This window comes from Apodemus sylvaticus, chromosome 1, assembly GCF_947179515.1.
Source record: "Apodemus sylvaticus chromosome 1, mApoSyl1.1, whole genome shotgun sequence".
Lineage (NCBI taxonomy): Eukaryota > Metazoa > Chordata > Mammalia > Rodentia > Muridae > Apodemus > Apodemus sylvaticus.
Genome location: NC_067472.1, coordinates 205258513 through 205330601, shown reverse-complemented (window position 1 = coordinate 205330601; position 72089 = coordinate 205258513). Strand labels below are relative to the sequence as shown.

General features: G+C 39.6%; 2 protein-coding genes across 2 annotated transcripts; one reads left to right on the top strand and one right to left on the bottom strand.

Moving 5' to 3' along the window:
* Positions 1-19492: 19492 nt before the first annotated feature.
* On the top strand, positions 19493-19801 carry LOC127672659 (60S ribosomal protein L36-like). The gene has a single exon (XM_052167990.1). It carries the CDS (start codon positions 19493-19495, stop codon positions 19799-19801), a length of 309 nt encoding a protein of 102 aa, XP_052023950.1.
* Positions 19802-36464: 16663 nt separating this feature from the next.
* LOC127672595 (STAM-binding protein-like) lies at positions 36465-61018 on the bottom strand. The gene is made up of 6 exons (XM_052167882.1): positions 61006-61018; positions 45109-45233; positions 44221-44358; positions 40008-40120; positions 38666-38759; positions 36465-36521 (listed from the first exon to the last, which is right to left on the bottom strand). The coding sequence occupies exons 1-6, from the start codon at positions 61016-61018 to the stop codon at positions 36465-36467; spliced, it is 540 nt and encodes a 179-aa protein (XP_052023842.1).
* Between the last annotated feature and the right edge of the window lie 11071 nt (positions 61019-72089).

The window sequence follows — 72089 nt, the reverse complement described above, 5'->3', positions numbered from 1 at the left end:
GAAAGTCTTCCTTTTCCTATATATTTTATATAAATGTAACAACTTCCACAGGGCTGTAGTAATCTCCTCTTGTCTTCCAGGGTTTGAGAGGTGGTCACTGTGTTACCAAAGTTCTTTTCACACCTATGATGAACTGCAAATTCAATATGCAGTGAAAATCAAAGTACAACTGTCACTACTTTAATGGTATAAGCCTCAATTGGCATCCACAAAAGTGCTTCTGGGAGCCTAGCAGAAACACTAGCATCTTTTCCTGGAAATACATCTTTTTCAGTTTCCCATGATGGGGTACCAGACTCTAATGAAGAGTGTCATGTGGAGAAACATCATATTATGCAGTTTGTATTAGAAACTGAATATTGGTGTAGACTCATCTCAGATGAAAGTCAACCCAAAAGAAAGTAAGTTTCTCTTGAGTCAGAAAATTCTCTTAATTATTCAAAAATCAATTTGTTATTCAGGGTAACATTTTGAGTAGTTGAAAAATATAGACCAATATCTGGGACCATTGAGATATGTCTCTTTGGCAGTAGGTTATTGTTGGAATTGCAATCTGTCCCATATTGACCCTGCATCAGGTAAGGCAGACTAGATTTGGGTGCACTGGAGCCTTACACGCATACTGGTGCATGGTCAAAAATTTTGTCTTAAGCTCTTAATAAATATGCTATATAAAATAATTAATTTCTAATTGCTATGAACTCGTCATATACTATTCTATCTTTAAATAAAACTTATATAGACTATATTTATATATAAAACTATATATATAAAACTATATATAACTATATATATAACTATATATATAACTGTATAATTATATAACTATATAACTATAACTATATTATATATACACACACACATACACACACACACACACACACACACACACACACACACACACACATATATATATATATATATATATATATATATATATATATATATATATATATATATATATATTTCCTTCTGGGCACTGTATATGATAATAGTATGCCTTCCATTCACACCAGTGCACATAATGACATAGATACAATATGCATGACATAGAAACAACATGCATAACACCCATTGAACAGATATTTACACTACACTACATACATATATATAATACATTCACATATATAAAACACACAGAGACATATATAGGTGCATGTGCAGACACACACAAACATACTTAAACTTTCACACACAACAGAAGGTAAGTGAGATTTGATACATCTCAAATATGTGACAGTTACCTTGATGTTCCAGATGGTGACATGACTGCAGTCCTGCAATTGGAGAAAAGGAAATGTTGATAAGTCATGAAATACTCCCATTTTGAAATAACTTATACATTTTATATTATACTAAAGGATAGTCTCATGTGATCTAGGCTACACCATATATCCTAGAGAGCACAGAAGGATCTTGGAATTATCCTCCTGACACCTGCTCTCCAGTGCTGTGTTAAAGGCAAGCAGCACCTTGGCAGATTCCAGAAGTGCTGGGAACTAGATCCAGGGCCTAAAGCTTGAAAAACAAGCACTCTCCCTACTGAGCCCTGTCCCCAACCTCTAATATAAAAAGCTCACTGTAGGGCAATAGTTCTCAGCCTAGAGAGTGTGATTGCAGTGTTGGTGGCAGCTATGGGAAAGGGTCTAGGGACCAGTCAGTACTCCTACATAGTTCTCAGAGTCAGTGTGTCACGACCACGTACCTTGGCACATTTTATCCAGAGTCACTTGCAAAATATTGCTTTATTACAAGGACCAGTAAGTGCAGTGTCATATTGGAGTCATGATATAAATCATGTAGTAAAAGTTACCTAATAATTTTTGAGGGATGCTCAAATATGGCATACAGAAACGCAAGGATTAATCAGTCTAACACAGTTTGTCTATGTAGGGTCAGATAGCTTCTTACTCATGATTCACCTGCTATAGCTGCCCTGCTGCTGGCATTACAGGTATGCTTTACATTGGCCAGAACTAGAAAGGGTCTTTACAACAGAGAACATTTGGATTGGAGTTCTAGGCATTTTTATAATCGTGCAATCTCTTTCAACATCCCAGTACCTAAACATTATTGTCTCCCAAGATAGGGCTATTTAGTTTAGATCAGACCTGCAAGAAAAGTCTTTCTCACATTCAACTGAAAATCATTCTCTGCTTTTGATCCATGAGAGTACACAAAGGGAATCTGGGGAAATCTTACAGTGTGTAACAGTATCCACTGATCGTGCAGGGAAGCAGGCACTTCACAATAACCTGACTCCAGATCTAGGGCATCTGCCAAACTCTTCTCACCACAACAGGTACTGAAACCACAGATAAAGGCATAAACTAAAAATAGTATCTGTTTTCACATGTCTACACAATGATGCTACAGAAGGAAGATAATATATGTGTCTTATAAAAGATCTTAAATTTTATTAGGTCTCAGTATTTTTGATAAGGAGCATAATGCAAAATGTATACACATATACATTCATATGTATATAGAAACACACATACACACACACACACACACACACACACACACAGAGAGAGAGAGAGAGAGAGAGAGAGAGAGAGAGAGAGAGAGAGAGAGAGAGAGAGACTGATATAGGATCTTAGATTACTTTGGATCTCTATGACTGAATTTCTGGTTCTTATCTATTTCATGGGACACATTTTGGTCCTTTCCCTATGTTGCTGCATCTCCTCTGAATCTATACTCAATGGAAGAGTCCTGGCTGATATGCAGTAAAGAGTTAAAATCTTACTATCTGGGTCTGATCTGACACGCAGAGATCTGATCATACTAAGTGTGAGATCACAGACCACAACATAGGAGAAGAAACCACCTCCCTAGATGGTGAGAACCATATACTTCTAGACAAAATTCCAGAACAAGATTTGCATAATTTACCTTTTGTGCAAGTTTGTCCTTTGCATACAGATCTCTGACTGAAAGTTTGTAACTGACATTGATAAAGAACAAAGTATCAGGGAATAAGCATTAAATAAGCTAATGAGTTTCATACATTTTTCTTTTCCTCATGTTACTGGGGATGGAATTCAGAGCCTCAAGCATACTGCTCTCACACTCTGACTCTGAGGTACACACACGTCCTCTTTCCTTAATCTTATCCTGAGAGTATTAGTATCTGCAGATATCAGGATTATGGGACAGAAAGGAATAGCATCTCAGAGACAGTGAATGATCAGATTTCAAACATGAGAAAACGTACATTCACTAATCCCAGAATCATAGATATTTGGTTACTATGGATTTCTAAGAAGGGGGTGATGAAGCTGAACTGCCAGGAGGGTAAGGAAAAAATGATAAAACCAATGAGCACTGTGTCCTGACTGAAAACACGGCCTTGATTACTTGTACAAAGATACATACACAGAAGAGAGCTGTGTCCTGTCTGTGGGCGTGGAACCCTCTCCGTAGATAATTTGATATTTATTTTCATCCAGTAGGTACCAGTGTGAAAATTCCAATTCTGAAATGAGAAAAGGCAGACTCACAGTTGCACACATTTGCCTCCAAGTCCAAGTTTCCTGTCTTTCATCTCCACCTTTCTCTCCACCTTCCTCCTTTCATTCAATTTTCCATTCCTCATTCCTCTTCTCTTCTTTCTCATATGTCTCTCCCTATCTCTCCCTTTTCTCTTTCCCTTCTTACCTCTCTCTCTTTTCCTCCCAACTCTCGTCTCATCTTCTCTGCAAAATGTTGCCATTCTCTTTTAGAAACTGCGAACTTATCTTCCTTTTGCAATTCATCATTGTCATCTTTGTCCTCATTCTAGACCTTGTCATCCCTGTCCAATCTTAATTGCCCTCTAGTTTCTTATTTTTGTCCTTTCTTTCCTTTGATTTCTTTCCCCTTCTCTTCCATCTACATTCTCTCTCTCTCTCTCTCTCTCTCTCTCTCTCTCTCTCTCTCTCTCTCTCTCTCTCTCTCTCTCTTCCTTCCTTGTTTTCTTTCTATCGATATTCATTTTCCTTCTATTTTTCATACTCCTCCTTCTCCTAATCTTCTCAATGTCCTCCACTCTGTCCTCAGTGTCCTCCTTCTCTTTCCCCTGTGTGTATATAAATTCTCTGTCTCACTGTCTCTGGATCCCTTTCTTGCACAATGAATTCTTGCCCATTGATTGTGAGGAACACGGGACAATAATATAAAACTGGGGTTAGCTTGTTTCTTTAGGACATCAAGTGACAAAACATATTATAAAAGAAATCATATTCATTGCTTACCCAACACTACCTTGCCTGAAGAATTCAGAAGAATACAGCGTTGGGAAGGAAGAGACATGGAACTCCCATATAGTGTTCCCTGTTGAATTTCTTCAATCTCTGCCTCTTAAAGTTACTTCTTTTTTTTTTTTTATATTACTATTTTAAGATTATAGCTGTAGCAATAAGAGAAGTGCGTGCATTGTTCTGTGGTCATATCTGCAATGGTTTGCATTCATTCTGATTCCAGCACATTACAATTTTTCATTATTCCTTTCTTTTTTTTTCTTTTTTTTTCTTTTTTTTTTCTTTTGAACTTTTTTTTATTTTTTTTTTTATTCGATATAATTTATTTACATTTCAAATGATTTCCCCTTTTCTAGCCCCCCCCACTCCCCGAAAGTCCCGTAAGCCCCCTTCTCTTCCCCTGTCCTCCCTCCCTTGGTGATCCCTTGGTGATCATTAGAATATGCACATAAAAGGAAGACTTTCATAGCAATCAGTCAAGACATTCTGTACAAAGACAGTTTTTAAATAGTTTTGAGACATTGGTGATTTTGTACTTGTAAATTCCAGACTTGAATCTCACATACTTACTGTTTATACTTGGGGGTACACACCACAGCAATGGATTCAGGGAGCACCATTTGATATCCAAAATGTGTGTGCAGTTCTGCACTTGACCAGAAGGCTCTCTGGGTTGGATTGGCATGAGAAGACAAAAGAAGCAAAGAATTCTAAGTTAGCCCAGCCAGCTATGCTTGATTCACCAAGGAAGGGAGGCACAAGGAGCATTAACAATCTGTTCTCTCCTGTGATTTCCAAAATCCTTTAATGTAGACTGCCATCTGTCATGTGCAGCAGTAATGTGGAACCATCTTCTTTGTCCTCCTAATTCATAATGTTCAAAATGTACTGCATTTTTCTCACTTAGTGCCTTAGTGTTTTCATTCTTGTGAATCAACATTATGGTCAATCCAACACTTATAAAGGACAACATTTAATTGGGGCTGGCTTACAGGTACTGAGGTTCAGTCTGTTATCGTCAAAGCAGAAAGTATGACTGCATTCAGGCAAACATGGTGCCTGGTGAGCATAGAGTTCTACATCTTGTTTGAAAGGCAAAAAGGAGAAAAATGACTCCTCCTCTCTCAAGGAGGACCTCAAAGTTCATGCGCAAAGAGACACTTCCTCCAACAATGCCAATGCTAATCCATCAAGGCCATACCCCACAATACCCTGCCTGGGACAGGAGTATTCCAACCACTACACTTACTTTTAGCTTATCCCTCAGTTAGGACAAGGCCCTTTTGGTTATCCATGCTTAGTTAAACCTGATGTCTAGACAGTAACTATTCCAAGTTTTGTCTTCACTTCTAACCCATCTCTGCTTCCTTCCTGACAACAGCAGACTGATTGCTTCATCGATATTTCTGATGACTTCTTCAACAATCTCTTTGAGAATGCAGCTGTTTTTATTGTATCCTGCCCCTGAGACCCATGGGATTTCTCCCTATGTGACAAGGAGCTACTTCTGTCCTTCTGATGTGGTATAGTATTACTGTCATATGATCATACTATGTCTTTTTCCATTACTTTTCTTCTTCCTTCACTGGGTCTCCATATGTAAAAACCCACCAAACAATTGCTTGCATGAATGGTGATAAATCTTGCAGATGTTAAGCCCTGCAAGCCAGTTGTAAAAGTTACATTTCTACCCATTGCAATTGAATCACTCTTAGAATGGAAGCGGTGCACATGTAAAATGGAGGAAGACATGGTGAGAGCAAGAGAGGTTTCATTCCTCGAGGGAGAGAGTGAGAAATTTCGAGCAGGCTTCTAGCAGATTCTCGTTTCTTTCTCTAAGTTGTGTATGAACACAGAGGCTTCCCACATGAGCCATTAAACAACTGTGTTTATGTATGTATACTCACACCTAAGCTATCATTTAAAACATCAAGCTTTTGGAAATCTAAAGTGAAATTAATGAAAAAGTAAAAAATTAAAAAAAAAAACAATAAACAAGAAGAAACCATGTCCAAACTATTTCACAGCTCCTACATGCCAGTAATCTGCTAACCCATTCCCAAAGAGCAGCCTCCTCTTCAAATTCCCCTAGATTCTAGGGCCTAGATGCCAGCTTCAGTATGACAGTTATAACAGAATCCACAATGGCCAATTTCTCATCAAGTGACTTTTGTTTTGAGGCACAATATTACTGTTCACTCAACGTGGCACCAAATTCACCAACTTGCACTCTATCCTCCTGAATGCTGGGGGGTCCAGGAGAGTGACAGTATAACCAGATTTTATGACATTACTGGACATTGCAGTATCTGCCTTCCATGGTTTAAAATACATTAAGTCAATATCCCCAGAACTCCAGCAGGGTCCATCCTGAATTCCTGCTTCCTGTGTCCCCATCCTATGGCTTCTGTGAACCTCATATCCAGTGCCCTTTCAGCCTTGTTGTTCCTTCATCCCCACTGTGGTCCCTGATTTCCTCATTAGACATTCACCTAAGCTGCTAGGAATTGTTTCTCTTGCAGCCAGTTCTCCATATTTACCGAGTTCATGAGCCGCCTGCATGTTTAAGTGCCTCAGGTCCCTCTCTAGCCTTCTCACTTCATTCTCCCAATGTTGATGTAGTTGTAATATCTCACATGTGCCTTCAATTACAAACTTTATAACTACATCTCACGTTCAAGTTCTGTCCTCTTATACAAATCCTACTCATGTTTATGAGATAAACACTGCCCTCACCATGATTCTAACTGGAATCCTGCCCTGTCTCAGACTCCTCAAACTTTATCCCTATTACCTGGATATCTGAATTCCCCTGATCACTCCTCCACACACACACAAGACTATCACCCCCTTATCATCATTCCATGGTATCAGCTCCCAAACCTCACCTGGCTTTCCCTAACCAAGCAGCTTTGCAGCTCCTTCATTTTAACTTCTAGAGTATGGCTTTGAGCACACCATAATTTTGCTCAGAATAGTCCACAATGTTTTCCCTCTACTCAAAATCACCACTACTTTTTCAGTCCATCCAAGACAATGGATGCCATGGTTCTGATGGCTGATATCAACACATATCAGGCATTCTTTTCCAATACAAACCATAAATGCCAGCCAACGGAAATGCTCACTGATACAGGAGGTCAGTGTATCAATCTCCAATACTATCCCCCTCCCCTATAAACTGTTTTGGACTCCTCTTCCTAAGTTATCATAAGTTGCCTTACGTGTGACAGTTCTTCCTCTGCAACCCACACTGGCCTATATTTTTCTCCGGCAGTATATTGTGCTTTTTGCCTCATGTGCCTTACTCATTTTCTCTGTAATCTCCCTTTTGAGTCCCAAGACACAAAAGGCCAAATTTCAATTGGACATATTATATTATTGAAGTAGGCAGAGCAGTAAGAATAGATGCAATTGGACTGAAGAACACGAAGTCACAGGAGACTGCCTCACACATCAGCACTTCCCAAGGTCTGACTCCAAGATCTTACAAAACCTAAGAGCAAACCACCTCGTTGTGGCTTATATTTAGCAAGTTACAAGAATTTCAATTGTTTTGTGAGCAGCAGTCTGAAAATGAGAGACTCATCCAAAGGACTCTCTAGGCAAATTAGTGTGTTCCCTTGAAAATCAAGAGATGTATGCTCTGCATGTGCAAATACTTCAAAACCTAGCTTGTAGGATGTCTTTGGTTGGGCACAAATGAAGTACTTCATAAATACAAAACATAATCATTAGAAAGGACACTCTTGGCATACTTAAGTTTCATTTTTACATCTTTTAGGTATGTTGTCTCTACAGACTGTTTTAATACATCCTGGCAAGCAACCGTTTTCCATGCAGATTCATATCAAGTTGGAACATTGAAGAATTACTCCAAGTAAGACATAAAATACAAGGAGCTGTAAAAGTACTAGGAAATGCTCCTTTAACTCGAACTGCTCACTATTGACTGTATATGGTCAGTGAAGAAGATCTGGAATGGATTGACTCTGTGCAGAGCACTATTTAGGCTGGCTGTTCCTAAGAGAGAGACAAGAGGTCCCCTCAGTTACCGAGTTCCATTTGCTTACATGAATCCAGCCTAATGTAAGAAGACCCAGTTCTTCTTATATGAGGATCTGATACTCCTCATTTTGTGCATAGCAAAAATCTTGGGCTCCTTTCTAGAGAGGAATGATAATGTAGGTATTACAACTCTTGGAGGACTCAGACCCATCTTCTCACACACACATGACCCAGACCACACCAGTGCATACATCTCATTGTTCCTACTCTCTTTGTTGTTTTGGGTGCTATTGTGCTTTGTTGAGATACAGTAAAAAGGAAAATATGTTGAGTGGAACTGGAGATATTCATCCTGACACCTCCTGGTCCTAGGCTCTTTCCTGTAGCAGTCAGCAGGTCTGCTCAGGCATCCTGAGGTGTCTTGATAATTTATACTCCAAAGCTTACCAGAATAGGTACGAAGTCAAGGACACAAAAGCAGTTTCCTTTTCTCTTTGCAACTAGGCACCATGTCTCTATTCCTGATTTATGCCTCCCTGGCTGCCTTATGCTTTCGGGCTGCCTTCTTTATCCTTTAGGTAATATGGCACTCAGACTGTGGAGCTGATTTGAGTTTGTAGGAAGCCTTCAGCCTCATTATGTGAGTGACTAGAATCACTGGCTCTAGCCTTCAACTACAATGAAAATTTCTAATTATAGTGTTCATTTCCATGGACTCTGAAAAGCAACCACATACAGTCATCAAATTCAAGATGGCCAGTCCTTGTCACACATAGTTCCCCCTGGAGGGTGATGTGTGTGGATATATACACTAGATATGTTCCCTGGCAGTTATGTAAAATCAAGGGGAAAGAAATGGCCCCAGATCAGGAGAAGTGTTCATATCTTTTCCAAGGCTCCACATAATACCCCACATTTCCCGATTCTTTTCTTAGTGTTCTGCCTTCCTGAGGGGAGGAATTTCTCACATAAATCCTGAGGGAGGACCAGCAGGTTGAGGTCTCTTCTGAACTATAATGAAAAATTTAGAAAAGTCTGAGGTGACAGGGCCTGGTATCTCTGAGCAGTACTCAGTCTGGCAGCCTGGGAGAGAAATTCAAAGTCATTGGGATTCTTTCCTTCATTCTGCTCCTCATCATGGGCAGGAAATATTACTCTGAGTTCTGGTGTCTGGGAGATGGGGCCTTGGACTTTACTGTCAGCTTAAGCGGATAGAGCAATATATTTGGTTGTGAATCTGGGCTGACTATAAAATATCTATGTGTGTGGAGGGATTCATTGGACAAAGTCTTCTAACTGAGGTATGGACCATATATCTCCAGGGATCTAAACTGTAAGAGAATAGGAAACTTCTGCTGTGTTTCCCCAGGCAGAGATATGTCTTCTCTATTCTTAGTTCATATCTCCAGATATTTTGGCCTCTGGATTCTAAGATCTGGACATGTATTTTCCTGTGTCCTGCTGGGATTTTCCTTAGGCACAGTCTCACACAAGTGACTTACAAGTCTGTGACTTCCAGACATAGAGTCAAACTGCAAGTATTTCATAGAGTCCTCCTTTAAGAAGCCAGCTGTGGGCATGCTCAATCATATGGAGCATTTACACTAGAGCTGTGAGCCTATGAGAAACCCCATCAGGTATTAAGAGGCTGCACACAGCAGAAAGCCAGTCTATTCTCAAGATCAGACCATCAGGGTATATCCACAATAGTACAGTATTGTAGGGAAACAGAGACCCTTGTGGCCTCAGAACTGCAAGGCAAGCTCAGAATTTTTCTTTCTTACCATCAGCTCACAGACACATCCAGAAGTATTGCTATGTCTGCACAAGCTGACAAGACAGATTGTCAGGACTGAAAAAGGCAACACTCATCACAGGAGGTTCTGTTACCAGAGGATACTAAGTTGATCCCTGATAGCAAAATATTGAACACATGGCTGGAGATTGAGTATTCTCTGTGGGGTCCAGTGCTCCAGACTTGAGACACCTGTCCAGCATCTCTGCCTTACCTTACTTATGAGCTTCAGTTGAACTCCTGTGTGACTGATCCAGAAGAAATTGGAACCACTTCTACACAAGGCTTGTCCAAGTCAGAAACCTGTGGTAACTCACCTGGCCTTTCCAAGGTGCGTGTTTCTGCAGCCTCTTTGGAAGCTGGTGATGTGGCTGGGGCTGCTTCTTCACAGGATTCCTTTCCTGAAGACACCACTGGTGGGCTGAGGGTCCTTGTTGTTACTAAAGAAGGCTGAACTTTCTTTGATGCTAATGCTGCTTCAGAGCCCACCTCCCCAAAGTTGTTTCCTTCAGAACAATACATTTTTCCAAATGGCTAGGAAGCCCATTTGAAAAATCCTGATGTTACTAGAATGTTTCTTATCTCCTCCCAGACGATGCTTTTTGGGCAAGTTCCTCTTTATTCTTCTTCTGTAGGAAGGGAAAATCATTTAGGCCGCTGCTTCAAACCTTGGAAGCAAATTCTTGTCAGCCAAGATATTAACCAAATGTAGTTCTGTTAAAGTCTGACATCACAGTGTAGGGCCTGTATCCCTGGTGTGTTGAAAATCCATTCTTCTACTTTACTCATTTCCTGTTTTCAGTAAGCTAGGTCTAAGTCTTCTCAGTATGCCACTCCATTGTGTGTGTGTGTGTGTGTGTGTGTGTATTTGTGTGGTTGCTTCATATGCACATTGCATGTGGAGCACTTTTATTAAATAACACACTCCACTGAGACAGCACAAGAGAGTCCTGGAAACAGACTGAGTAGGTGACAGAGAGTTCTCCTGTCTCCATGCTTCTCATACTGACTTTCTTTGCCAAGTAGCTTAGATGTTCTTCCAAGTATTCCTTTAGTAATTCCTTTTTCAGCTCCTCATCTCTCCTAAAAACTTGTTTTGTCCTCTGCAATACCAAACCAAAATGGATAATTAAAACAGTTCTGATGTCAGCAAAAAGACAAAGGAAATAAGTTGGCAGGGGCAGCAGTATCTCAGGCATGACTTGAACCCCATTCCCTCCCACCCCGTCCTCTGTACTGAAATCCTGAAGGAATATTTCCTTCATTCAATCTAGTGTCTTCATCTGTGGCTTTTCTGTGAGTAGCCTTGTACTACTCTGTAGATTTTTGGTCCCCCACATTGAGAATGAAAATGTACCTTGAAGATATTTGATCTTCTAAAATTCTCTAAAATCTCTTGGTACTTTATTTCTGTGGGGATTTTTTCCACATCGAGTCTTAACAGAATAGTGCAGAGAGAAAGCTGTGCAGAGAAAATTAAAATTATATGTCTAAATGAGGACCTAAGGAAATCTGGCCTCTGTATACTTGGTTTCACATGTTTCTCATATTTAAAAAGGCACACGCTGACATCCCACATCCATTTCCATACCTTGGCCTGGAAAGAGAATATCCACAGTCTTCCATTAAAATGGCACATTCAGCAAACATTCAACTGTCAATGGGCATTGCTAAAGTGGCCTAGTGCCACTCTCACCTCAGCACTCAAGAGGAACCAGATGGACCCACAGAAATTTGAGGAAACTGGTTGTCCTCATAAATTTGAAACTAGAAAATAAAGACAGTGTTCACAGTCTTCCATTCCCAATCACAATATGAATCTTTGTCCACATAGAAGTTTTGTATATTGCTTACCAGGAGTGCACAACCTCATCAGATGTCATTAGGTAATGACACTAGATACCGAGGGTGATTAGTTCCTGGAAGTGCTGTGCTGTTGGCACCTAGTCAGATGCTACACCGAAAGATGCTGGTGAACTGCTTCAACCCTCAGGTCTGTCAAGATTCAAAACAGATTCACAACCCTGCCAGAAACTCTGCTTAAGAAGAGGATATGCCCATAAACTCAGACTAGGAAACCTGATGTCTGGGAAATTATATGACTCCTTAGTAAGAGTGATTTATTTTTGGAAAAGAAAAGCAATAATGGGAGATTTACTATGATCTCAAGGGAATGCCTTTATTTTGCTGGAAATCACTAGTGGAAACCCAAAAGAAACTTTGTTCTAGGAGTTATAAAACAAGGATAATGCAAACTGTGGAACCTGAGCTCATCTGTAAACCTGAGCTTTATCTTTGTAGACAGGAAGTGTTATATCTGCTCATCACACAGTCTTCAGAAGGTCAATGAAATCATATCCATAAAACACCTCCCCAGTGTCTGAGCTCCTCAGAGTCACGTGTATCTCCTTATATTCTGTTTCACCATTCAGGGCCTCTTATGGTTGGTGAGACTTTTCTACCATCCCCTTACTATAGGTAAAGCACACTTGTCATTGAGGCTGTAATAGTTATTTCCTGGTGACAGCTCTGCTTTCTACTTTTTATTCTGCCTACCCAATATGATGACCATTTTGAAAAAAGCCTAACTGTGCTTAACCACACTGACCCCAAGTAGTCCACAATCCTCTGGTGACTGTGGAGCTTTAGGAAGCCCTACTTCTCTCCCATGGAATTCACTGAGCTTGGCCACCCATCAGAGACATGCCAGTGACTTCTTGAGAGGAGATTTGGAAATCAAAATACCTACCAGGTCAGATACATCCTGTTTTCTGGTCCCCTTTTTCTTCCACTATGATCTGGATCATGTGTGCACAGGTTCAAGAACTATGTCTACTACCAATAATATTCCTTATTCATGATACCACCACCTTTGGTCCTCATGTCTTTGAATTGCAAGAAAAAGCTTCTGTGTGAGCTTCCAGAAATCTGATAAAGAGATGGCAGCCTCAAATTCCATAGCTGTCAGCCAAGGAGAGAACCCTTAATAGAACAGCAGGTTGAACAAGGGAAGAGTTCCAGGAAAGTAGTAGAAACCACGGGTTCTCATGTGAGGAATTTGTGATAGCGCACAAAGGTGGCTTCTCCTTGTCCACATTTATCCAGGTCAGCTGCCATTTAGAAGACGGTTTTCCTCAGGCTCATGTAAGAAGCCAACAAAGAATTGTTGTTGATGACAGTGCTCTGCTTTAGCGCACTTAAGATTTGGAATCTCTCTTGTGGAGGTAGACTGACATCATGGTGTCTGAGGATGTTCTAAGACAGAAAAAGAAAGACAGGGAAGATCAAAATCATTGGTCGGGCCTGCTGCCATTCCAGATCTCTAGCGCACGTGCACATGCATGCACGTAAACAGACACACACACAAACACAAACACACACACACAGACACACACAGTTCTGTGCAACTGTATTGCGGCATGTTTGTGTTGGATTCACAGATCTCTTTTGCTAAAGAAATTAGAGTGAATAGAACCTCACATGTGGTGACTGAGTTTTATGAATTTGGTAAATAATCCCACCATTTGGTAAATAATCCCACCATGGGATTTCCTTATAATGGTAAGCAAGTGGTAGACTTGGGATTGGGATGTCTCTCCCCATTAAAAATGTAATGCACAAGAGTTTTTAGGGAATGTTCAACTTTAGGAGCTGTCTTACAAATAGCCTATTTATTGAAATGAGAAACAAAAAACTTTGCATAGCTATGAGTGGATTTGTACACATAGGAGGGTAATGCATTTTCATGACCATGAGGAAGGAAAACTCAGTTTCTGCTCTCTAAGAAGTTCAGAGGAATTGATACGGAAAATGTGGTACATTTACACAATGGAGTACTGCTCAGCTATTAAAAACAATGAATTCATGAAATTCTTAGGCAAATGGTTGGAACTAGAAAATATCACCCTGAGTGAGGTAACCCAATCACAAAAGAAAACACATAGTAATCACTTGCTCATAAGTGGATATTAGCCCCAAAGCTCCCAATACCCAATATACAACTCACAGACCACATGAAGCTCAAGAAGAAGTAATACAAAGTGTGGGTACATTGATCCTTCTTGAAAGGTGGATCAACACACGATGGCTTACAACCAACCAATAGACTGAGCTTAGGTTCCTCAAAGGAGCAGCTAGAGAAATGACCCAAAGAGCTGAAGAGATTTTCAGCTCCACAGGAGGAACAAGTACCAACAAGTATCCCCAGAGCTCCCAAAGACTAAAACACCAAACAAAGAGAACCCATGGCTCCAGCTACTTATGTAGCAGAGGATGGCCATTTCAGACATCAATGAGAGGAGAGGCCATTGCTGCTATGAAGGCTCGATGCCCCAGTGTAGGGGAATGCCAGGTCAGGAAAGTGGGGGGGGAATTGTTGGTAAACGGGGAGGGGAGATGGGATAGGGTGTTTTTGGAGGGGAAACAAGGAAAGGGAATACCATTTGAAATATAAATAAAGGAAATAGCTAATAAAAAATAAACAAAAAACAAAAAAGTTCAGAACCTAATCCTGAAATTCCTCAGTAGGCAATAAAACCTTTGAGTAATCTGAGCACCTTGGACCTCAGCATTGTACATGACTTTCTTGGGTCAGTGTTTGAGCACAGAGTGCAATGCAGGATAAAGAATAACTGATAAGGGCATTGACCTGTGTTATCTAATCCCAGTGGCAATATAAAGAAAAAATGATATCTGACCACTTGGGTGAAAACATTTGAGGATCATTAGTGTAAACACAAAAATAACATTTACATTTTAAATTTGTCTCTCATAATTCCATGTAAATTACCTTCATTTGTAACTGCATTGAGACATACCATATTTGTTGTTCCAGTAGAGAAAGATCCTTTCTTCCCTAGACTCCCTTGGTCTGAGTGCCTAGGTATCACTAGGTTCCCACCTGTCACAAGATAAACAAGAAGCTAGGATATTTATATTATTTAGGAAATAGTGTGTAAATTTATTTACTCATGATATTGTATCTCACTAATGTTTATAATTGATAATTTTCATTTAAAATATTTTTAAAAATGAATATTGAAGTATGAGTACCAGAAATTCTAATTTTGTACTTTTGATACTCTAAGGTGTACCAAGCAATAATTAAAGTGTAACTGAAATATTTTAAATAAATTCTGTTAGTAGATTGGCACATTTTATTACATGTATATTGGAACATTTCATGTCCTTCAGATAATTGTCAGCTCGACCCATTCTATTTCTTGTTTCGTTGAAGCATTGCAGCAATTAACATATATGTTCAAGTATTAGTGTGGAATTACTTTGCCTTTGGGCCAGGAATTGCAGCTAATGGGAATTTCTTCCTGGGATGATTAAATTCCCTGAGTACTCTCTTTGCAAACAAAGTTGAAGAAAGGTATATAATAATAAATAGACTGTTAAATGTTTTGATGGTTTATACACTGTCAAGTTGACTGAAATCATCTAGGAAATCATAGAAGCATATTTCTGATTGTGTCAGAGATTTTCCAGGTGGGATTATCAAATGGCAGGCGTTCCACTCTGAATGTGGGAAGTGTGTGTCCTTTGACCTGGAAGCTGAGGTTGAATAAACAGTAGCAAAGGAGATGGCCACCAGAGGAGTGCACCCCTTCTTCTTTGTTGCCTTTCTGCAAGGCTAAAATGCTGTGCTCCAGCATATTCTACTCCCAGCCATGATGAACAGAATCTTCTGCAGCAACGAGCACTGTTTTTGCTGGCTGACTCCCAAGCTCATGCTTAGTTGCCCAGGACCTCCTTCCAAGGAATGGTGGGCAATGTCCACAGTTGCATGGGTCCTCCCCTATCAATTAACAACCCCTCACAGACATGCCTAAAGACCATTTTCATCTTGGTGATCCATAGTTGCTACACTCTTCTCAGGTGAGGCCAAGATATCACTCAAGGTTAACTGAGATATTCTAATAAGATTATTTAACATGTGCATATTTTATTTCAGTTTTCTTCATATGATGGTCAGCTATGCTCAAACTTCTACCTGACTCCTTGAAACATGACATCAATAAACACATATGTGTGAGTATATTTGTGTATTACTGACTTAAAGTCCTTTCAGTATCATCTATACTGAAAAGTTGTATACCTGGAACAGATTTCATCTTTATTGCTAGTTTCTTCAATAACCACCATATGTGTCTCCAGTCTATATCTCCACTGATCATCAGCAGTCTACTGATATTTTTCACAGATCTAGGGGGAAAATGTAAAATTCCAATTGAAGCTCAAAATACCCTGAAAGTTAAAGTAAATTCAGGGAAAAACATAGTAACTAGAAATGTGCAGCACTGAAAAATAAAAGGGAAGAATTATGAAGTTAGTGGAATATCAGACTCTTTTACACTCTTTAGTTCAGAGGAACTGCACACTCAGAAAGTTGTCCTTTTATTTTTATATGACTCATCAGAAAATTTTATATGATTGCACAAAATCACATTAAGTTATATTTTCCACTCACTTTGTGGCAAATGACACGATTTCTCCTATATACCCATGATTATATACCTATTCAATGATCCCAGGTCCTTGTCCCCTGCTTTCTGCTGGATTTCCCATGGGGAGGGAGTGTGTAACTGAGTCTTCTGGGTTCACTTTCTACATAGTTCTCTTTTACACAGCCTCCTGAATTGTTCAGTTTACGTATTGACAACTCTTCTTGTCTCTTTCATACAGTTGATTTTTTTTACCTTTTTTCCTTAATTGTTTTTAGTTATTTTATTTACATCACAATTGTTATCCTCTTTCCTAGTTTTCCCCTCCAAAACTCCCTATCCTATCTTCTCTCCTCTTGCTCCCCAAACCCTCAACACCCGCTTCCCTGTCCTGCCATTCCCCTACACTGGAGCATCCAGACTTCACAGGAACAAGAGCCTCTCCTTTCACTGGTGTCCAACAAGGCCATCCTCTGCTACATATGGTACTGGAGCCAGGGGTCCCGCCATGTGTATTCGATTGATGGTGGTTTGGTCCCTGAGAGTTCTGGGGTTACTGGGTGGTTCATATTTTTCCTCCTCTGAGGCTATAAACACCTATAGCTTCTTGGGTTCTTTCTCTAGATCCTCCATTAGGGTCCCTGTACTCAGTCCATTGGTTGGCAGTTAGCATCCACTTCTATATTTGTCAGGCACTAGCAGAGCCTCTCAGGGAGCAGCTGTATCAGACTCCTGTCAGCAAGCATTTGTTGGCATCCACAATAGTGTCTGGGTTTAGTAACTGTATGTGGGATGGGCTCCAGGTATGGCAGTCTCTGAATGGCCTTTCCCTTAGTCTCTGCTCCACAATTTGTCTCTGAATCTCATCCCATGGGCATTTTGATCCTCCTTCTAAGAGGATCACAGTATCCACACTTTGGTGTTCCTTCCTCTTGAGCTTCACACTGTCTGTGAATTGTATCTTAGGTATTCCAAGATTCTGGGCTAATATCCACTGATCAAGGAGTGCATTCCATGTGTATTCTCTTGTGATTGCATTATCTCACTCAGGAAGACATTTTCTAGTTTCATCCATTTGCTAACAATTTCATGAATCCATTGCTTTTAATAGCTGAGTAGTACTCCATTGTGTAATTGTACAGTGTTTACTGTTTCCATTCCTCTGTTGAGGGACATCTGGGTTCTTTGTTGCTTCTGGCTATTATGTATTGGCTGCTATGAACATAGTGGAGCATGTGTCCTTATTACATGTTGGAGCATCTTTTAGGTATATGCCCAGTATCTGGGTCCTCAGATAGTGCTATGTTCAATTTTCTGAGGAACTGCCAAACTGAATTCTAGAGTGGTTTTACCAGATTGCAATCCCACCAACAATGGAGGAGTGTTCCTCTTTCTCCACATCCTCACCAGAGTCTGCTGTCACCTGAGTTTTCGATCTTACCCATTCAAACTGGTGTGAGGTTGAATCTCAGGGTTGTTTAGATTTTCATTTCGCTGATGATTAAGGATGTTGAACATCTCTCTAGGTGCTTCTCTGCCATTCAGTATTCTTCAGTTGAGAATATTTTGTTTAGCTCTGTACCCAATTTTTATAGAGGAGACATGGAAAGGGGAAAACAGTAGAAATGTAAATAAAGAAAATATCAATAAAAAGAGGAACAAAATATTATTAAATCAATCCTGGTGAAACATGTTCTGCATATAATAAAACTGTATGTTTGCTTTTTATATAAAATCTTAAGTTTACTGATGCCCCCCAATACAAAATACAGCAGGTTTGAAATCTAGTTTATAGGTCCATTTATTCCTCAATGTTTATAAGCTTATACATCAATTCCATAGTTCCTTTTCAAGTTGTAAGTGTCTCATTAAAATAGACCAAGATTTGCAAGGCTCTGTTACTGAGATGACAAAATATTTTCTTTCACTGTAAGTCCATAATATTCTTCATAGGAGGTATATAGTGAGGGTAACACCCAGGAGAGTGAATGTCTTAGCTTAGTGGTTTCCACAATAACATAAACTCCTTCCTTACTCTACTCTATCAAAGTAAAGAACTGTTAAACACTTTCCAATTAATATGATTCTCTTATACTACCCTCAAGACACTATTAGAAATTATGAATTCAAAAAGCGAAAACTGGAAAAATGAGTTTACAGATTTCAACTAATTTTATCAAAGATAGTTAAATCAAGAGGGGAAATAAATCTATAAAAATTATAGCAAAGACACATGAATAGATTTTTTTTAATGTTTCTTGAGTTTTTTAGTAGTTTTAGTAATAAAAATGTAAATGTTCACTACTTTTGTTTTATATAACAGACTTTTTACTTACTTAAATGAGTACATATAATGTAACTTTTTTCCTTGAATCATATGAAACTTTATTGGTTTGCATACAAAAACAAAAAAGTTTATGATTTCAATTTCATAATATTAATTGCAAACTATAATGTCCACACATATAAATTAATGTAAAGTATAGCCAATTAAATGACCGTCATATTTATCTAGTGCAAAGTTTAAGATGAACCTAAATGAAATACAATTTAATATTGTTTTCTCTTCATTGCCCTAGAAACAAAATTGATTTAGAAGTGATATGGTGACCACCAGTGACTGTGACGTTGTTTTAGCAATTAGCCTATTTAGGCAATATGTTGTTGCACTTCATAAAAATGCTCTCTGGATTAAACAGACATGTGTATCAAGATTAGAGACAAAGAAATATAATGTCTATTTGCAATAGACTAATAAATAGAAAACCTGTTTATTTTTTTCTATTGTTGTCTATGCTATATTATTTATAGAAAATAATGAAATAAACTTAGTCCTCCACAAACCATGAAGTGCACAATATATGATACAGGTAAACGGATGGAGCCTGGATAATCGAGTAGAAGGAACTAACAACTTCCAGGAAAGTAGGCTAGAGAATAAGCTTGAAATAACAAACTGGGTTTCCTGTCCTGGCCGTGGTAGGAGAGCAGCAGCCATGGCCCTGCGCTACCCCATGGCTGTGGCCTCAACAAAGCCACAAGGTGAAGAACATCAGGGAACCAAGACACAGCCGGCCTCGGGGCGCCTCACCAAGCGCACCAAGTTCGTGAGGGATGCGATCCAGGAGGTGCAGGGCTTCGCTCCCCAGGAGCAGAGCGCCTTGGAGTCGCTCAGTGTCCACAGACACGCACGCACTCTAGTTCATCAAGAAGAGAGTGGGCGCGCACATCCGGGCCACGAGAAAGCGGGAGGAGCTGGCAATGTCCTGGCAGCCATGAGGAAGGCAGTCGCCAAGGAAGATTGATGAACCATCCCCCATAAAAGATAGTTCCAAAAAAAGAAAAAAATAACAAAATGGCAGTCTGCAGAGTTTCAGCAGGTGCACATTTTATTTCCTTTCCTATCACTGCAGTTTACCTGTCTAGACAACTGTCATGGAGGTTTTTATCCCTCAAAAGAAGCAAATTCACTTGCCTGCATGGGCAGGATAATTTGTTTATAAACATTAATATTTGACTTGCCATATGTTCATTGCTTTTTTGGGCAGGAAACCCTGTAGCACAGGGTGACATAATAAGTTATATAAGATGATACAGGATTTCTGCTCTACTTTTCACTGGATCTGGATACTGAGATTGCAAAGATTCAGCACCAACAAGTTTTATGCAGTGCTGAGGACAGATATCAAAACTTTGTGTCTGTTAACCCAGTAATTTACCAAATGAGTTGTACTACCAATTCTGTGTATTTCATTTAATCAGAGCAAAATGCTTCTCATTATTTAAAAATGCGTGTCACAACAGAACTGAAAAAAATTAGAACACCATAGATGCAAAGTTGTGCTGACTTGTCTAGTTCAGGCCTGTGTTCAAAACTAAGAAAAGAGAGAGAAGAGAGATGAACACCAAGAGTGATAGAGTGAGTAGAATTTTATCTCAGAAATTAAAATAATCTGCACATGAATTGGGTCTGGGATTATGCTGGTTAATATTTTGTCTAACAGAGTCAAACAGGGTGACATTACATATATTATATTCATCTCGCATAATGAAATCATGACCCCCAAACACATGTTCTTTACACTTGCAGTTCCTAAAATTTCAGGGACAATAATATCCAGTCTCAAGGCTGAGGTGAGAAATTGTGCTCATAATGATTGCTTCATGCTGGGGATTTGTGAGAACACATTCTCAGATACTGTAATAGGGCCTCACAAATGAAAAGAATAAGATTCTTTAACAATGAAAATAAATGTATTAGTAAGAAGCCTTTGAGATTCATATTGAACAACCCTACACTGACCTGAGCCTTCTGTTCTTTATTTGGGCTATTTTTCCAGAGCTCTGTAAAAGGTAAAAAGGCCAGAGGCTGAGGCACTGATCCAGGAAGCTTTGCCCTGTAGCAAAGAGGAACTACACCTGTGACAGGGCAGATACTAAGGTAATCAGTAAGGTTGTGTATAAGGAAGGTTGAATGTCTGTGAATTTGTAGCCCAGCAAACCTGCCCCTGTATACCACAAATACAACATTTTGTTCAGGTAGAATGTAATAGGCATTGGATTTCTGAAACCATACAGAAAACAGAATTGTAAACTACCACAGTAACTCTGCATATATGGTAATGAACAGCAGTAGCACAAAGTTGTCCATAAGTCTTTCTTTGTTATTAAAGAGCCTGTTATAGTAGTAAGGTAATCTGATTTCTGATGTTACGTTTACTTAGCATTACTTGAGTTAACAAGTTTTGGATATACATGAGTTTATAGTGTGGATGCTCATATGCACTGCACATGTGTTGGCACTCACTACACATGTGTATACTTGCTAATGTGTAGGGAAGCTGAGGTTGACAAGACTCTCTTCCTTGACTCTCTGTCTTATAAATTAAGCTTGCTGCATTGTCCAGATCAGCTAGCAGCTTGCTCCTAAGTTTCTGTCTGTGCCTCTGAGAGAGAATTACAGGCCAGCTTACATGCCTAAAACTCTGTTCATCTGCAGTACATTATTTACAAGAAAGAATAATTATGCTGTGTTCTTAGTCACTTTACATCACAGTGCACCCTTCACATTCGTCTCCACACAGTTTTGTAGTAGTGATTCCCATCAATAAGTACTTGGTATGTTTTACAATAATATTCAGGAACAATATTCATTATTTTGAATTCAGTCATTTTCTTAAAGTTCAGTATTGAATCTCAAGATTACAAAGTCCTAAAAGGAAAACAATAGACAACCTTCAAATAATGTATTCAGCTCTTTCTTCTCATGTGTGCTTGTAAGTTTTTTTCTTAGATCCACATATCTTTTCCTCGGATTCTTCGAGTATTCTCTTTGAAAATATTTCAATTAAAGTAAATGAGTGAAATGTATTTGTTTAAGATTTATATTGCATACTATTTTCTCTATAGCATACCATTTGGCATGAGGAGTTAATGAGCTTACAGGTTTACTTTTTTACTGTAACTTATGTCTGTTCTATTTATGACATTAGAAACATATATTACTTGCATCATACTCACAACTTTCTGTAAACATCGATCATTTTCTATATGACATGGAAATGATGTCAAGATTGTTATGGAGATAAATACAGTTTCCTTCACATGTTGTTTATTTAAATATAATGGTTATTATGCAATGTAATACGTGTTCCCCCATAAATGAAATTAATTATCTTTCCCTTTTTGCTCTTAGAGTTTGAAGATATGATTTTCAAAGTCATCTTGAATTCCAGATCTTCTTGGCATAGCTGCCTAAGTGTTGGAATTAAAGGTATGTCCTATCATGTCCATGTGGTGATCCTGTTAAAAATGCAGTGGATTAACTTACTGGGACACTTAGAACATTTAAACAATAAGTGTTGATTTTTGTCCACAGTTTAGACATCCAGGAGCAGGTCAGGTGTTCTGAGGCATAGAGATATTGAGGAGAAGATGGAAGTGATGGCAGTTTGTTTGCATGACTGCCTTCATATTGAGGCTTGATTGTAGCTGTAGAGTCTAAGCTTACTACAGGGCTTCTTGGGAGGCCTTGATTCTTAGAGGCTTTCAACAGAGTTCTTCCCTACCTTGCCAGGCAGACATATTCCCATATTCTTTTCAACTACATGTTTCCTTTCCTACCATGAGGGTAAACTGAGGTACAGTGTCTTTCATAACCTAAAATCATCACTTTTGCCATATGCTGTCAGATACACAAGGCTGCAGTACAGTGCTGGAAGGGACTACATAATCAGTACTCAACATTCTGTCATCTGCTTCCACACTGGACAGTCTGGTCCATTATGACAAGAGTCCATATCACTTTCCATACTGTGCCAGTGCCTAGGAGTCTGTCACTAACTGTGGCTTAGACCACAGCAGGAGAGTTTCATTTTGCTTAGAGTTTGAACTGACATAGCCCATCTTGGTTTAGGAGGTATGGGTCAGCTAGCCACGTTACATCTACTCATGAATCAGAGAGGGATGAAGGGCAGTGCTCAGCTTATTTTTTCCTTTTTAATCTGTCAAGGATCACAGCCCCTGAGAGCATGGACCCACATTCAGGGTGTGTTTTCTCTCCCCAGATAAGCTTTCCTGAAAACATACTGAAAGATATGTTTCTATGGTAATTTTAAATTCACTCAAGTTGATAGTTGATATTTACCATTGTAGAAGATATTGAAGAGTTACTAGTCAGTGACAATTCTGAAATTATATTTAGCCACAATTAACTACTTCGAAGAGGCTGAAAATCCACCCTTACATCTTATTACTAAGGCCTTAGGCATACCTGTATAGAACTCTACTCTAGATGTTTCCAATATCATAAGAAAAGAAGCTACATATATTTAGCAATCATATAGCCTGCTATATTAATAGGTATGTTTGCTGTCCAAGTTATAGGAAAATGATGTCATCTCATAATTGTGCTTCCCATTATGACAGAGGCTGGATTAACTGATTAGTCATATAATCAATGTTTGCTATTTTTGAGAAGGTATTACTCTTATCCATATAAATTTGAGCTACTTAAATAAAAATAATTTTCATTTTATAAAACTTTGAAGTTTATTAGAAATCAATTCATAATCAAATATGAAAAAGAAGATAATGAAAAGAAATCCTGTATGCCGGAACATTATTTTAGCCCCGCCTCTTGTAAGGCAGGAGCAAGGAGATCAACCCAGGTCTGAGACTGTCTTGACCCAATAGTGAGACCATGTCGCAAAGCTAATGATTTTCCAAGGAAAGTGGTTAAAAAATGATTGCATATTGAAGCTCCATGTCCATAGAAAGATCTTGATGTCTTAGATGATGGCCATTCCATTACAGATGGACACCATGAGATTATGGAAGGGAAAACAATATGATCCTTAACGCCTTTCCCATAAGCTACCAGTCAGCACACACTCCCTTTCCTCAACTTCAACCATTGTTGCATCTTCATTTTAAATGCATGTACAATCATAATTGGTTGATTCTCTCTCACATTTCCTTTTTAATTAGGTGTTTTCTTTATTTACATTTCAAATTTATCTCCTTTTCACATTTCACCTCCTAAAACGCCCTATTCTCTACCCCTTCACCCTGCTCACTAACCCACCCACTCACATTACTCTTACTACATCACCTACGCTGGGGCAATGATCCATTACAGGTCCAAGGGCCTCTCCTCTCATTGATATCCAACCTCTCCTTGTGTACTCTTTGGTGGTTAAATAGCTGAAAGCTCTGAGGGTACTTGTCAGTTAATATCATTGTTCCTCCTATGGGGATGCAAACCCCTACAGCTCCTTGGGAACTTTCTCTAGCTCCTCCATTGGGCACCCTTTGCTCAGTTCAATGGTTGGTTGAGAGAATCCCCCACTGTATTTGTAAGGTACTGGCAAAGCCTCTCACGAGACTGCTATATCAGGCTCCTGTCAGCTAGCACTGTTGTCATGCACAATAGTGTCTGTGTTTGGTAACTGTATATGGAATGGATTCCTATTTGGGGGCAATCTCTGTAAGGTCATTCCTTCCCTCTCTGCTCCACATTTTGTTTCTAGTGTTTGATTGTTGCTTCCTGGTATTGTTGTTGTTAAAAGTGGAGTTATGTTTATGTGGCTACCGTCTTATTGGTCTGTTAATGGAAGATTACATTATTGCTTTTTCTAGTGTAGTTTCCATCATTCTGTGGGAGTTTTCTATGTATTATTCTTTGAAGGGCTGGATTTGTGGAACAATATTGTATAAATTTGGTTCTGTCATGGAATATCTTGATTTCTTCATTACGGTAATTGAGAATTTTGCTGGATATAGTAGTCTAGGCTTTATTTGTGTTGTCTTAGGGTCTGACTGAGATCTGTCCTGGACCTTCTAGCTTTCATTGTGTCTGGTAAGAAGTCTGGTGTAATTCTGATAGGTCTGTATTTATTGTTTTTTTAGAATATACTTAATATTTTAATTGAGGATACATGAGTAAATTACATAAAATTTGGTCTATTAACACCACAAACAAGAAAAGTAAAACAAAATATAATGTAAACAAATGCAAAACAGAACAAGGTAAACATGTAAGAAATAAAAATAATGGTACTTATTATAACTACATTACAAGGAATATTAAATGTGGTCACATTATTCTTTACAAACATAAAGCTTTCCTGATCTATGAAAAAGAAAGTTCTCATAATACATTGTCTTTAAGAAACATAGGCTAAAGGAGTCTGGAAGGATGTACCAAGTTGACAGTGAAAGACACAAAAATGAACTAGGGCAGCTACATCGGTTTCAGACAACGTGGATGTCATTAATATAATAAATTGTCATTACTTAAATAGGATTTGTAACATACATGCTTTTCTTACATTTTGAAGGTTTACAGTTCCATGATGGAGTCACTGGAAGTGTTGAGTTCACGATCTCCCTTATGCATGGCAGCTTCTTGCTGTCTTTCTACAACCATGAAACGAGCTCCTTGTCCCTCTCTGGACTGTTATTGGAGGGAAAGTGACCCAGAAGTGACATCACTGCTGGAATCCCAGCTCTCTCCTGGCAGGCTGTGCTCAGAGGGCAATGAAACCACCCAACTCCAGGGTGCAGATGGTGAGTGGAAGGATCCTTTCCCAGATGCTCTACTCATCTTATGTCCTGTGACTCTCCCACAGTTCTTATTTTAGATTTGCTGTCTTTATCCATTTGTTACCCTATGTTCTAACAAGGAGTCTTGGAAAGGCTCCTATTCTCCCACCATTATAGTACTTTGAACTTTGAACCAGAAGTATCTGTGACCCCAATATGAAATACCATTCTCAATATCCATTCACAAAATATTAGACAGTAGTGTGGGCCAACTGCATTTCTAATCAGACAAGTATGAAGTTTTCATTGCCTGTTGACATTTCTGGGATCTGAAGTGTTTGTCACTACTTATAGTATTACCCTTGCACTCAAAATCAGCCTGCAACTACAGGCATTCCAGAAGCAGTCTGTTCTGAACAGCCGCTCTAAAAATCAATCTGTCTATAAAAATCCAGCCTTGCTAAGGGTAATGGCAGCATTGGCATTTCTTTCCCAAGCTGAATGAGAAAACGGAGGCCTTCTGTGTCCAATTCTTTAAAGAAAGTAAATATACACATATTAGAAGCTCCAAATCCATCATTATTTATATTTTACATTTTACATTTTTTACCATTTTAAAAGGTACAGTGAAGTCATTAATTGAATATATATTATGTTCAGGAACTTTCCCCCTGTGCCCATGTCCTCAAAGATCTTCCCCGGTTTCTCATGCATCTGAAGGGAAAAAATGCAAAGATAGACAATCAGACATTATGCATGCAGAGAGACTGAGATACAGAATGTCCCACAGACAGACAGACACACACAGAGAAAAGAGATAGAGGCAGAAAGAGAGAGAGACAGAGACAGAAAGAGTCAGAGACAGAGAGACAGAAAGAGAGAAAGAGCAGCACCCAACTCCATATGAGATTTCTCCATTAAATACCCCTCCTCAGAGCTCAAGGAATCCTGAAGTAGAAAAATAAGAATAAATAATATGCTTACCATAGGATAGACTAGACACAAGGAGAACAAAGCCTTCTAAGTCAACTGATCAAAACTTATTTGTACACACAGACGGTGAGGCAGCAGACATTGGGTGTATTGGTGTGTGCAAAGTCTTCCCAAAACCTATCTTTCAGTTTAGTATTTTATAGGACTCCTGAATGTGTAAAAATATGTCTCAGTTTCTTGAGCTCTTTTCTTCTGTTGATTTGCCAAATCTTACTTTGTTGAGCTTTTCCTTTTGGTAACCTAAGTTTCATTCTTAAATTCAATATACAGCTCTAAAAGAAACCACCTTCCTGAAATTATCTGCTGACCTCCAACCATTTATCCCTTTATGATCAATATCGAACACACAAACAAACAAATGTGAAGTATCTTAGGTGAGGGTTAGATAGATGCTTTAGTGATTAAGAGCATGCACTATTCTTTCAGAAGATCCGACTGTAGTTTTTAGTACTTCATAAGCTGGCTCACAACCATGAAAGTAGAAGGTAACATAAAGCAACATCTGAAATGGTCTTGTGACCTCCACATTTGCATGCTGTGTGCACATATCCACCCAATGTTCAGGTGACATTCCTTACTGTATATGAAGGTGCATCTCTGTATTTTCAATTGTTAAATCTGTACTGATAAAGAGCTAAGTGATGGCAGGAGTTTGATACTGTCATTTCTGAACCATCACTGTGCTTTAGATTTTAAATTTTGCTGATTTAAATTTTGCTGACTTTGCTCAAAACATGAATGTCATTGCCTGATGGCAATCCAAGAGATATTCTGGCACTGTCTTACTGCTAATTGCTAATTATAAATATCTGACAGCCAATAGAAAGGTCAAAACTACTGGGATTGACCAGGGCAGGAGATAGACAGAGGGGACAAAAGCAGATTCAGGAGTATGAAAAGATACTGATGGAAACAGAAGATAGGGAACAGAGCTGTAAAGAGTGAGAACCAAATGGGTAGGTAGATTGTTGTACAACTTGAAGTAAGTTGAAATGAGCTCTCCCATCAAAATGCCTACAGCTTTGACCTATACAGAAATCTATGTTTTATTTATGCTGTAAGCTGCTCTGTGAAAAGCCCTGTTTTCACCTATGCTCACAACAATACACACCTGCAAATCAGTATGTGATGCAGCTTCTTGGGTATATGGATGATTAAACTGATGGACAATTTCATGGTTTCCTACATAGAGGAATCCAGAGAAGCTTCCATCCCTCTTCCAAACACAATTGACCTTCCTGCCTAACAAGTGTAGCCCAGCCTTCTCACATCTTTCTGTTGCTCACATACCCTTTGAGCCTTGGTAACAGGCTCTCAGGGCAGCAATAGAGCCCCTGAGAACAAAGTCTTTGATTTATTGCTTGTGCTGTATGAATAGAGGCTGAGAAGGCCCACACAGAACTAAGTACACATGTATGAATGCTCACATCTACAAGCATAATCCCTCACTCATGGAGACCCTCATCTCTGTACATACTCATGTATCACACACACTTGGAGAAACCTCCCATGACAGAGAGGCACATGTAGACACACATACTGAAAAATGGTTGTTTCTAATTGTATAGCCATTTAATCTACTGTACACCTGAGAAACTGCCCTGAGCCACCAAGAAACGGGACTTGTGTGTTAGTTCATGATAACTGTGGCATCCACTGCTTCCTCCTTTTCCTGGACTTCCATCAACCACTGTCCAATCATGTTCTCTTTCAGATATCTCAGGATAAAATAGCTAATGGTCCTGGAATGCAAACTGTATGACCAGTGTGGTGGCCAATCTTTCAGCCTTTTACATCTATCAAGATAGCAGTGTCACAGATGGAGGTAGATGCATAGTGCTCTCACAAGGCAGAGAGGGGAGAGGCATTTAACAGAAAGCAACAGGCATGCCACTTACTTCATTCAGCTTAGAATCTCTGTCCCCTCAGTTGGCTCCAGTCAGTCTGTGGAGAACTTCATCCCTCTGCTCCCTCGGAATCTCTCTTGACCAATTAAAGGTGAGTTGTCTAAGAGACATGGCAACACAGCTTGTGAGCAATGAGTATTTCTTTATGGTCACCTGTCGCTTTGCCTAACTGTGAAGTGTCTTTTAGGCTCTGGTTCCTATATTGATTTGTGAGGTTTGGTTCTCCAGAACTTGAGCATGCTATATTAGTAACTCAGGCCTAAATAGAATATCAACATCACTGTCACTCAAACCTCACTGAAGCTGAGGCAAGAAAATCATGTGGCCAGCTGGCCTTATATGGATATCCTACCTCAAAAAAATGCATGATTGTCATTCAGAAATGTCACTGTACCTGACACCTCATAGACTACAAATGCCTCTTACTATGCTAACAGGGAAATGTCAACAGCAAGGAGGATAAACTGCTCTTTAAGTGTGTTAATGAAATCACCTGAGAGGGTCTTTGCTTTTGGATGGAGAATCACCAAAATATCAACACATTCCTCCTCTCCTCTCTAGAATTGTCTTTACTTTCGATCAGGTCTAACTATGTAAACCAAACTACCTAGATGTCTTGGTATATTTCTGTCTCTATCCCAAGAAGCAGGACTTGAGATGTCTTCTGGGTGACTTACTTGATTAAACAATAGGAAAATTGGCAAGATTTCCTATCTTCCAATATCTCCAACAGGTCTTCAACTTGTAGCCACAAGGTCTCCCCAGAAAACACATTCAGAGTCTACAACATAAATGCTATTATTCTTTCTCTGGTTCAAATTAAGGAGAGCTAATGGCTGAGTAGGAAGTCCTTACCCAACGGGTTAGAATGCTCTACGTTCTCGTTCTCTTGCTGTCTTGGGTTTTTCAGGGACTTTAAGCTTCCCCTAGAACTCCACACTCTCTACTTCCCCATGGGTTCTCTGCCTGATCCCCCACCTGACATCCAGGTACATGCATCAAGCTCTTGAGCAGGTAAATGCTTATAGAGTTCTACGTTTAGATTTCTATTTATTTTGTTTCTCAGAAGACTTTGCGCATGTGAATTTTTGGTCTATATGTAGGTATATGAATTCATTACTAGAGCCAAGGTTACCCAAGAAAATTAGAAATTGAGTAGAGAACTTATGAGCAAACATATGGGAGATGAGATCAAATAGGATCCATATTGAATCAGGGTTTTTTTTTTTTTTTTTTTTTTTTTTTTTGGAATGAGCCATGTCTGGAGCCTCATGCACTGTCCAAAAATTAGTTTGTACTCTGCAGAGCATTGGAGATCAGAATGCTTTGTGTCCTCCTCATGTTTTGATCTCAGAACATTTACAAGTGATGACCTGGCCCCTCAGCCTAGTCCTGTACTGATAGTACCACCTCACTTACAACTCTGTACTGGCTAGCAGCAAGTCAGTCTGGGGATTGGGTTGTGTCTATGTGTACAGCGCCACCTGTGATATGAAAAGACCTAATCTGTGTCTTCACTTAGACCAACAAGCAAGGAGAGGTGAGAATAATAGGGAAGGCTCTAATAGGAGAAGTGAAGAAAATGTGTGTGTCTGGGACAGATGTGGAATGGAATGTAAGCATTGCAAAAAGGACGCTTAGAGATTTACTTTCTGTCCTCATCTAGGCACAGACATGCAAAGGGACCAGTGGTAAGAAAACCTCGTGCTGTAGTGATGGAACAGTTATCAGTGTGGCCTTTATATATGATGCATTTGCTGAGTGCGGACTTGTGGAAATAATTGAGAGTTCATTATTCTCAGATACTAATGGTTAGTGAGACCCTAGCTGCTCTTAAGGATCCAATAGGAATCACCCGGTCCACAGGCTTCAATATCCAAGCTGGAGACCATGAATCTTAAGTTAAAGGGAGGACCCTCTGCAGTGAACACTTGCAGCTTGTTTCAGCAACTGATGATTGTGATAAAAAATTCAGTCCCAGGAGTGAGAAACCCACCTTGTACTTTTATTCAGTGAAGCCTGAAGCTACATAAACAATATAAGCTAGTACTATTTCTCTTGGTTACATACCAGAAGTAGATGGTAAGAACCTACTCTTGAAGAAACCACAGTTCAGTCTTGGTCCATAGAGAAATGAACTGAGTCTGGCAGACATCTGACTGCTGCTTTGCATTCTCTGTGAAGCGTAGTGCTATACATGGGAGAAAAGTCATGTTCTGACTACTAGTGGATTTTATCTGCTATTATTCTAACATGCTTGGTAGAATATGCCTACAGATTCAATCATGACAGTCTTGCTATAACAGTAACCAAAATGGTCTGGTTAAAATTTTGGCCATTAGACAAGATGAAATCCATACCTAGATCTTTAATCTGGTCCTAAACCCACACTCTGGTACATAACCCAGGAGGAGTAGAAGGCAGGAAATCATCAAACTCAGGGCCGAAATCAATCAAGTAGAAACAAAGAGAACCATACAAAAAATCAACAAAACCAGGAGCTGGTTCTTTGAGAAAATCAACAAGATAGATAAACCCTTAGCCAGACTGACCAAAGGGCACAGAGAAAGTATCCAAATTAACAAACTTAGAAATGAAAAGGGAGACATAACAACGGAAACTGAGGAAATCCAAAAAATCATCAGATCCTACTACAAGAGCCTGTACTCAACACAACTGGAGAATCTGGAGGAAATGGACAATTTCCTTGACAGATACCAAATACCAAAATTAAATCAGGACCAACTAGACCATCTGAACAGTCCCATAAAGTCTAAAGAAATAGAAGGAGTCATAGAAAGTCTTCCAACCAAAAAAAGCACAGGACCAGATGGTTTCAGTGCAGAATTCTACCAGACCTTCAAAGAAGAGTTAACACCAATACTCTTCAAACTATTCCACAAAATAGAAACAGAAGGAACACTACCCAATTCCTTCTATGAAGCCACAATTACGCTGATACCAAAGCCACACAAAGATCCAACAAAGAAAGAGAACTTCAGACCAATTTCCCTTATGAACATCGATGCAAAAATACTCAATAAAATTCTTGCCAACCGAATCCAAGAACACATCAAAACGATCATCCACCATGATCAAGTAGGCTTTATCCCGGGAATGCAGGGTTGGTTCAATATACGGAAATCCATCAATACAATCCACTACATAAACAAACTCAAAGAACAAAACCACATGGTCATTTCATTGGATGCTGAAAAAGCATTTGACAAAATTCAGCATCCTTTCATGCTTAAAGTCTTGGAGAGAACAGGAATTCAAGGCCCATACCTAAACATAGTAAAAGCAATATACAGCAAACCGGTAGCCAGCATCAAACTAAATGGAGAGAAACTTGAAGCAATCCCACTGAAATCAGGGACCAGACAAGGCTGCCCCCTTTCTCCTTATCTTTTCAATATTGTACTTGAGGTACTAGCTCGGGCAATTCGACAACATAAGGAGGTCAAAGGGATACAAATTGGAAAGGAGGAAGTCAAACTATCATTATTTGCAGACGACATGATAGTCTACCTAAGTGAGCCAAAAAACTCCACTAGAGAGCTCCTACAGCTGATAAACAACTTCAGCAAAGTGGCAGGTTATAAAATCAACTCAAGCAAATCAGTGGCCTTCCTGTACTCAAAGGATAAGCAGGCTGAGAAAGAAATTAGGGAAATGACCCCCTTCACAATAGCCACAAACAGTATAAAGTATCTTGGGGTGACTCTTACCAAACATGCGAAAGATCTGTATGACAAGAACTTCAAGACTCTGAAGAAGGAAATGGAAGAAGACCTCAAAAAATGGGAAAACCTCCCATGCTCATGGATCGGTAGAATCAATATAGTTAAAATGGCCATTTTGCCTAAAGCACTATACAGATTCAATGCAATACCCATCAAAATCCCAACTCAATTCTTCACAGAGTTAGAAAGAGCAATTATCAAATTCATCTGGAACAACAAAAAACCCAGGATAGCTAAAACTATTCTCAGCAACAAAAGAAAATCTGGGGGAATCAGTATCCCTGACCTCAAGCAATACTACAGAGCAATAGTTTTAAAAACTGCATGGTATTGGTACAGTGACAGGCAGGAGGATCAATGGAACAGGATTGAAGATCCAGAAATGAACCCACACACCTATGGCCACTTGATCCTCGACAAAGAGGCTGAAAACATCCAATGGAAAAAAGATAGCCTTTTCAACAAATGGTGCTGGTTCAACTGGAGGTCAGTATGCAGAAGAATGCGAATTGATCCATCCTTGTCTCCTTGTACTAAGCTCAAATCCAAATGGATCAAGGACCTCCACATAAAGCCAGACACTCTGAAGCTAATAGAAAAGAAACTGGGGAAGACCCTTGAGGACATCGGTACAGGGAGAAAGTTTCTGAACAGAACACCAATAGCGTATGCTCTAAGAGCAAGAATTGACAAATGGGACCTCATAAGGTTACAGAGTTTCTGTAAGGCAAAGGACACCATCAAGAGGACAGATCGGCCACCAACAAATTGGGAAAAGATCTTCACCAATCCTACATCAGATAGAGGGCTAATATCCAATATATATAAAGAACTCAAGAAGTTAGACTCCAGAAAACCGAACAACCCTATTAAAAAATGGGGTACAGAGTTAAACAAAGAATTCTCACCTGAAGAACTTCAGATGGCGGAGAAGCATCTTAAAAAATGCTCAACTTCATTAGTCATTAGGGAAATGCAAATCAAAACAACCCTAAGATTTCATCTTACACCAGTCAGAATGGCTAAGATTAAAAATTCAGGAGACAGCAGGTGTTGGAGAGGGTGCGGAGAAAGAGGAACACTCCTCCACTGCTGGTGTGGTTGCAAATTGGTACAACCACTCTGGAAAGCAGTCTGGCGGTTCCTCCGAAAACTGGGCGCCTCACTTCTAGAAGATCCTGCTATACCACTCCTGGGCATATACCCAGAGGATTCCCCACCATGTAATAAGGATACATGCTCTACTATGTTCATAGCAGCCCTATTTTAATTGCCAGATGCTGGAAAGAACCCAGGTATCCCTCAACAGAAGAGTGGATACAAAAAATGTGGTATATCTACACAATGGAGTACTATTCAGCCATTAGAAACAATGAATTCATGAAATTCTTAGGCAAATGGATGGAGCTAGAGAACATCATACTAAGTGAGGTAACCCAGACTCAAAAGGTGAATCATGGTATGCACTCACTAATAAGTGGTTATTAACCTAGAAAACTGGAATACCCAAAACATAATCCACACATCAAATGAGATACAAGAAGAAAGCAGGAGTGGTCCCTGGTTCTGGAAAGTCTCAGTGAAACAGTATTTGGCAAAACCAGAACGGGGAACTGGGAAGGGGTGGGAGGGAGGACAGGGGAAGAGAAGTGGGCTTACGGGACTTTCGGGGAGTGGGGGGGGGGGGCTAGAAAAGGGGAAATCATTTGAAATGTAAATAAATTATATCGAATAAAAAAAAAAAAAAGAAAAGACATACTGCTGTCTTTTTGGACATACTTTCAAACTGCTTCCTCAATGTGTTCATGTTCATAGATTAGTGCTACTTTTCCCAAAGGTCAGAGAAACAACTTTTGCAGGGGGATCTGTCAATGTATAGACTAATTTACTCTCATTGGTTTTTTATTATTATTACTTGTATTTGTACTACTCTCATTATCCTTATCATCATCATCATCATTATTATTATTTAGACATATACCTATTTCCTTAATTACCTCGAGTTGCTGAGAGCAAATGTTAAGTGTTTGACCCCAAATGAGACATTTAAATCACACAAATACACACCAAACCTAACTACTCATAGGCCATGGTATAACATGACCTAGAAACAGTATAAAAGGTGGAAAATAGGAGGAGCGCTTTGAAAACGTCTCTTCTGGACAGGATAAGCCATTGCACTCATAAAAACCCAGCAACTGTGTTTACTTGCACTATACCTTTAAAAAGTGAAGCCCTTACAGCATGCTATCATACATATTAAAGAAGCTCCTAGTCCAGCTTTATAAGAACAGCTAATAATATCAAGTGTTTTTGGTATGAGGAGTCATTTTTCTTTAGGGGTATAGAGAAAGGAATTTTTCCAGCATCCATGGGACACCACAGGGAAGACATGCAACACACCTGATTGAACACAGCAGGTTTTATGTTTTTTGTTTTTGTTTTTGTTTTTAAATGTTACATGTCCCTTGGCTTCCAGGGACAAGGACCTTAGCACCATGCCTGACAAGCAGAGTTTGATCATGGAATCTAACATAGTAGTAGAAAATACCTGATGCCTTCAAGTGCTCCTGAACTCGAGAGAACCTCTAGCATATGTCCTCTAGAAGCAAAACAATAAAACATATACAGAAACACACACACACACACACACACACAGAGAGAGAGAGAGAGAGAGAGAGAGAGAGAGAGAGAGAGAGAGAGAGAAAGAGAGAGAGAGAGAGACAGAGACAGAGACAGAGAGACAGAGAGACAGAAAGAGACAGAGAGAGAAAATAAATGTACATTTAAAGGAGACATGATAGTTGAAGAGATTTTTCTTTTTAAATTGGATTCTGTGCAATATGAGGGAAACATCAATGTGTTGTGATTAGCTTCACTTCTGAACAGGGCCAAAGTCAGAAGCATTGAATAGAATAGTTGACCACCCACAGGTCATAGTGAGCTTCTTTCTGCCAGTATGCCACCAGCAGTGAGTTTGTCCTGCCATCTCTTGTTGAGGACAGTATCTTTGTGTGAGGTGGATGCAAGTACTATTCTCACTGATTAGGTCATTAAGAATTCAGGGAAATCACATGCTGTAGGAACCATGTTCAGGCGAGCACATTACTCTGTGTAGGCCAGACAGATTTCCCTGGTGTATTGTCTTGTGTTTTGTGGCAAGATTCTTCAGTCAGTAGTATATCCATCAGGACAACTTGGTTATAGGACTGGACAAACTGGAGCAGGTGACATGGTGTATGAGGAGTGGAGAAAGTCTTCCTCATCTTATTTATGTTCTATAAATGTGACAACTTCCACAGGGCTGTAGTCATCTTCTCTTGTCTTCCAGGGTTTGAGAGGTGGTCACTTTGTTACCAAAATTCTTTTCACATCTGTGATGAACTGAAAATTCAATATGCAGTGAACATCACAGTACAAAGTCAGCACTTTAATGGTATAAGCCTGACACAGCATCCTCAAAGGTTCTTCAGGGAGCCTAGCAGAAACACACATCCCTAGGATATTTTCTGGAAAATACATCTTTTTTCAGTTTTCCATGATGTTGCAGTACCAGACTATAATAATCTCATGTAGGGAGACATCATATCATGCCATTTGTACTAGATACTGAATACCGGTGGTTGATTCATGTCAGATTAAAGTCAATCCAAAAGCAACAAAGTTCCTATTGAGTCAGAAAATTCTTTTTAGTCTTCATTAATCCATTTCTCTCAGAGCAACATTCTGAGTAGATGAAAAATGTAGGCTGATGTCTGGGACCTTTGAGGTGATTCCCTTCTGCAGTTGGTTAGTGAGTGTCGGAATTACACTCTCCCACATCCACCCTGTGACAGATGATGCAGACCAGTTTCGGGTGTACTGAATCCTTATATACAATGTATGCTCATGGTTCATGGCCAAAAATATTGTCTTAACCTCTTCATAAATATGTTTTATAACAAAATCAATTTCTAATTGTTATGAACTCCTAATACACTATCCTAACTTTAAATAAACCTCATATAGAAAAGATAGGTTTTCTTTTGGCCACCAAGTATAACCATCCAGACTGATACACATACATGATGTAGATTAAACATTCAAGAGATAGAAGCAACATGTATAACATATTGAACATAACAGATATGTATACCACCCTACATACATACATATAACACATTCATATGTATAAAACACTCAGAGAGAGAGACATACATGTGTACAAGTACTCATGCATACACACACTTACACACACACACACACACACACACAACTGAAGGTGTTTGGGATTTGACTCATCTCAAATCTGTGACAGTCACCATGATGCTCCGGGTGGTGACATGACTGCAGTCCTGCAATTGGAGAAAAGGAAATGTGGATAAGTCATGGTAAGCTCCAATTTTGAAACAACTTATATACTTTTTATATTATAGCAAAGGAAAGTCTCATGTGATCTAATCTACACCATATATCCTAGAGAGCACAGAAGAATCTTGCTGTTAAACTCCTGACACCTGCTCTCCAGTGCTGTATTATAGGAAAGCAGCACTTAGCAGATTCCAGAAGTGGAAATGCTGGGAACAGAATAGAGAGCCTAAAGTTTAAAACACAAGCAATCTCACTGCATAACCCTGTCCCAATCCTCTAATGTAAAAAGCTAACTGTAGAGCAATAACTCTCATCTTAGAGGTGAGATTATCTTGTTGGTGGCAGCTATGGGAAAGGGGCTGGGACCCAGTACTCCTCCCTAGTTCTCCTCATGATCAGAGTCAGTGTGTCACCATATATCTTGGCACATATTTTCCAGAGTCACTTACAAAATATTGCCTTATTAAAAGGATCAGTAAGTCTAGTGTATTATTGGAGTCATTGTATAAATCAGATGATAAAAGTTATCTAATAGTCTTTGAGGGATGCTTAAATATGGCATACAAAAACATAAGGAGTAATCAGTCTGACTCAGTTTGGCTACATAGTGTCAGATAGCTTTAAACTCATGATTCACCTGCTATAGCTGTCCTGCTGCTGGCTTTGTGGGTATGCTTTACATTGGCCAGAAATAGAAAGTGTTGTTACAACTTGGAACCTTGGGATTAGATTTCTAGGCAATTTTTATAATCATGCAATCTCTTTCAACTTTGCAATACTTAACATTGTTATATTACAAGACAGAGCTATGTAGTTTAGAACACATCTGTTCGGATCTTCTTCCTCCCATCTGAGTGAAAAATGTTCTCTGCTTTTGATCCATGAGAGTACTCAACTGGGAACAAGGGAGATGATAAAATGTGTAACAGAATCCACTGATCTTATACGGAAGCAGGCACTGCACAATAATCACCTGACTCCAGATCTAGGGCATCTGACAAACTCTTCTCAGCACTACAGGTACTGAACCAACAGATAACAGCCTTAAACTGAAAATGGTATCTGCTTTCACAAGTCTACACAATGATGGTACAGAAAGAAACATAGAAATATACATGTTTTACAAAAAAAATCTTGATTATAACAAAAATTAAGACCTAATAAAATTTAAGATTTTTTATAATCTTTTTTATAATCTTTTTTTATAATTTTTGTTATAATCAAGAGTATAATGCTATATATATATACATATATATATATATATATGTATGTATTATGACACATATAAAGCACACATACACAGAGAGACAGAGACAGAAAGACAGACTGACTCTTGGAATTAGCAGTCTGATATAGGATCTTAGATTAGTTTGCATCTCTGTGACTGAATTTCTGGTTCTTATATATTTTATGGGACAGGTTCTGGTCCTTTCACTATGTTGCTATATTTCCTTTGAATCTAAACTCAATGGAAGAGCCCTGGCTGATATGCAATAAAGTGAAAGAATCTTGCTATCTGGGGCTGATCTGACACACAGATCTGATCATACTAAGTGTGTGACCAGAGAAAATAATATGGGAGAAGAAACTACCTCCCTAGAGAGTTAGAACCATACTCTTCCAGACAAAATTCCTGGTCAAAATTTGCATAATTAACATATCTTGCATATTTTCCATTTGCATTCAGATCGCTGACTGTGAGTTAGTTAATGACATGGAGAAAGCATTAAATAAGCTAATGGATTTAATACTTTGTTCTTTTCCTCATGTTACTGGGGATGGAATTCAGAGCCTCAAGCATGCTGCTCTCACACTCTGACCCTGAAGTACACTCCAGTTTTGCTTCCTTAATCTTATCCTGATGTTATTAGTAAGCCCAGATATCAGGTTTGAGGGACAGAAAGGACTAGCATCTCAGAGACAGTCAATGACTAGATTTCAAATATGATAAAACTTATATCCACTGATACCTGCATCCTAGATATTTGGTTATTGTGAATTGTTAAGAAGAGGGTGGTGAAGATGCACTGCCAGGAGGAGGGTAAGGAAAAAATGATGAACCCAATCAGCACTGTGTCCTGCCTGAAAACACGGCCTTGATTACTTGTACAAAGATACATACACAGAAGAGAGCTGTGTCCTGTCTGTGGGCGTGGAACCCTCTCCGTGGACAATCGGATATTTCTTGTAGTCCAATAGGTGTCAGTGTGAAAATTCCAATTCTGAAATGAGAAAAGGCAGACACAGTTGCACACATTTGCCTCCAAGTCCTAGTTTCCTCTTTCTTTTCTACCTTTCTCTCTACCATTTTCTTTTGTTTTCTTTTACTTATTTCTCTTTTTTTCTTAGATGTCTTTTTTCATTGATGTCTCTCCCTCTTTCTCTTTTACCGTCTCATCTTTCTCAAAACCTCCTATCTCTCTTCTCGTCTTCTTTGCACAGTGTTTCCCTTCTATTTTAGCAACTGCGGACTATGTCTGCCTATTGTAATTGATCATGGTCCACGCTGTCCTCCTCCCAGACCTTGACATCCATGTCCTAGTTTTAATTATCCACTAGTTTCTTAGTGTTTCTCCTTTCTTTTTTCTTTGATGTCTTTCCCCCTGATCTTCCATCTACACTTTCTTATTCATTTATTCATTCATTCATTCATTCATTCATTTATTCACTTTCCTTCCTTTTTTCATATATAAGCATCTCTGTCTCTCTGTCTCTGGATCTCTTTCTTGCACGATAATCTAAGAAGATCCTGCTATACGACTCCTGGGCATATACCCAGAGGATTCCTCACCATGTAATAAGGATACATGCTCTACTATGTTCATAGCAACCCTATTTATAATTGCCAGATGCTGGAAAGAACCCAGGTATTCCTCAACAGAAGAGTGGATGCAAAAAATGTGGTATATCTACACAATGGAGTACTATTCAGACATTAGAAACAATGAATTCATGAAATTCTTAGGCAAATGGATGGAGCTAGAGAACATCATACTAAGTGAGGTAACCCAGACTCAAAAGGTGAATCATGATATGCACTCACTAATAAGTGGATATTAACCTAGAAAACTGGAATACCCAAAACATAATCCACACATCAAATGAGATACAAGAAGAAAGGAGGAGTGGCCCCTGGTTCTGGAAAGACTCAGTGAAGCAGTATTCGACAAAACCAGAACGGGGAAGTGGGAAGGGGTGGGTGGGAGGACAGGGGAAGAGAAGTGGGCTTACGGGACTTTTGGGGAGTGGGGGGCTAGAAAAGGGGAAAACATTTGAAATGTAAATAAATTATATCGAATAAAAAAAATTTAAAAAGAAAGAGTGGCTGGTGATCATTAGAATATGCACCTTAAAGGAAGGCTTTCATAGCAATCAATTAAGACATTCTGTGCATAGACAATTTTTAAATAGTTTGGAGCCACTGACAATTTTGTAATTCTAAATTCCAGACTTGAATCTCACATACTTACTGTTTATACTTGGGAGCACACACCACAGCTATGGATTCAGGGAGCATCATTTGGTATGCAAAATGTGTGTGTAGATCTACACTTGACAAAAAGGCTGTCTGGGTTGGATGGGTCTGAGAAGACAAAAGAAGTCAAGAATTGTAAGTTAGCCCAGTCAACTATGCTTGATCCACCAAGGAAGGGAGGCCATGGATCATTAACAATCTGTTCTCTCCTGTGATTTCCAAAGTCTCTCCATGCAGACCCACATCTGTCATGTGGAAAAGGAAAATTGAACCATCTGCCTTGTCCTGCATAATCATAAAATTCAAAATAAACTGAGGAAAGGGAAAATCATTTGAAATGTAAATAAGTAATATATCTAATGAAAAATACAGTAAAGGCGCTATGGGCATGGCCAAGTGCCTGCTTAGCATGCATAATGAAACATTATAACTTAAAAAAAAGTTTTCTCATTTACTGTCACTTAGTTTTCAATTTTGTGAATGGGCACCATGACCAATGCAAGATTTATATAGAACACTATTTAATCAGGGCTCCCTTACAGGTCCAGAACTTCAGTCCATTATCATCATAGCAGATAGCATGGCATCATCCTGGCAAACATGGTGCCAGATGAGCAGAGAGTTCTACATCTTGTTTGAAAAGCAAACAGGAACATAAAATCTCACAGGAAGGAAGAAGGGTTTCAGAGTTCATGCCCAAAGTGACACACTTCCTCCAAGAATGAAACTCCTACTCCAACAAGGCCATACCCTCTAATAGTGTCACTTCCTTTTGATCATCCATGCCTACTTAAACCTGATGTCTAGACAGTAACTATTTCAAGTTTTGTCCTTCACGTCTAACCCATCTCTGCTTCCTTCCTGCCAACAGCACACTGATTAATTCATCATTTTTTTCTGATGACTACTTCAACAATCTCTCTGGGAATGCAGCTGTTGACATTGAATCCTTCCTCTGAGACCCATGGGATTTCTCCCTATGTGAAGAGGAGCTACTACCGTCCTTCTGATGTGGTACTGTACTACTCACATGATCATACTATGACTCTTTCCTTTACTTCCCTCCCATTCTCACTGGGTCACCAGATGTAACTACCCATCAGACAAATACATGCATGAGTCCCCACTTACAGATAGTAATCTTACAGAGAGTAATGGTTGCAACCCAGTTAAAAAAGTTACATTTCTGCCCAATGAATGTGAAGTACTGCTAGAAATGAGGAGGTTCATATATAAAATGGTCGAAGACATGGTGAGATCAAGAGAGGTTTCAATTTCAGAGGAAGGAAATGAGAAATTTGGAGCAGGCTTTTTGCAGATTTTCATTTCTAAGTTGTGTATGCATATAGATGCCTCAACCTTGAGCCATTTAACAACTCTATTTGTGTATGTACACTCACAACTAAGCTATAACTTATTTTTTCCTTTTTTTACTCCATATATTTTTATTTACATTTCAAATGATTTCCCCCTTTCTGGCCCCCCCACCTCCCAGAAGTCCATAAGCCCCCTTTCGTCCCCCTGTTCTCCCACCCTCCCCTTCCCACTTCCCTGCTCTGGTTTTGCCCTATACTGCTACACTGAGTCTTTGCAGAACCAGGGGCCACTCCTCCGTTCTTTTTGTACCTCATTTCATGTGGATTATGTTTTTGGTATTCCAGTTTTCTAGGTTAATATCCACTTATTAGTGAGTGAATACCATGATTGATCTTTTGAGACTGGCTTACCTCACTTAGTGTATGATGTTCTCCAGCTCCATCCATTTGCCTAAGAATTTCATGAATTCATTGTTTCTAATGGCTGAATAGTACTCCATTGTGTATATACCACATTTTTTGCATCCACTCTTCTGCTGAGGAATACCTGGGTTCTTTCCAGTTTCTGGCTATTATAAATAGGGCTGCTATGAACATAGTGGAGCATGTATCCTTATTACATGCTGGGGAATCCTCTGGGTATATACCCAGGAGTGGTATAGCAGAATCTTCTGAAAGTGATGTGCCCAGTTTTATGAGGAACTGCCCAACTGATTTCCAGAGTGGTTGTACCAATTTGCAACCCCAACTCTTTTTGCATATGTATACTCACAGCTATGCTATAATTTAAAACATCAAGCCTTTGACAACTAAAGTGAAATCAAAGAAAAATTGAAGAAAACAACAAACAAGAAGATACCATGTCCAAACCATCTCTCAGGTCCTACATGTCAGTAATCTGCTAACCCATTTCCTAAGAGCAGCCTTCTCACTTCAAATTCCCCTAGATTCTAGGTCCTAGATGCCTGCTTCAGTATGACCGTTATGACAGACACTACATTGACCAATTCCTAATCAAGTGACTTCTTGTTTTGAGGCACAATATTACAGTTCAATCAAGTTGGCACCAAATTCCCTACCTACAAGTCTTATCGTCCTGAATGCTGGGAGTCCAGGAGTGTACAGTATACCCAGATTTTATGACATTATTGAACATTGCAATCTCTGCCCACCATGACTTAGAAGGCATTAAGTCAATATCCTCAGAACTCCAGCAGATCAAATCCTGAAGTCATTCTTCCTGCATCCCTGTTATGCGGCTTCTGAGAACATCCTGTCCAGTTCTCCTTCACCCTTGTTTCTTCTTCATCCCTATATACCCTGCTTTCCTCATTAGACATTCATCTAATCTGCCAGGGAATTGCTTCTCTTGCAGCCAGTTCTCCCTATTTACCAGGATCATGACCCACCTGCATGTGGCTCAGGTCCCTCTCTAGGCTTCTCACAACATCCTCCCAATTTTGATGCAGCTGGAATATCTAACATGTGCCTTCAATTCCAAACAGTATAACTGAACCCTGCTGTCAAGATCTGTCCTCTTCTGCAACCCTATTCATGTTTATGAGAGGAGCACTTCTAACTCCATGAGCCCAATTGAAATCCTGCCCAGTCTGACTCCTCAGCCTCTACCCCTATTGCCTGGGTATCTCTGAATTACCCTGATCCCTCCTACACACACAAACAAGACTATCACCTTCTTGTCCTCATTCCATGGTATAAGCTCCCAAACCACACCTGACATTTCCTTCCCAAGGAGCCCTTCAACTCCTTAATTTTAACTTCTGGAGTATGGTGTTGGTTACATCATTCTTTTGCTCAGAATAGTCCAGAGTTTTCTCTATACTCCAAATCACTCTCTATTTTTACCTCCATCCTAGACAAGGTATGCCAGGGTTCTCTTTGGTTATATATGTGAAGATCAGGCATCCGTTTCCAAAAGAAAGCACAAATCCTAGCCAACAGAAATGCTCACTGATATAGGATCTCAGTGTATCTCTCTCCAATGCTATCCCCTCTCCCAAAAATTTTTTGGGCTCCTCCTCCCAAGTCATCATGTCACTTTATATGTGACAGCTCTTCCTCTGCAACCCTCACTGTCCTATATTTCTCACCTGAAGTATATTGTGCACTTTGTCTCATGTGACTTGGTGCTCATTTTATGTGTGATTTCCCTTTTGAGTCCCAAGCCACAAAAGGACAATATCAGTTGGCCATAATATATTGTTGAATTTGGCACAGCAGAAAGAATTTATACAATTGGAATGAAGAGCATCAGCACTTCCCAAGGTCTGAATAGAAGTTTTTGATCTCACAAAAAACACAAGTAATGCTCCTTCTTGGGGCTTATATTCATTGTTAAAATAAATTCAATAGTTTTGTGTACTTCAGTCTTTGAAAATAACAGAATCATCCAAGGGACTCTCTAGGCAAGTAAATGTGTTTTCTTGAAAGTCAAAAGATGTATGCTATACATGTTCAAACACTACAAAATCTTGCATGTAAGATCATTTTCGTGTACACAAAGGAAGTACTTCTTCATAAATAAAAAGCACAATCATTAGAACAGACACTCTTGGCTTACTTAAGTTTCATTTCTACACCTTTTAGGTATATGGTCTATATACATTTTCTCATATATCCTGGCAAGCTACCATTCTCCACGCAGATTAACATGAAGTTGAAAGTTTGAACAATTACTCCTAGTAAACATAAAATACAAAGAGCTGTAAAAGTGCCAGGAAATGCTCCTTTGATTTGACCTGCACACTACTGATTATATATGCTCAGAGCTGATGATCTGGAATGAATTGACTCTGTGCACAGCAAGTTTTAGGTAGGCTGTTTCGAAGAAACAGAAAAGGAACCTTCATTCCCAGAGGTCCTTTTGCTTACATGTATCCATCCTAATGTAATAAGTCCCAGTCCTTCTTGAATAATGAAGAGATCCTCCTCATGCTTTGCACAGCAATAATCTGGGCCTCCTTCCTGGACTGGAATGAGGATATGGCTGATGTGATATTCCTCTCCAACCTGCCAGGAGAAAACAACTTGTCACAACTCTTGGAGGTCTCAGATCCATTCTCTCATACACACAATAGGCCCCAGACCAGACAGTGCATGAATCTCATTTTTCTTTCTCCCTTTGTGGTTTCAAATCCTTGGCTGCTCTTGTGCTTTGCTAAGATACAGCTAAAAAGGAACAGATGTTGAGTAGAAATGTAGATGTCCAGCTTGACACATCCTGGGCTTAGGGTCTTTCCAGTAGCAGCCAGTAGGATTGCTCAGGAGTCTAGAGATGCCTAGGTAACTAGTGCTCAAAAGCTTACCAGAGTAGATACTCAGACCAGGACCTAAAAGCCATTGATTTCTGGTTACAACAAGGCAACTTGTCTGTTTCCGTGACTTATGCCTGGCTACCTGCATTTCTGCTTTCTGTTTGCATTCTTTTACCTTTAGATAATATAGAACTCTGACGCTGAGGCTCATTTGAACTTGTAAGAAGATTCCAGCCTCAGTTTGCCAGTGCCTGGTATTTCTGGCACTAGCCCCCAACTAGAATGAACATTTCTATCTATAGCATTGAACCACATTGTTCATTTCAAAAGACTCTCTAAAGCAACCAAATATAAAGTCATCCAATACAAGATGGCCAACCTTGTCAACCATAGTTCCTTCTGGAAGGTGATGTGTATGGATAGAGACCCTAGATATGTTCCCTGAGAGTCATGTAAAGTCAAGGGGAAAGCAACAGCCTCAAATCAGAAGTGTTTATATCTTTACCAGGGCTCCACATAGAACACCACATGTCTCTATTTTTTTCTTGGTGTTCATTCCTGCTGCAGTGAGGAATTTATCGCACAAATCATGAGGGAGGACCACCTGGCGCAGGCCTCTGCCTTTCTCAACTGTAATGGAAAAGAGAGAAAAGTATGAGGAGACAGGGCCTGGTATCCCTGAGGAGAACTCAAGTCTATCACCCTAGGAAAGTAATACAAAGTCATTGAGATTCTTTTCTTCATCCCCCTCCTCATGATAGGCAGGGAGTTTTACTCCAAGCTCTGGTTACTGGTGTCTGGGAGAAGGGGCCATGGGCTTTACTGTCTACTTAAGTGGATGGAGCAATATTTTTGGATGTGACTCTTAGCTGATATAAAATTTCTCTGTGAAAGTCCTCATTGGACAAAGTCATCTCCTAACTGAGTAGAACACCATAAGCATTCAGGGAGCTATACTGTCAGAGAAAAGCAAAACTTCTGCTGTGTTTCTCCTGGCAGAGACAGGTCTCCTTGGATCTTCATTCATATCTCCAGATTTTTTTGCATTTATACTCTGAAGTCTAGACTTGTATTTTCCTGTGTCCACCTGGATGTTGCCTTAGATCTTGACTCACACAAATGACTTACAATCTGTGACATCCTGGCATGCATTGAGTCAAACTACACTTATTCCATAGAATCCACCTTGAAGAAGACAGCTGTAGTTGTGCTCAATCATATGGAGCATTTATGTTAGATCTGTGAGGCTGTGAATAAGTCCTTCAGGTAATAAGAGGATGCAGAGAGCACAAATACATACATAGTTTCTTATCTCAGGGTCAGACTACCACAATCTGTCCACAATCTTGCAAAGTTTTAAGGATGAAGGAGACCCATGTGGTTGCTGAACTTCAGGGAAAGCTCAGAAATTTTTTAACAACATCTGACAGATACATATGGAAATATTGCTCTGTCTCCACATGCTGACAAGACAGTCTCGTTGTCAAGACAGATAAAAGCAGCACTCATCTCATGAGGTTCTGTTACCACAGCATAGCCAGCGGATCCATGGAAGCAGAAGACTGAGCACATGGCAGGAGATTCAGGATTCCGTGTGGGGCCCAGTGTTCCAGACTTGAGGCACCTGTCCAGCACCTCTGCCTTACCTTACTGGTGAGCTTCAGTCTCACTCCTGTTTTCCTGACCCAGATGCAATTTGAACAACTTCTACACAAGGCTTGTCCAAGTAAGAAAACGATGATGACTCACCTGGCCATTCTAAGGTGCCAGTTTCTGCAGCCTCCTTGGCAGCTGGTGATGTTGTTTGAGCTGCTTCATCACAGGCTTCCTTTCCTGAAGGCACCACTGTTGGGCTAAAAGTTCCAGTTATTACTGAATAAGGCTGAGCTTCCTTTGATGAAACTGGTGCTCCAGTGCCCACCTCCCACCTTGTTTATTTTTCTTGAGAACCATACCGTTTTAGAAAAGGAAAGGAAGCCCATTTTGAAATTCGTGTTCTGGTCTTCCTTTTTTCTTCCAAGAATGATGCCTTCTTGGACAGTTCTTCTTCTTCCTTCTTCTTCTGTAGGAAAGGAAAAGAATTTAGGCCACTACTTCAAATTTTGGAAGAAACGTCTTTTCAGCCCAGATATGAACAAAGTATAGTTCCATTAAAGTCTGACATTTCAGCCTAGGGCCTGTATCCCTGGTGTTTTGGAAAATCCATTCTTCTACCTTACTCTTTTCCTGTTTTTAATAAAGTTAGGTCTCAGTCTTCTTAGTATGCCATGACATTGTGTGTGTGTGTTTGTGTTTGTGTGTGTGTGTGCATGTTCATGTGTGTTGGTTGGATTACAGAGGGAGCCCTTTCATTGACTCACACTTCAAAGACACTGCACAAGACAGTCCTGGGATCAGACTGTGTAGATGTCACACAGTCCTCCTATATCCATGCTTCCCCTCACACTGACCTTTTCTGTCAAGTAAACAAGATGTTCTTCAGTGTATTCATTTATCAAGTCTTTCTTCAGCTCCTCAGCCCTTACAAAAGTCTGTTTTATTGTCTGCGATACAAAACCAAAATGAATAATTAGAACAGTGCTAATGTTAGAAAAGAGAGAAAGAATAGAAGATGGCAGGGGCAGCAGTATCTCGTGCATGTCCTGAACGCAATTCCCAGCCATCCCTCTGTACAGAATTCCTGAAACAGCATTGCCCCCCCCCCCCGCTTCTTTCTAGAGTCATCATCTGTGTCTTTTTGGTGAGCAACTGTGTTCTGCTTTGGAGATTTTTGGTCAGCCACATTGAGAATGAAAACCTACCTTGAGGATATTTGATTTTTTATAAATCTCCAGAATCTGTTTGTACTTTTTATCTGCAGGGAGCTTTTCCACATAGAGTCTAAAGGAATAGAGCAGAGAGACTAAGCTGTGCAGAGAAACTAAAATGTCTAAATGAGTCCCTGAGGAATCTTGGACTCTGTAGTCACTGCTTCAGAAGTTACTGGTATTTAATAAGGCACACCCTGAGATCCCACATCAATTTCCATTACTTAGACTGGAGAAAAACTATCAAAATTCTTCCATGATACTGGCACATTCAGCAAACATTAGTTGTCAATAAGCATAGTTAAAGTGATACAGTGCCAGTTGGTCATTTCAACACCCAAGAGGCACCAGATAGACCCACAATCCTTGAGGAAACAGGATGGACTCCTAGACTTCATACTAGGAAATAAACACAGTGGTCTGAGTCTTTCATTCCCACTATTAATCTTTGCTCACATAGCACTTTTGTTTATTGCTTCCTGGGAGTGTACCACCTTACCTCAGACATCACTAGGTAATGAGAGGAGATACTGAGGGTGCTCAGTTCTAGGGGGTGATGTTCCCTGGGTACCTAGTCTCATGATGCACTGAAAGATGCTAGTAAACTGCTTCAACCCTTATGTCTGTCCAAGATTCAAGATTCACTGCCTTGTCAAAAACTCTTCTTGAGAAGAGGATATGACCAGAAACTCAGTCTGGGAAGCTGATGTATGGGAGAACTTGTGACTTTTTGGTAAGAGAGATTTGTTATTGGAGAAGGGAAGAAATGAGAGTAGATTTTTTATGATCTCAAGAGAATGTCTTCATTTTACGGGAAACCACCAGTAGAAACCCAAGAGAAACCCTGTTGTAGTATTTGTACAACAAAGGGAATGCAAACTGTGGTACCTCAACTCATCTGTAAATCTAAGCTCTCTAGCTGTGGAACAGTAATTGATGTACCTACTAAACATTCAGTCTTCTGAAGATCAATGAAATCATGTCCAGAAAACCCCTCCCTATACTATATATATATTTATTATAGGGAGATATATTATATCTCCTTATATTCTGTTTCACAAAATTTAAGGCCAACTAGACTTTTCCATCTTCCCCTTACTAAAGTAAAAGCACCCTTGTCACTGAGGCTGTAAGAACTATTTCATGGTGACCGCTTTATAATCTATTTTTCACTCTTCTTATGCAATACAATGAATAGTTTGGAGAAATCCCTACGGATGGTTAACCACACTGAAGCTAGGTAGTCAACAATCCTCTGGTGACTGTGAAGTTACAGGAATGCCTACCTTTCTCCCATAGAACTCAATAAGCATGGCCACCCATCAGAGACAAATCTGTGACTGTTTACATCAGGGGAGATTTGAAAATCAAAAATAGCTATCAGTTCAGATACACACTGATTTTCAGCCCTCTTTTCTTCCACTATGAGCTGGACCTTGTGTGCCATTATATTTCCTTATTTATAACACCACCACCTTTGTTCCTCATATCTTTGAATCACAAGAAAAAGTCAGTGTGGGCAGTTCCAGAAATCTGATGAAAAGATAACATCCTCAAGTTCTATAGCTGTCAACAAAGAAGAAAACCCTGAATAAAACAGCAGACTGAGCAAAAAAAACGAGTTCCAGAAAAGGAGTAGAAACTGCAGGTTCTCACGTGAGGTACTTGTGGTAGAGCACAAAGGCTGCTTCCTTTTGTCCACATTGATCAAGGTCAGCTGCCATTTTATAGAAGTTTTTGTTCAGGCTTATGTAAAATGCCAATGAAACATTGTTGTTTATTTCAATGTTCTGCCCAAGAGCACTTAACAGTTGGAACCGCTCTTGGGGAAGAAGAGTGGCATTATCATGCCTGGCGATGTTCTAAGACAAAAAAGAAAAGACAGGAAACATCAAAACACTTTGTCTGGCATGCTAGCATTTCAGCTCTCTAGCACATTCATGCCTTTGCCTACAGACACACACACACACACACACACAAACACACACACACACACACACACATATACACACACACAATTGTGTATGTATATCTGTGTCAGATTCACAAATCTCTCTCCCTGAAGAAATTAGAGTGAATAGAACACCCCTTGTGTCAATTCAGCTTCATACATTTAGTGAATAATCCCACCTTGGGATTTCCTATTATGCTAGTAAAATGGTAAATTTGGGATTAGGGATGCCTGTTCCCACTGAAAAACATATTGCAAAGGAGCTCTGAGGGAATGTTCAACTTAAGAAGTCGGCTTACAAATAGGTTATTTATTGAAATCAGGATCAGAAGACTTCACATAGCTGTGAGTGGTTGTGTACACATAGGAGGGTTATGCATTTGCATGATCATGAGGAATGAAAACTAAGTTCCTGATGGGTTTTTTTTTTTTTGGAGATTTTTATTCTATAAGCAATTGTTTGCTATTTGTTTGCAAACATTTTTGGCGTGAATGGTTCTTTTTTTTTAATTTATTGATATATTTATTTACATTTCAAATGATTTCCCCTTTTCTGGACCCCCACTCCCCAAAAGTCCCATCAGTCCCCTTCCCTCCCCCTGTTTTCCTACCCAACCCTTCCTACTTCCCTGTTCTTATTTTGCTCTATACTGCTTCACTGAGTTTTTTCAGAACAAGGGGCCACTCCTCCGTTCTTCTTGTACCTCATTTGATGTGTGGATTATGTTTTGGGTATTCCAGTTTTCTAGGTTAATATCCACTTATTAGTGAGTGCATACAATGATCATCTTTTGAGTCTGGGTTGCCTCACTTATTATGATGTTCTCCAGCTCCATCCGTTTGCCTAAGAATTTCATGAATTCATTGTTTCTAATGGCTTAATAGTACTCCATTGTGTAGATATACCACATTTTTTGCATCCACTCTTCTGTTGAGGGATACCTGGGTTCTTTCCAACTTCTGGCAATTATAAATAGGGCTGCTATGAACATAGTGGAACATGTATCCTTATTACATGCTGGGGAATCTTTTGGGTATATGCCCAGGAATGGTATAGCAGGATCTTCTGGAAGTGAGGTGCCCAGTTTTCGGAGGAACCGCCAGACTGATTTCCAGAGTGGTTGTAGCAATTTGCAACCCCACCAGCAGTGGAGGAGTGTTCCTCTTTCTCCACATCCTCCCCAACAACTGCTGTCCCCTGAATTTTTAATCTTAGCCATTCTGACTGGTGTAAGGTGCAATCTCAGGGTTGTTTTGATTTGCATTTTCCTAATGACTAATGAAGTTGAGCATTTTTTAAGATGTTTCTCTGCCATCCGAAGTTCTTCAGGTAAGAATTCTTTGTTTAATTCTGTACCCCATTTTTTAATAGGGTTGTTTGGTTTTCTGGAGTCTAACTTCTTGAGTTCTTTATATATATTGGATATCAGCCCTCTATCTAATGTAGGATTTGTGAAGATCTTTTCCCAATTTGTTGGTTGCCGATTTGTCCTTTTGATGGTGTCCTTTGCCTTACAGAAACTTTGTAATTTTATGAGGTCCCATTTGTCAATTCTTGATCTTAGAGCATATGCTATTGGTGTTCTGTTCAGAAACTTTCTCCCTGTACCGATGTCCTCAAGGGTCTTCCCCTATTTCTTTTCTATTAGCTTCAGGGTGTCTGGCTTTATGTGGAGGTCCTTGATCCATTTGGATTTGAGCTTAGTACAAGGAGACAAGAATGGATCAATTCGCATTCTTCTGAATGCTGACCTCCAGTTGAACCAGCACCATTTGTTGAAAAGGCTATCTTTTTTCCATTGGATGTTTTCAGCCCCTTTGTCAAGGATCAAGTGGCCATAGGTGTGTGGGTTCATTTCTGGATCTTCAATCCTGTTCCATTGATCTGCCTGCCTGTCACTGTACCAATACCATGCAGTTTTTAACACTATTGCTCTGTAGTATTGCTTGAGGTCAGGGATACTGATTCCCCGAGAATTTATTTTGTTGCTGAGAATAGTTTTACCTATCCTGGCTTTTTTGGTATTCCAGATGAATTTGATAATTGCTCTTTCTAACTCTGTGAAGAATTGAGTTGGGATTTTGATGGGTATTGCATTGAATCTGTATATTGCTTTTGGCAAAATGGCCATTTTACTCTATATTGATCCTGCTGATCCATGAGCATGGGAGGTTTTCCCATTTTTTGAGGTCTTCTTCCATTTCCTTCTTCAGAGTCTTGAAGTTCTTGTCATACAGATCTTTCACATGTTTGGTAAGAGTCACCCCAAGGTACTTTATACAGTTTGTGGCTATTGTGAAGGGGGTCATTTCCCTAATTTCTTTCTCAACCTGCTTATTCTTTGAGTATAGGAAGGCCACTGATTTGCTTGAGTTGATTTTATAACCTGCCACTTTGCTGAAGTTGTTTATCAGCTGTAGGAGTTCTCTAGTGGAGTTTTTTGGGTCACTTAAGTAGACTATCTCAGACTCTTTTACACTCTCTAGTACAGAGGAGCTGCACACTAAGAAAGTTGTCCTTTTATTTTTATATGACTCATCAGAAATTTCACAAAATTCTTAATCACATTAAGTTATATTTTCCACTCACTTTGTGGCAAACGACATGATTTCTCCAATATACCCACGATTATATACCTATTCAATGATCCCAGGTCCTTGTCCCCTGCTTTCTGCTGGATTTCCCACAGGGAGGGAGTGTGTAACTGAGTCTTCTGAGTTCACTTTCTACATAGTTCTCTTTTACACAGCCTCCTGAACTGTTCAATTCATGTATTGCCAACTCTCCTTGTCTCTTTCATACAATTGATTTTTTTTTACCTTTTTTCCTTAATTGTTTTTAGTTATTTTATTTACATTACAATTTTTATCCTCTTTCCTAGTTTCCCCTCCCAAACTCCCTATCCCATCTTCCCTCCTCCTGCTCCCCAACCCTTCAACACCCGCTTCCCTGTCCTGCCATTCCCCTACACTGGAGCATCCAGACATAGACTAACAGACTGAATAAGGAAACAGGACCCTACATTTTGCTGCATACAGGAAACACACCTAAATGTCAAAGACAAAAACTACCTTAGAGTAAAAGTTTGGAAGACAATTTTACAAGCCAATGGTCTCGGGAAACGAGCCGGTGTAGCCATTCTAATATCAGATAAATTTGACTTTCAACCTAAAGTCATCAAAAGAGACACTGAGGGACACTTCTTGCTGGTCAAAGGAAAAATCCACCAAGAAGAACTTTCAATTCTGAACATCGATGCTCCAAATGCAAGGGCACCCTCATTCGTAAAAGAAACTTTACTAAAGCTCAAAGCACACATTTCACCTAACACAATAATTGTGGGGGACTTCAACACTCCACTCTCCTCAATGGACCGATCAGGAAAACAGAAACTAAACAGGGACACACTAAAACTAATTGAAGCTTTGGACCAATTGGACTTGACTGATATTTATACAACATTTCACCCTAAAGCAAGTTCCTGATGTTTAAGAGGTTCAGAAATTAAGATGAGAATCTTCAGTAGGCCATACAGGCTTTGGGAACTCTGAGCACCTTGGACCATAGCATTGTACAAGGCTATCTTGGGTTAGAGTGTTTGAGAGCAGTATTCAATATAGTGTAACGACTAACTGGACAGAGCATTGACCTGTTTTCTTTGATCCCAGTGGCAATATAAAGAAAAATTGATATATTAGGAGTTGTGTGAAAACATTTGAGAATTACTAGTCTAAATACAGAAAAAAGACATTGAGATTTTAAATTTGCCTCAAAGAATTCCATGGAAATTACCTTTATTTGTAACTGTGTTGAGACCACACTTGTTGTTCCTATACACGAAGATTCGTCATTGCCTAGACTCTGTTGGTCTGAGTGCCTAGGGTTCAGGAGGTTCCCACCTGTCACAAGATGAACAATAAGTTAGGAAAGGAGATATTTTTCTTCTCTGTGAATTAATGTTATAGTACATTAATATATGCATTGCTAAATAAACCACTGTGCCATAGTAAGTCAATCTCCATTGAAAATTCCTGGTAATCCCCTACAATGCTGCATAAAGCCATTCCAGGACCAGGGCTCTCTCCTTCCTCTCCTAGTTTCTTCTTGGGAATAATTTGATATGTGACAGGACAGTGAAGTGGGAGGGGGTTGATTGGGGAACAGTCAAATGCAAGAGGGCTTATGGGATTATGCTGAGGGGCAAACCGGGAAAGGGAAAATCATATATAATATAAACAAAGAATATAGAAAATAACAAAAGAGAAAATTCCTATAGATGATAGGTTTCAATTTATTTGAATTAAAATTGTAAGTGTATTATTCTGCAATTTGGGTTGTGTCTACCATCCTGCTTCAGTCACTTAATTGTAGGATTAAAAGCCTGTATCTCCATGGCTCCCAAGTGCTCAGGTGGCATGTCTTCACAAGTTGTGCCGGCACTGGCACTTCTTTTAAAGATTTTGCCTGGAGGATTACAGCAGGTAATATAGTTTCTTTGTGTCCTCGACATGACACACAGTCACATTTTCTGTCCTGAAATTTCCATTCAAACCAAAAAGATCTGGTCCATGAGGGTTATACTCTGAGTCCCCAGTAGGATACAGCTGCCAATCCTGGAAGGCCAGACAGGACAACCCTTTCCATAGAGGGTTGGCAGATGTGGCAGCCAGTTTACCTCCCATCACAACACTGCTACTGAAGAGCACTGCAGTTCAAAGGTTAATGTGGAAACTGAGTGCAGGATAGCTACCACAATGAGACATCTTGGCTTTGAGTGTTCCTGTGAACACCCCAGCTCTCTGTCTGCTTCGCTGGAAGACCTCTCACGAACTACCTGGGTGTGTTATCTACACTGTTCTCTCCTATGCACTCTACCTCTAGGTGGGCTCAGAGCCCAGCCTATTAGTTTTGCTAATATGGAATGTGAAGATACTTATAGTGGAAGATGGAATGCTCTCTCCAAAATCATGAGTTCAGATATATCAGAGCCAAAACTAACACTAGGGCACCAGATTCTAGTTCAGTACATTCCCTATGCTTCCACACTTTCTGGACTTCTCAAAATATATGGGGATATGAGCTAAAGGAATGTGTAGATTTCTTTCCTTTCCAGACATTTTAAGGTTTGTAATATGAGCAAAGTTTGGGAATATAGGTTTGTCCTTATCATAAGGACCCCAAATTGATTCAGGTGTTTATTGGCTAGTAGGTAGAATAGTATCATGAAATTGGTAGTGATGTCCAAAATTATAAGAAGGGACAATTCCAAGATGAACTCTCAATTCTGAACATATATGCTCTGAACATAAGGGCACCCACATTCATAAAAGCAACTTTAATAAAGCTCAAAGCACACATTGCACCCCACCCGATACTAGTGGAAGATTTCAGCACCCCACTGCAAAAAATGATCAAATCATGGAATCAGAAACTAAACAGAGATACTGTGAAACTAACTGAAGTTATAGACCAACTGGATCTAACAGATATTTATAGAACATTCCACCATAAAGCAAAAGAATATACCTTCTTCTCAGCACCTCATGGTACCTTATCCAAAATTGACTATATAATTGGTTACAAAGCAGGTCTCAACAGATATAGAAATATTGCAATTATTTTATGTATCTTATCAGATCACCCTGGCCTAAGATTGGTCTTAAGCTCAAACAACAGCAATGGAAAACACACATATACATGGACTTTGAACAATGCTCTTCTCAATGATAGCTTGGTCAAGGAAGAAATAAAGAAATTAAAGACTTTTTAGAATTCAATGAAAACGAAGACACATCATACCAAAATTTATGAGACACAATGAAAGCAGTGCTAAGAAGAAAACTCATAGCTCTAAGTGCCTCCACAAAGGGAATGGAGAGAGCTTACACTAACAGCTTGACAGCGCACTTGAAGGCTCTAGAACAAAAGGAAGCAAATACCCCCAAGAGGAGTAGACTGCCGGAAATAATCAAACTTAGATCCGAAATCAACCAAGCAGAAGTAAAAAGAGCTATACAAAGAATCAACAAAACAAGGAGCTTGTTCTTTGAGAAAATCAAGATAGATAAACCCTTAGCCAGACTAACCAGGGGGCATGGAGACAGTATCCAAATTAATAAAATCAGAAATGATTAGGGAGACATAACAACAGGAGCTGTGGAAATTCAAAAAATCATCAGATCCTAGTACGAGAGTTTATACTCAACAAAGTTTGAAAACCTCGATGAAATGGATAGCTTTCAAGATACATACCAGGTGTCAATGTCAAAACAGGATCAGATAAACCATATAAATAGTCACATAAGCCCTGAAAAAATAGAAGCAGTCATGAATAGTTTCCCTTCAAAAAAAGGCCCAGGACCAAATGGGTTTAGTGGGGAATTCTATCAGATCTTCAAAGAAGAGTTAATTCTGATACTCTTCAAACGTTTTCACGAAATAGAAACTCAAGGAGCACTACTGAACTCATTCTATGAAGCCACAATCACACTTATACCTAAACCAAACCAAAAATACTGAACAACACCCTGACCAACCGAATCCAAGAATGCATCAGAAGTATATAAATCACCATGATCAGGTAGGCTTCATCCCAGTGAGGCAGGGATGGTTCAACATATAGAAATCCGTCGTACTAATTTACTACATTAACAACCCAAAGGGGAAAAACAAAACAATGATTATTTCATTAGATTCTGAAAAGGCTTTTGACAAAATTCAGCATCCCTTCATGATAAAAGACTTGGAGAGAAAGGGGAATCAAAAGCCCATACCTAAACATAGTGAAAGCAATATACTGCATACTGAAGAATTGAAGACCCAGAAAAGAATCCACACACCTGTAGTCACTTGATATTTGACAAAGGAGCTAAAAACATCCAGTGGAAAAAAGACAGCATTTAAAAAAAATGGTGCTGGATCAACTGGATGCCTGCATGTAGAAAAGTGCTAATTGACCCATTCTAACTAATCAACATCAAACTAAATGGAGAGAAACTTAAAGCAATCAGACTAAAATTGGGGACCAGACAAGGCTGCCCACTCTTTCCCTATCTATTCATCATAGTACTTGAAGTCCTAGCCAGAGCAATCAGGCAGCAAAAAGAGGTCAAAGGTATACAAATTGGAAAGGAAGAAGTCAAACTATCAATATTTGCTGATGATATGATAGTATACTTAAGCAACTCCAAGACTTCCACCAGAGAACTCCTAAAGCTGATAAACAACTTCAGCAAAGTGGCTGGATATAAAATTAACTCAACCAAACCCAGGATAGCAAAAATTATTCTTCACAAAAAAAAGATATTCTGGGGAAATCACCCTCTCTGACCTCAAGCTCTACTACAGAGCAATAGTGATAAAAACTGTTTGGTATTGGTATGCAGACAGACAGGAAGATCAATGGAATAGAATTGAAGACCCAGAAAAGAATCCACACACCTATGGTCACTTGATATTTGACAAAGGAGCTAAAAAAACATCCAGTGGAAAAAAGAGAGCATTTTAAAAAAAATGGTGCTGGATCAACTGGAGGTCTGCATGCAGAAAAATGCAAATGGACCCATTCTTATCTCCTTGTCCAAAGCTCAAATCCAAGTGGATCTACAGATAAATCCAAGGATCTACAGATAAAATCAGACACACTGAAGCTTATAGAGAAGAAGTGGTGACAAACCTTGAACACATGGTCACAGGGGCAAAGTTTCTGAGCAGAACACCAATGGTATATGCTCTAAGGACAAGAATCAACAAATGGGACCTCATAAAACTGCAAAGCTTCTGTAAGGCAAAGGACACAGTCAATAGGACAAAATGGCAACCAAAAAATTGGGAAAAGATCTTTACTAACCCTGCATCGATAGAGGGCTAATATCCATGTCTACAAAGAATTGAAGACTTTAGTCTCCAGAGAATCAAATGACCCTATTAAAAAATTGGGTACAGAGCTAAACAGGGAATTCTCAACTGAGGAAACTCAAATGACTCTAAAGCACCTAAAGAAATGTTCAGCATCCTTAGCTATTAGGGAAATGCAAATCAAAACTACCCTGGGATTACAACTTATTCCAGTCAGAATGGCTAAGATGAAAAACTCTGGGGTCAGCAGATGCTGGAGAGGATGTGGAGAAAGAAGAACACTTCTCCATTGTTGGTGAGATTGCAAGCTGGTAAAACCACTCTGGAAATTAGTTTGGTGATTCCTCAGAAAATTAAACATAGTACTATCTGAGGACCCAGCTATACCACTCTTGGTCTTGTACCCAGAAGATGCTCCTACATGTAATATGGACACATGCTCCACTATGTTCTTAGCAGTTTTATTTATAATAGCCAGAACCTAGATAGAACCCTGATGCCCCTCAACAGAGGAATGGATACAGAAAATGTGGTATATATACACAATGGAGTACTATTCAGCCATTAGAAACAATGAATTCATGAAATTCTTAGGCAAATGGATGGAACTAGAACGTGTCACCCTGAGCAAGGTAACCCAGCCACAAGAACACACATGGTATGCACTCACTAATAAGCCGTTGCTAGTCCAAAGCTCAGAAGAAACAATTTACAATTCACGTAGCACAGGAAGCTCAAGAAGTAGGAGGGCTTAACTGAGGGTGCTAAGGTTCCTCTGAAAAAGGGAACATAATACTCACAGGAGCAATAAGGGAGACAAGACATTGAAGTAAAGGCCACCCAGAGACTGTCCTACCTGGGGATTCATCCTATAAACAGTCACCAAACCCCGACACGATGACAAGAAGTATGTACAAAAGGAGCATGCTGGGGCTGTCTCCAGAGGGACCCTGCCAGAGCCCTACTAATACAAAGGCAGAAACTAGCAACCAACTATTGGACTGGGCGTGGGGTGTCCAATGCAGGATCTGGAGGAGCTGAAGGGGTTTACACCCCAGGGGAAGAACAATGACTTCAGCCACCCAGACACCCCAAGACTCCCAGGGACTGAACCATCAACCAAGGGGTACATATGGTTCCAGGCAAAAATGTGGCATAGGAATGCGTTGTTGGGCATCAGTTGCAGGAGTGGTCTTTTGTCAGGTAAAGGCTCAATAGAGGCCCCCAAAAAGGGAAACCGACAGAGGTGGGGAGGAGGTGGAAGTGTGTCAGGTAGAGGGGCATATACATGGATGCAGTGGGTGGGAGGAGGGGTTGGGAATCTTTGGGGAGGGAGCTTTTGGGAGGGTAGAAATTGGGAAAGGTTTTATCATCCGCAGTGTAAATGAAGAAGATACTCAATTTAAAAAAAGAAATTGAATTTGAGCTGATTCATGCTTGAAACCTTTACCCTTATGTCCTTGTTTCTTTGTTATAGGAACATACTCTGTTGGCTACTGAAACAGAAACAAATACCAACTCAGCCACAAACCCCTTGACCTACAATATTTTCTGTTGAAAGTCTGTTATTCAGTCTCATTGGCCAGTTATACCTGCCAGATATGCTAGGGCAGTGGTGTCAGAGAACCTCTAGGAATAATATAAAAATGTCTGATTTGACTTAAGGCCCAATTAATGAGACAGAATATATACAAGACACTGTTTATGTGACAAAAACATAGAGTCTAGATGGCCAGAGAACTAGTTTAAAATCAAATCCTACTGGTCTAAAAAATTAAATAAAAGAAACAATCTAGCAGTCCAAGTCTTCTAATCCCACTGATCAATGCCCTATTCAGCCATTATAAGAAAAGATTCCTTCTGCAGCAAGTGTGAACATAGTGTCCAATAGCAAGATATTATGGGGAGAGAGGGGAGAGAGAGAGAGAGAGAGAGAGAGAGAGAGAGAGAGAGAGAGAGAGAGAGAGAGAGAGAGAGAGAGAGACAGAGAGAGAGACAGAGAGAGAGACAGAGAGAGAGAGAGACAGAGAGAGACAGAGAGACAGAGAGAGAGGTAAAGAGAGAGGCAGACAGACACAGACAGTGACAGAGACAGACAGAGCAACAGAAACAGAGAGAAACAGACAGAGACAGAGAATGAAAGACACAGAACTATGTGATGTGTCTCCATCAATCCCCCTACCAGTCCCATTCATATATCAGGGAACTGTGCAGAATAGGAGGACAAAACAATGTCAAAGCAGACAGAATGAAAGAAAAGAAGAACAGAGCCCTCCAATTGATCTGAGCAGAGCTAGCATGAACTGGGAGAAGCAGAAAGCACTGGGCCTACACAGATCCTTTGCAGGACATCTGCAAAAATATGTAGCTTCCTTTTTTCTTTTTTTCTTTTTTCTAGATAGTGTTTCTCTGTATATCCCAGGCTCTCATAGAACTCACTCTGTAGACCAGGCTGGCCTCCAACTGGGAAATCCACTTGTATTTGCCTCCCAAGTACTGGTATTAAAAGTGTGTGCCACCACTGCCTGCTTCTCTCCAAAACCTCCCATGAGCTACCTGGGTCCTTTCTCTATACTGTGCTCCCTTAAGCACCCTGCATCTACTTGTGCTCACAGGTCAGCCTGTTAGTTTTGCTGCTATAGAATGTGAAGATCCTTATAATGGAAGAGGAAATGCTCTGTCCAAAATCATAATCTCAGATATATCAGAGCCAAAACTGACACTAGGTCACCAGATTCTAGTTCAGTACATTCCCTATGCTTCTACACTGTTTGGACTTCTCAAAATATGGGCATATCAGCTAAAGAAATGTTCCCATTTCTTTCCATACAATACATTGTAAGGTTTGTAATGTGAACACAGTTTGGGGAAACAGGTTTGTCCTTATCATAAGGACATCAACATGGTTCATATTTTGATTGGCTAGTAGGTAGAATAGTATCATGAAACTGTACTGGTAGCTCTGGTCCAAGAATTCCTGGTTGGGGAGACACAGTCTTATTGTGATACACAACCAAGTCTTTATTGATTCCTGTCTTATTTTTGTAGCTTTATAATTCCTTGTGGTTACAAAGATTATACTGTGTCTAGTAAGGTAAATGAGTATAAAGCTCGGAAATTCAATTTAGCTTGATCCCTAATACTAAATAGAATCTAGATTACCACGATGACTCCAGCTGAAAGTCAGAGTAAAACAAAATCCCTAGCACAGTCCCACCCATTTGGCACCTGTCAACCACAAGTGCTCAGAAAAATTTCTATTTCATTGTAATAATAATTTGACTTTATAGCCAGAGATTGCCTATAATTCATCATTCTTTCTAGAATGGGTATAAACTAGCATCAATCCCTCTCCCTATGCCACCTGTGTGCTAGAATTTTACTCTTGAACCCAGACATTGCACTAAGAATTGGTTCTACAATATATGCATAGAATGCTTATTTTCTAATTGTAAAGCATCATCAGTGTTTAGGGACTCAGAAGATGATAAACATGAAAGGTGTTTTTCCTGATAAGCTGGCCCTCCTAGTAACATCCTGTGCCAGCCTAGGGATCCTTCCGGATCTCTTGACCTATATGTTCATTAAATCACAAGCAGAAGACTGATCACATGGCAGGAGATTCAGGATTCTCTGTGGGGTCCAGTGTTCCTGACTTGACCTGTCCAGCACCTCTGCCTTAAATTACTGGTGAGCTTCAGTCTCAATCCTGTTTTCCTGAGCCAGATGCAATTGGAACCACTTCTACACAAGGCTTGTCCTAGTGAGAAACCTGTGGTGACTCACCTGGCCTGTTCATGGTGACTCACCTGGTCTGTTCAAGGTGCCAAGTTCTGCAGCCTCCTTGGCAGCTGGTGATGTTGTTGGAGCTGCTTCATCGCAGGCTATCTTTCCTGAAGGCACCACTGTTGGACTGAAGGTTCCATTTGTTAATTGAATAAGGCTGATATTCCTTTGATGAAATTGGTACTCCAGAGCCTTCCTCCCCACCTTGTTTATTTTTCTTGAGAACCATACCATTTTTGAAAAGGAAAGGAAGCCCATTTTGAAAGTCGTGTTCTGATCTTTTGTTTTTCCTCCAAGAATGATGCCTTCTTGGACAGTTCTTCTTTCTTCTGCAGGAAAGGAAAAGAATTTAGGCCACTACTTCAAATTTTAGAAGAAACATCTTTTCAACCAGATATGAACAAAGTGTAGTTCCGTTAAAGTCTGATATTTCAATCTAGGGCCTTGTATCCCTGGTGTTTTGGAAAATCCATTCTTCTACCTTACTCTTTTTCTGTTTTTAATAAAGTTAGGTCTCAGTCTTCTTAGTATCCCATGACATTGTGTGTGTGTCTGTGTTTGTGTGTGTGTTTGTGTGTGTGTGTGTGCATGTTCATGTGTGTTGATTGGATTACAGAGGGCATGTGGAGCCCTTTCATTGACTCACACACTTCAAAGACACTGAACAAGACAGTCCTGGGTACAGAGTGAGTAGTTGTCACACAGTCCTCCTATATCCATGCTTCTCCTCACACTGACCTTTTCTGTCAAGTAAACAAGATGTTCGTCAGTGTATTCATTCATCAGGTCTCTCTTCAGCTCCTCAGCCCTTACAAAAATCTGTTTTGTTGTCTGCAAAACATAACCAAATTGGATAATTAGAACAGTGCTAATGTCAGAAAAGAGAGAAAGAAAAGAAGTTGGCAGGGGCAGCAGTATCTCGTGCATGACTTGGACCCCATTCCCAGCCATCCCCTCTGTACAGAATTCCTGAAGCAGCATTGCCCCCATTCCTTCTAGTGCCATCATCTGTGGCTTTTCTGTGAGCAGCTGTGTTCTGTTCTGGAGTTTTTGGTGAGCCACATTGAGAATGAAAACCTACCTTGAGAATATTTGATTTTTTATAAGTCTCCACAACCTCTTTGTACTTTTTATCTGCAGGGAGCTTTTCCACATAGAGTCTAAAGGAATAGAGCAGAGAGACTAAGCTGTGCAGAGAAATTAAAATGTCTAAATGAGTCCCTGAGGAAATTTGGACTCTGTAGTCACTGCTTTAGAAGTTACTGGTGTTTAATAAGGCACACCCTGAGATCCCACATCCATTTCCATTACTGAGACTAGAGAAAGAATATCAAAGTTCTTCCATGAAACTGGCACATTCAGCAAACATTAGCAGCCAATAAGTATAGTTAATGTGACAGAGTGCCAGTTGGTCATTTCAACACCCAGGAGGCACCAGATAGACCCACAGATCCTTGAGGAAACGGGATGGACTCCTGGACTTAAACTAGAAAAAAAATACAGTGGCCTCAGTCTTTCATTCCCAATATTAATCTTTGCTCACATAGCACTTTTGTGTATTGCTTACTGGGAGTTTACCACCTCACCTCAGACATCACTAGGCAATGAGAGGAGATACTGAGCATGCTCAGTTCTAGGTGCTGATGTGCCCTGGGCACCTAGTCTCATGATGCACTAAAAGATGCTAGTAAACTGCTTCAACGCTCATGTCTGTCCAAGATTCAAGATCCACTGCCTTGTCAGAAACTATGCTTGAGAAGAGGATATGACCAGAAATTCAATCTGGGAAGCTGATGTATGAGAGAAAATGTGACTTTTTGGTAAGAGAGACTTGTTTTTTGAAAAGGGAAGAAATGAGAGGAGATTCATTATGATCTCAACAGGAAGCCTTCATTTTACTGGAAACCACCAGTGGAAATACAAGAGAACCCCTGTTGTAGTATGTGTACAACAAAGGGAATGCAAACTGTGGTGCCTCAACTCATCTATAAATCTAAGTTTTGTAGTTGTGGAACAGCAATTGATGTACCTACTAAACATTCAGTCTTCTGAAGACGAATGAAATCATGTCCAGAAAACCACTCCCTAGTAGCTGAGCTCCTGTATATCTCCTTATATTCTGTTTCATTAATTTTAAGGCCAATCAGGATTGGTGAGACTTTTTGATCTTCCCCTTACTAAAGTCAAAGCACCCTTGTCACTGAGACTGTAAGAACTATTTCATGGTGACAGCTTTACATTATATTTTTCACTCTTTCCATGCAATACAATGAACAGTTTGGAGAAATCCCTAAGGATGGTTAACCACACAGAAGCTAGGTAGTCAACAATCCTCTGGTGACTGTGAATCTACAGGAATGCCTACCTCTCTCCCATAGAACTCAATAATCACGGCCACCCATCAGAGACAAACCTGTGACTGTTTATATCAGGGGAGATTTGAAAACCAAAATAGCTATCAATTCAGGTACACACTGATTTTCAGCCCTCTTTTCTTCCACTATGAGCTGGACCTTGTGTACCATTAAAATTCCTTATTTATAATACCACCATTTTGGTCCTCATATCTTTGAATCACAAGAAAAAGTCTATGTGGGCAGTGCCAGAAATCTGATGAAATAATAACATCCTCAAGTTCTATAGCTGTCAACAAAGAAGAAAACCCTGAATAGAAAAGCAGTCTGAGCAAAAAAAGTTTTGGAGAAAAGGAGTATAAACTGCAGGTTCTCACGTGAGGAATTTGTGGTAGAGCACAAAGGCTGCTTCCTTTTGTCCACAGTGATCAAGGTCAGCTGCCATTTTGTAGAAGTGTTTGCTCAGGCTCGTATAAAATGCCAATGAAAAATTCTTATTTATTTCGATGTTCTGCCCAAGAGCACTTAGAAGTTGGAACCGCTCTTGGGGAAGAAGAGTGGCATTATCATGCCTGGCGATGTTCTAAGACAGAAAAGAGAAGACAGGAAACATCAAAACACTTTGCCTGGCATTCTGCCATTCCAGCTTTCTAGCACAATAATGCTCCCCCCACACACACATTTATGTTTGTATATGTGGCAGATTCACAAACCTCTCTCCCTAAAGAAATTAGAGTGAATAGAACACCCCAAGTGTCAATTCAACTTCATAAATTTAGTGAATAATCATACTTTGGTATGTCTTATTATGCTAGTAAAGCGATAGATTTGGGATTAGGAATGTCTCTTCTGATTATAAACATAATGCAAAGGAGCTCTGACGGAATGTTCAACTTAAGGAGTTGGGTTACAAATAGGCTATTTATTGAAATCAGGACCAGAAGACTTCCCATAGCTGTGAGGGGTTGTGTACACATAGGAGGGTTATGCATTTGCATGATCATGCTGTCTTGGGTTAGAGTGTTTGAGGGCAGTATTCAATATAGTTCAATATAGACTAACTGGATAGAGCATTGACTTGTTTTCTCTGATCCCAGTGGAAATATAAGGAAATAATGATATACTACCAGTTGTGTGAAAAAATTTGAGGATCACTAGTCTTAACACAGAAAAAGACATTGAGGTTTAAATTTGCCTCAAAGAATTCCACGCAAATTACCTTTATTTGTAACTGTGTTGAGACCACACTTGTTACTGTACACAAAGATTCGTCATTGCCTAGACTCTGTTGGTCTGAGTGCCTAGGGTTCAGGAGGTTCCCACCTGTCACAAGATAAACAATAATTTAGGAAAGGAGATACTTTGCTTCTCTGTGAATTAATGTTATATTAATATATGCATTGCTAAATAAACCACTGTGCCACAGTAAATCAATCTCCATTGAAAATTCCTGCTAATCCCCTACATTGCTGCAAAAAGCCTTTCCAGAACCAGGGCTCTCTCCTTCCTCTCCTAGTTTCTTTTTGGGAATGATTTGATATGTGCCAGGACAGAGAAGTGGGAGGGGTTGATTGGGGAACAGGCAAAGGGAAGAGGGCTTATGGGACTTATCCTGAGGGCAAAACTGGGAAAGGGAAAATCATATATAATATAAACAAAGAATATAGAAAATAAAAAGGAGAAAATTCCTATACATGATAAGTGTTGACTTAAGTCCATATTTCAATCTAAATTGTAAGTTTATTACTCTGCAGTATGGGTTTTGTCTACCATCCTGCTTCAATCACTTAATTGTAGAATTAAAAATCTATATCTCCATGGCCCCCTAGTGCTCAGGTGGCATATCTTCACAAGCAGTACTGGCACTGGCACTTCTTTTAAAGATTTTGCCTGGAGGACCACAGTATGTAATATAGTTTCTCTGTGTCCTAGACATGACACACAGTCACATTTTCTGTCCTGAAGTTTCCATTCAAACCATAAAGATCTAGTCCATGAAAGTTGTGCTCTGAGTCCCCAATAGGACACAGCTGCAAATCCTGGCAGGTCAGCCAGGACAACCCTGTCCGTAGAGGATTGGCAGATGTGGCAGCCAGTTTCCCTCCCATCACAACACTGCTACTGAAGAGCACTGCAGTTCAAAGGTTAATGTGGAAACTGAGTGCAGGATAGCTACCACAATGAGACATCTTGGCTTTGAGTGTTCCTGTGTACACCCCAACTTTCTGCTTCTCTGGAAAACCTCCCATGAACTACCTGGGTGCTTTCTCTACATTGTGCTCTCCTAAGCACTCTACCTCTAGGTGTGCCCAGAGCCTGTTACTTTGCTACTATGGAATGTGAAGATCCTTATAATGAAAGAAGGAATGCTCTGTCCAAAATCATGAGCTCAGATCAATCAGGGCCAAAACTAACACTAGGGCACCAGATTCTAGTTCAGTACATTCCCTATGCTTCCACACTGTCTGGACTTCTCAAAATATATGGGGATATCAGCTAAAGAAATGTTAAATTTCTTTACTTACCAGATATTTTCAGGTTTGTAATATGAACACAGTTAGGTTTGTCCTTACCATAAGTACCCGAAGGTAATTCAGGTTTTGATTGGCTAGTATGTAGAATAGTATCATGAAATTGTACTGGTAGTTTTAGCCAAAAAATTCCAGGTTCAGGTGACACAGACATATCAGTGATGTAAAATAGAGTCTTTAGGGATTCCTGTCTCATATTTGTAGCTTTATAATTCCGTGTGGTTACAAAGATTATATTGTGTCTAGTGAAGTAAATGATTATAAAGCTGGGAAATTGCCTTTAGCATGATGCCTAATACTGAAGAGAATCCAGATCAAGATGATTTCTCCAGTTCCTGTATATGTTCCAGGTCAGAGAAAAAGAAAGTCTCTAGCACACACAGTCTGACCCATTTGTCACCTGTGAACAACAAGTGCTCAGAAAGAATTCTATTTCTTTTTATTAATGATTTGACTTCATGGCCAGAATTTGCTTATATTTCGTCATTCTTTCTAGAATGGACATAAACTAGCATCAATCTCTCTGCCTATGCCACCTGGGTACTAGAACTTTACACTTGAGTCCAGACATTGCACTAAGAATTGATTCTACAACATATACATAGAATTCTCATTTTCTTAATTGTAATGTATCATCAGTGTTTAGGGTCTAGGAAGACAAAAACTAAACATGAAAGTGGTTTTTCCTGATGAGCTGATCCTCCTAGTCAAACCCTGCCCCAGCCTCAGGTTTCTTCCTGATCTCTTGACCTATTTGTTCATTAAATCCTTCAATGTTTGCCATGTACTCAGCAATTTATACACACTGTTCCTTTTAAAATGCATTTTTAATATCATTTGGCTGCCTTGAGTATTCAGTGCTGAGCTTCCTGTGTTACATGGCTAACACCTCTATATTCTGTCCTCTCCTTTCATCTGTTCTTTCCTATTCTCTACTCCTTCAGTTTTGGCCCTTTTTTTTTTATTTTCTTCACCATCTCTATGTAGGCAGTGTGATCTTTATATTAATGGTCCTTAGTTTGCCTTCTCAAGAGTATCCTTACTGGCCTGTGATCAACCCTTCGGTCTCAGTTGTTTTCAGACATGAGATTCCAAATACTGAGAATGATAATTTTTAAAATGGATTTCATTTTATTTCTGGAGTAACTGTCTTATAGCCCCAGACTGGTTCTTTTGAAGTTACTGCCCAATAGACACTCTCATGTTCTCCTTGGTCCTCATGCCTCTGGTTCCCAAGGACTATATTAAGACTATGCTAGACTACTCTAGCTATTCACATTAGGAGTTTGTTTGTGCTAACAATCATGGATATGTAATTGTCTTAAACCATTACCAAATTTGAGTGGCAACCTACTCCATCAGTAAGGTACCCTTCATTAACCCAGTGTGCAGCACCAGGGAGAACACAGCTGTTCCTGTGCCCTGGAATGTAACAAACTATTCTTTTGTCAGAGAAATACTTTTTTCCACATGACAGCATGAGAGAAAACAAATGTGCAACCATGGAGGAGAAAAGTACATCTACCCAGTTGGCAAAAATTAGTCAATCTACGTTGCTAATTGAACAGTGGAAGATGTCTTATTGAATCTCCTCATTTCAACATTACTCTTAAAGAAGCCAACTTTGCAGTACTATTGTGGAAAACTATGTAGTCTGTCAACAAAAGAGAAGCATCTTGGGCCTCAGTTCTCCTGTGTCTATACACAGTTCTCTCTCTGCTTCAGTTGTAACAGCCCCAAGAACTATCTGGATTCCTTCTCTATCCCCTCCTCCTAAAGACTCAATTCCCTAGAGAGCCCTAGAATCTGCCAGCAAGTAGATAAGTAAAGGTTCCGTTACAAAGTTCCAACCCTAGGAAATGTCAAAGCCAAGACCTTAGTTAGGGCACAGTCTTGTCCTTCAATACTTTCTGAACAATTCTACCTTACTTTAATGGTTCCTTATTTGAGGGACTGTCAAATACACAAGTTAGTTTCTTTTCCTCCCTGACATTGTGGAGGCATGAAGATGAGTAGAGGTATAGGATTTGGATAAAGGGATGATAAACAGGTTATTGGGATTTACAAGCAAAATTCACATGTGCCTGTTGAAGTAGTTCAACTAAACACTGAGCCAGACTTGTTTACTCAGCTCCATGGTAATCTCAAGATTCTATTAGGAGCTGATTGGATGAGAGGGAATCTGATGTGACTAGGCAGATGAAAGCCAACAGTAATCTCAGAAATTAGAGAAATGACACCCTTCACACTAGCCACAAACAATATAAAGTATCTTGGTGTGACTCTAACCAAACAATTGAAAGATCCATATGACAGGAACTTCAAGTCTTTGAAGAAAGAAATTGAAGAAGACCTCAGAAGATGGAAAAATCTTTCTTGCTCTTAGATTGGCAGGATTAACATAGTAAAAATGGCCATCTTGCCAAAAGCAATCTACAGATTCAATGTAATCCCCATCAAAATCCCAACTCAATTCTTCATAGACTTAAAAAAAGCAATTCTCAAATTCATCTGGAATAGCAAAAAACCCAGGATAGCTAAAACTATTCTCACCAGTAAAAGAAGTTCTGGGTGAATCAGTATCCCCAACCTCAAGCAGGAATACAGAGCAATTGTGTTAAAAACTGTGTGGTATTAGTACAGTGACAGGCAAGTAGATCAATTGAATAGAACTGAAGATCCAGAAATGGACCCACAGAATTATGTTGACTTGATCTTTGATAAAGGAGCAGAAAATATCCAGTGAAAAAAAGATAGCCTCTTCAACAAATGGTGCTGATTCAATTGGAGGTCAGCATGCAAAATAATGCAAATTATCCATTCTAATCACCTTGTACTAAGCTCAATTCCAAGTGGCTCAAGAACCTCCACATAAGACCAGACACACTGAAACTAATAGAAATGAAACTGGGGAAGACCCTTGAGGACATGGGCACAGGGGAAATTTTCCTCAACAGAACACCAATAGCTTATGCTCTAAGATCTAGAATTGACAAATGAGACCTCTTAAAACTACAAAGTTTCTGTAAGGCAAAGGACATTGTCAAACGGACAAAACATCAACCAATAAATTGAGAAAAGATCTTTACCAACACTGCATCTGACAGAGGGCTTCTATCCAAGATATACAAAGAACTCAAGAAATTAGACTCCAGAGAGCCAAATACCCCTCTTAAAAATGGGGTACAGAGCTAAACAAAGAGTTTTCACCTGAGGAATATTGAATGGCTGAGAAGTACCTAAAGAAATATTCAACATCCTTAGTCATGAGGGAAATGCAAATCAAAACAACCCTGAGATTTCACCTCACACCAGTCAAAATGGCTAAGATGAAAAAGTTAAGAGAAAACAGGTGCTGACATGGATTTTGAGAAAGAGGAACACTCCTCCACAGCTGGTGGGGTTGCAAGCTGTTACTACTGCTCTAGAAATCAGTCTGGCAGTTCCTTAGAAAACTGGGAATGATACTTCCAGAGGGCCGACTATAACATTCCTGGGCATATACCCAGAGGATTCCAAAGCATGTAATAAGGATACATGCTCCACTATGTTCATAGCAGCCCTATTTATAATAGCCAGAAGCTGGAAAGAACCCAGAAGTCCCTCAACGGAGGAATGGATACAGAAAATGTGGTATCTATACACAATGGAGTACTATTCAGCCATTAGAAACAATGAACTCATGAAACTCTTACACAGATAGATGGAACTGGAGAACATCATCTGAAGTGAGGTATTAAAATATCAAAAGAATACTCATGGTATGCACTCACTGTTAAATGGATATTAACTTTGAAGCTTGGAGTACCCAAGACACAATGCACATATCAAATGATGTCCAAGAAGAAGGAAGGAGTGGCCTTCAGTCCTGTAAAAGCTCAGTGCAGCAGTGCCTGGGAATACCAGGACAGTCAAGTGGGAAGTTATGGATTGTGGAACAGGGAGAGAAGAAGGCTTATGAGGTTGTCGGGGAGGGGGGATCAAGGAAAGGGAAAAATCAATTGAAATGTAAATAAAGAATACATCAAATTAAGGAAAAATGAAAGGAAAAAAAGTGTGTGCCACCACTGCCTGCTTCTTTATAAAACCTCACATGAACTACCTGGGTGCTTTCTCTATACTGTGTTCTCTTAACCACTCTATATCTATTTGTGATCACAGGTCAGGCTGTTAGTTTTGCTACTATGAAATGTGAAGATTCTCATAGTGTAAGAGGGAATGCTCTGTACAAAATCATAATCTCAGATATATCAGGGCCCAAACTGACACTTGGCACTAGATTCTCATTCAGTACATTCCCTTGGCACTAGATTCTCATTCAGTGCATACATACTTTCTGGACTTCTCAAAATATGTGGATATCAGCTAAAGAAATGTTCATATTTCTTTCCATACTAGACATTGTAAGGTAGGCAATGTGAACACAGTTTGGGAAAACGTGTTTCTACTTATCATAGGGACCTCAAGATGATTCAGGTTTTGATTGGCTAATAGGTGGAATAGTATCATGAAACTGTACTGGTAGCTCTATCCCAAGAATTACTGGTTGGGGAGGCACAAGTTTATTAGTGATATACAACTGTGTCTTTATGGATTCCTGTCTTATCTTCATAGATTTATAATTCCTTGTTACAAAGATTATACTGTGTCTAGTGAGGTAAATGAGTATAAAGCTGGGAAATTTGCTTTAGCTTGATCTCTAATACTAAAGAATATGTAGATCACCATGATTTCTCCAGTTCCTGTGTATGCTCAAGATCAGAGTAAAACAAAATCCCCAAACACAAGTTCTCAAAAAAAATTCTATATCTTTTTAGTAATAATTTGACTTCATGGCCATGGTTTGCCTATAATTCATCATTCTTTCTAGAATGGGGATAAACTAGCATGAATCCTTCAGCCTATGCCACCGGCGAGCTAAAATTTTACTCTTGAGCCCAAACATTGCACTTAGAATTGGTTCTACAATATATGCATAGAAAGCTCATTTCCTAATTGTAAAGCATCATCAGCGTTTAGGGACTCAGAAGACAATAACTAAAGATGAAATGCATTTTTCCTGATAAGTTGGTCCTTCTAGTCACATCCTGTCCCAGCCTCAGGATCATTCCTGAACTCTTGACCTATATTTCATTAAATCCTTCATGTACTCAGTAATTTTTAGCCAGTGTTCCTTTGAAAATGTATTTATTAATATCATTTGTCTGCCTTGAGCATTCAGTGGTGAGCTTCCTGTTTTACATGGCTAACACCTGTATGTTGGTCTTCTCCTTTCATCTATTCATTCATATTCTCCTCTCCTGCAATATTGTCTCATTTTTTTCATTTTCTTCACTGTCTCTAGGTAAAGGTGGTGTGATCTTTTTATAAATGGTCCCTAGCTTGCCTCCTCAAGAGTATCAGTATGCTTACTGCCCTGTGATCCACCCTTCCTTCTTAGTGGGTTTCAGATGTAAGATTCCTAATACTGGGAATGCTGATTTTTAAAATTCATTTCCTTTTATTACTCAAGAAACCATCTTAGAGCCCCTGAGTGACTCTCTTGAAGTTACTGTCGAAGAGAAATTCTCATGTTCACCTTGGTTCTCATGCCTCTGGTTCCCGAGGGCGGACATTAAAGGTGTATTCCACCATACTCTAGCTCTTCACATTAGGAGTTTGTTTCTAATGACAATCAAGGAATGTAATTATCTTAAACCATTTGCCAAAATTGAGTGGAAACCTCCTCCATTAGAAAGGTGCCCATCTTCAACCCAGTGTGCAGCACCAGGGTGGACACAGCTGTTCATGTGCAGGTGAATGTAACAAACTATCCTTTTGTCAGGGAAAGACTTGTTTCCACCTGACAGCTTCAGAGAACACAAATGTGAAACCATGTGCAAGGAAAATACTTCTATCCAGTTGGCAAAAACTAGTCAATCTAAGTTGCTAATTGAACAGTGGAAGATGTTTTATTGAATCTCTTTATCTCAACATTACTGTTGATCAGCTAATCTTTGAAGTACTATTGTGTAATACTCTGTAGTCTGTCATCAAAAGAAAAGCCTCTTGGGCCTCAGTTCTCCTGTGTATATACACAGTTCTCTCTCTGCTTCAGTTGTAACAGCCCCAAGAACTATCTGGATTCCTTCTCTATCCCCTCCTCCTAAAGACTCAATTCCCTAGAGAGCCCTAGAATCTGCCAGCAAGTATATAAGTA

What these genes read in the sequence shown, in the direction of transcription:
- LOC127672659 (XM_052167990.1), top strand. Translation starts at nt 19,493, where the DNA reads ATGGCCCTGCGCTACCCCATGGCTGTGGCCTCAACAAAGCCACAAGGT.
- LOC127672595 (XM_052167882.1), bottom strand. An exon ending in TTACATTAGGATGGATACAT is followed by an intron (nt 40,121 to 44,220) that starts GTAAGCAAAAGG and finishes TTGTCTTCTCAG; the next exon opens with ACCCATCCAACCCAGACAGC. An exon ending in ACAGACAGGACACAGCTCTC is followed by an intron (nt 36,522 to 38,665) that starts TTCTGTGTATGT and finishes CTCCAATTGCAG; the next exon opens with GACTGCAGTCATGTCACCAC.